At 48.0% G+C, this 72,089-nt stretch overlaps 1 protein-coding gene and 1 pseudogene across 1 annotated transcript; both read right to left on the bottom strand.

Moving 5' to 3' along the window:
- Window positions 1-26,856: 26,856 nt before the first annotated feature.
- On the bottom strand, window positions 26,857-28,195 carry LOC119281096 (peroxidase 2-like). Its single transcript, XM_037561726.1, has 2 exons — window positions 27,851-28,195; window positions 26,857-27,771 (listed from the first exon to the last, which is right to left on the bottom strand). Exons 1-2 carry the CDS (start codon window positions 28,082-28,084, stop codon window positions 27,016-27,018), a joined length of 990 nt encoding a protein of 329 aa, XP_037417623.1. The 5' UTR covers window positions 28,085-28,195; the 3' UTR covers window positions 26,857-27,015.
- A 2,987-nt stretch (window positions 28,196-31,182) lies between these two features.
- Window positions 31,183-40,915, bottom strand: LOC119279451 (annotated as a pseudogene).
- Between the last annotated feature and the right edge of the window lie 31,174 nt (window positions 40,916-72,089).

Raw genomic sequence — 72,089 nt, 5'->3', positions numbered from 1 at the left:
AAACGACGGTAAGTGGTGAGAGCGTGTATGAAGAAGTACACCCCTGTAGGGTTAACATGATCTATTCGAATAGCCGCGTCCGCGGTAAAGGACTACTTGGTTGCCTATACAGTTCATAGACAAGTAAATGGAAACTATTAAAAGTCTCAAGATAAGTGTGAGTGCCGAGGATGGCTCTTCCGTAGGAAGACGGAGGTGGATCCTCGGTAGTGTATTGAAGTGGTGAGTAGTGGACTCGTGTGCGCAAAACCATTTCAAGTTGGAGTCTCATAGGATAGTCTAGCCAAGAGTCAAAGCTGGCTTGCTGCAATAACTCCACCAACCCTTCTTGATACTAAGCATGTATGTAGGATCTGATGTAAGTCTTGCTGAGTACCTTTGTACTCATGTTGCTATAATTTACATTTTTACAGAAGACGCTGCAACCCCTTCTGATGGATTCTATGTAGACGTTGACATCAACGAGTAGGCTAAAGACCCAGGTGGTGACCCTGAGCTTGTGAAGGACCTTGTAGTATAGCTAGGCTTCCCAAGCCTCTTTTATTTGACTAGTTGTCTGTACTCAGACAAGTTACTTCCACTGCTGGTTTGTATGACTGTATGACTTGTATGTTGGGTCGTGAGACCCATACCTTTGTGTATGTTATGTATGACTCTCTGAGCCTTAAATAAAGTACTTGTGTCGTAGAGTCATGTTGTGATGCTTCGTTGTATTTGCACATATCGAGCATATTGTGTGTATTATTGAAATGCTTGGTATGTGTGGGATCTGACTATCTAGTTGTTTATCTTTAGTAGCCTCTCTTACCGGGAAATGTCTCCTAGTGTTACCGCTGAGCCATGGTAGCTTGCTACTGCTCTGGAACACCTAGGCTGGCCGGCATGTGTCCTTCTTCGATCTTGTGTCTGTCCCTTCGGGGAAATGTCACGCTTTGAGTACCGGAGTCCTGTTAGCCCGCTACAGCCCGGTTTACCGGAGTCCTGCTAGCCCAGTGCTACAGCCCGGACCCACTTGCTGATGACCGACACGTTCGAAGCTGGGTCATGGATGCCTGTCCCTGTAAGTCTGTGCCACTTTGGGTTTACGACTAGTCATGTCAGCCCGGGCTCTTTATCATATGGATGCTAGCGACGCTATCATATACGTGAGCCAAAAGGCGCAAACGGTCCCGGGCAAAAGTAAGGCGACACCCGTGAGGATACCGTGCGTGAGGCCGCAAAGTGATATGAGGTGTTACCGGCTAGATCGATGTGACATCGAGTCGGGGTCCTGACACGGGGGGCCTAGAGGGCTGGCCGGGGCGGCGGTGGCGAGTTGTTTCGGGGTGGTGAGGCGGCGTTGGGGCCAGCGGTTCGGCCGGTGGTGGCAGGCGGCTCAGGGGTCTGTAGGTTGAAGATGAACTGCAGGCCCTCCCTAAACTACATGTCAAGTGCCTCTCTGCTACCATTGCATTCAGTTTCGATAGTAGCATTCAGATTCCATAGTAAATTTCAGTTTCGATAGTTAAGTTCGGAGTCAACAGTTTTTACCTCATCTGTTGTAGTCAGGTGGTTTTTGGTGATGTTAATTTTACATCCATTTTTCATCATCTATTGGAGATGCTATTAGAATCCCACTTGAGATTGACGATGTCTGTCTTGTGCTGCTTCAGCCTGGATGTCTTACGGCTCACCGAAGTTGCTCCAATGACAGAACAATCCATCACAACAGAGCAGTGCCCTGGACGCCGTCTACAGATTCCTCAGATCTTCCTCCACACCTCCGACAGCCACCTCTGCCTCAACTGCTTCAGCGACCAACCCAATGATGTTGAGGTCGACACGGCTACGGCAAAGAGGTTGTACACTTGTTGCGTCACTTATTACTATACATTCACGTCGATCCATTAGGGCTATTTTGGTTCAACGGAAAAACATAGCAATAGGGAATTTTCCAATGGCACTCTACTATTCAACTATTCATGCATTTTGTTGAAAGGAATGAAGCAAAACATCCACCTGGACCTACTTTTCAAAATCCTATGCATGAAAACAAGACCAAGTGCATTAGTGCCAGAATAACATTCTAACTATACACGCTTTCATATGGTTTCTCTTTATTTTGGCCATGTTTCTTTGCATTCCTCTACTCTTCCAATTCCTGTAAACCAAACACCCAAGTTGATAGAAATCCTGTGTCTACAAATGCTTTGTTTACCATGTGCATTTTCCTATCCTATTCTGGTGTTTTTCCTATCCCTGCGTTTTAAGAATCATGCAAGCCAAATGAGCCCTTACAGAATTACTTCAGTTACAGGTAGGTGTCGAAGGGAACTTTGTGTGGTTTGTCCTGCTCCTGCCGCGACGTCGTCCACCTCACCTGAGCTGCTCCATCAACAGAAGCATCCACCAAACCAGACATCATGACTCCTGACCGTCTTTTGCCGCCTCAGATCTCCTTCCCTGCCGCCGGCACGCACCCCAACGGCATCACCATCATCGACTCAGCAGATGAACCTGAGGAGTACACGGGTCCAAAAGAGAGGTCGCACTCTTTTGTTTCTGCTTATGTTATGCATTGCTTAAACTTACCTGCTACTTTATCGTCCTGTTCAGCTCTTGGACTCCCAACTCAGGTCCAAATTCATGTTCAAACTTGAGTTCTAAATTAGTTGTGGGGCACATATCGAGGCAGCAATGAATAGTATGTCTGTCTAATATCTGGTTCACCTAGGGTATGCCTATGTTATTCATCTTGGGTGGGAAACAAATAGTAAAGCAATCATCATCTGTCTTTTTATTAATTTAAAGAAATCATCAGCCTGCTATCATTATTTTTGGATCCATCCACTGGTTGTTACCATCACTCTAAATTTCTGCATGCTCTCCTTACATAATCTCACCATATTTTTTTGTATGCATGTCAGATATTGTACACAGTCATGCTGAACATGTAGAGAAAAAGAGAAGAGTTTTGCGCGGCAATACAATGTCATGCAGACATCGCTCCTAGTGGGTTCAATGGCAAACCCTCCCCACCCTCTCCAGATTGTAATCCAGAGGAAGATATCTGTTCTGAGGCGGATTCAGACACCGTTGACCACTCCTATTTACCCCCCAAGGTGTTTTCTCTACCTTGGCATGATGATGTTAGTCATATCATGCATATGTTGCCTTGCAGTGCCTACTTTTGACATCATATATGTCATCTGCTTAGTTTAGACATGTTTTGTAATGCCACCTGTTTAGTTTCTATATCATATATGGGAATTATGCAGTCTCATGTCTTTTAGCCAGCCATAATATATGTGAAATGTGCAATGCCATCCTGTTTAACCAGGCATCATATATTTGAATGATATCTTGCCCATCCTTTTCTTTATTACATATCCATTTGTCGACAATGTTTATACATTAAACTACTCTTTCTATGAATCAGCCATTTGGGTGGGAGATGGAAAAATCTGGAGTGAAAACAAGGCCTTCAGAGCAGATAGTGCTACCTGTCGAAGCAGATCTCTTGTTGGGTCCCGATAGCTCCTCGGAGATGGATTCAGAGACAGATGACCAGTCCTATTCCCCTACTGAGGTGTATGCTCTAACTTGGCATGGTTATACTGCTCATATCATGCATACGGTGTCTTGCATTGCATAGTTTAGACATCATATACACAATATTCAACACCATGTTCTTAGTTCAGACATCATATCGAATGCCCTCTGTTTAGCATATAAATCACATATGTGAATTAAATGATGCGATCCTAATTACTTAGATAACATGTAGGTGAATTATGTCATGCGATCCTGTTTAGTTATTCATCAGATCTTTGAATTATGTTATGCTATGCTATCCAGTTTAGATAGACATGATATATGTGAAATTATGTCATGCTATCCGTTTTAGTTAAACAATATACATGTCAACTATTTCATGCCCTCTTTTTTCCGCACTATCTATTGCATCTGTCTCTCATACAATGTATATACATTCAACTATGTTTCCTGTTTATCAGCCATTTGAATTGGAGCGGGTGATGCCAGTATCTAGCGGAATAAAAACATGGTCTTCAAATAAAACAGTGCTACCTATTGGTGGAGATAGCACCCCGGTTGTACATGCACAAGAACTAGCCCTACCACACATAACCCAAACTCTCGCAGATTGTACCCCTACTGCGATGGACAGAGAACCAGCTTCACCCAATCTAACCCCAACCGCAGCCGATAGTAACCCAATTCCTGTTGACACAGCACCATCTCCACCACAGACCTCCCAAACAAGAGCAGTTAGTAAGGCAGCTCCAGTGCCCAAAGGGCCAGTACTATCACGGCGAACCCCAGCTCCACCAGTTAGTACGCCTATTCCCGTGGAGGAAGCACAACCAGCCAGTCGTAGTTCAGCATCTATCGCATTTGATGTTGTTAAATCATATGTGCGTATCTTCCCATGTTGGAAATATTATACTGAAGATGAAGGAAAATGCCAGTTGCAGGTGTTTGTCCAGGAGTTATGTGTAAGTAATGTTATTCATGGCAATTACTTTGCTTCGTCCTATACATCCTACCTCCATGATGGTTATAATACAACAAATTTTCCCATTTTTCTCTATAGAGAAGGACCGATTTGGAAACTCGAGATGAGGTAACCTGTGCTAATACCTCTGCTATCTTCAAGAATGCTTGGTGGCAGTATCGGAATTACCTGAAGAAAATGTACTTCACCGGCAAAGAAACTCATCAAATTTCCTTACGTTCTCCTGAGACACATTTACTGGGAACGCCTTGTTCTGTACTGGTCCCGAACCAAGAATGTGGTAAGGTCTATGAGCTCATTTTCTATTTTTAAGTATTATATTCTTGCGTCTTACTGTACTTTGTTCATGTAGAACAAGTGCCTAAACCTGAAGAACAATTGTTCTAATTTAAGATTCCATTGCTATCATAGTTCAAAAAAGCGCTAGGCGTTAATTGTGCGTTTTGCCACCGCCTTGCACTTTACTGACCAAAGCGCATGCTTATGCGCAGTCATGCACAGATTAAGCGTAGTTATGCGCAATGCGTTTTGCCAACGCCTAGAGCCTAGGCGCGCCTTTTTTAACTATGATTGCTTTGCTCTTGTATCATTGTATTTACTCATACAAACTTATTTTTAAATTGAAGGATCCAATCGAAACTCCAATGGCACAGCAGGTATGTTCACGCATGTTTCTTTAACAGGTTTGCTCTTATCAATAGCTCTTTTGATTTCAATTTCAATTATGTATACAGTTGACTTTCATATCATGCACATTACTAGCATCACAACAGAGCCAATAGTGTTGTTGTACATGTAGACCCGTGGTACCCATCTGAAATCTTGTTGTGCCATGTAGTTTCCCACGCTTTGTATTCTTTCACTGCTGCTTTGTCTTGAACTGATATGATTTGAAACGTGTCTCTGTTTTGATTTGGCAAGACAATGCAGTGACCATAGGACATAGATATATGTTTGTTTGATGCTTTTATTATGTACTAGTACTTGGCAATAGAAGACTTGGTAGTTTAATCCTGTCCACCTTACTAATGAACTGGTTCACCGAAATGAGTTTCATATACTAGTACATGCTAAACTTGTTATGTGTCTGCTTGTTTCTTCTTTTAGAATGCTGACAGAATATTGGGGAAGAGTGCCTTATTAAGCAATGGTAAAGGAAGTAATGCAGATAAGGTTCAGGATAGTGACACATCCTTGTTTGTCTCCAACAAAGCTGATAAAACAGCTAAGGAAGACTATCTTGAAGACAACGAGACAACCCCAAAGTCCAGTCTTGGTTTAGTGTTCAAGTTACTGGCCACTACCGCTTGCACAAGCTATTCAAACTCACTGTCTGAATCAGTTCAGTTTCTTGAGTCTCAACTACAAGCTGAAAGACATCGATCAGCTGTGCTGCGACAAGAAGCGGAAGGACTGCGGAAGTCCCTGGAGCATTCAGATGCATACTTTCTGGTGCAACAGCAAGCATTGGAGGATTTTAGTGCCAAACAGGACAAAGCTAATCAGCTTGCTAAGCTTATTGCCAGCATGGTGGATACCCAGGATAACGTTTCTTGAGCTCTTCTGAAGTTGTTTCAGTTATGCTCTTGTTTTGCTGCCGCATTTATTTGCACTGGTGGCCAATTTTGACGGCCAGTGTATGTAATATGCTGCTTTGTTCCCTATATTTGCACTGGTGGCGAACTTTGATGCCCAGTGGATGTAATATGTGTAATAGCGGTAATAGGCTAGCCTTAATTGCTTGCTTATTTATTTCCTTATTGTCTTGTTTAGTTGTTTGCTTGTAGTCACTGCAGTTATTTTTCTGTGTTTTTCGAGTGGCCACAATAGCCTATTTTTGGTAACTAGGCCAAAATAATCATGGCAACACACGGACTATTGTAACCATGGGCCTCCTGCAGGCCGTATGATCCATGGGCCTTCGTTCGGCTGTAGGAGCATTGGCCTACTATACGGGTCGTAGGATCCATCGGCCTTCTATACGGGCCTTAGGGATCAATGGGCCTTCTACGGGCCGTAGGGTCCATGGGCCTTCTACGGGCCGTACTATCCATGGGCCTCATATGGGCCTTAGGATCCATGGGCCTTCTCTGGGGTGTATCATCATTTCGCCAATCATGGGCCGTACTATTCATGGACCATAATGGGCTGTTAATAGGCCGTATTTGATAACTCTATGAAAACAGCCCAACGGGTTTTTTTTGACATGAAAACGGCCCAACGTATTAACGGTCCGCAAACGGGCCGACTGTAACGATGGGCTGAATTTGGCCCACAAGCAGAAAATGACAGTAACGGGCCGTATGTAACCGAATGCTGCAAATGAGCCCAAGAATCAATGGGCCCTGAGAAGGCCGAAAGATAACTTGGGATGGAAACGGCCCAACGGAATAATGGGCCGTTAATGGGTATAAAGTGATACACTGTTCATTACGGGCCAGTTTCACCACGGGTCGTTAGTGGGCCAAGAGTTACAAAGGTCCTCATATGGGCCGAAAGAAGTCATGGGCCACACATGGGCCGGAAGTTAAAACGGGCTGAATCATATTGGACGGCCCAGATGACGCTAATGGGCCTAATTCGGATAGGGCGTAACGGGCCCTGGGTTAGCGGGCTGTAAATGGGCTATATGCGAACAGGCCGTTAACAGGCTTTCCGTGGGCCGGCCCGCCACCTTTTGACCAAGTCAAACGGGCCGGCCTTTTCACAGCAATGGGCCTCTGTTGGGCCGTGCCATGTGTCGCCGTATCATAGGCGCCTTCGGTCCTGTTGGGGATATTACCACTAGGCGTAAACCGGCCTACTTGGGCCGGGTTAACTTCATTAGTGGTATAAGCAGATGAAGGCCCAAGGCCTGTAGTCGGTTTAGAACCTGTAGCCGTAAACCGGCCTGATGTATAACTTGTATTGTAAGTTAGGAATAGAGAGATACCAACTGGGATACGAGTATGAACCGGTTGGGACTCTATGGACCGACGGGCGTCACTCGTGTATATAAGGGGACGACCCGGCGGCGGTTCAAGGGAGACAATCACAACTCGAGCCTAGGCGAAGCTTGTTTGCTCCCTAGCCATCGAGATCACATCAATTCCATCACAACTAGACGTAGGCTTTTACCTTCATCGAAGGGGACGAACTAGTATAAACCCTCGTGTCTTTGTGTCCGCTTTAACCCCTTCAAGTAAACCCGTAGCGATGGCTCCACGACTAAGTCCTTTCACTAGGACATCTGCCGTGACAAATCCACGACAGTTGGCGCCCACCGTGGGGCTATCGCACGATGGTTTGACGATCTTGGAGGGCAAGCTCAAGGGACTCGAAGGCTATGTTGTGGGCCGGATGACCAAGAGTCGTCGTGGCAGGATCTACATCGACGATGCAGGATGGGGTCCCGAGGCCGATTCGATCGAGTACGGGTACCGGGTCCCCTTTGGTGGCATACACGTTTTCATTGGCAAGATCGGTGAGCCTGGGCCTGAGCCGGACATCTGCACCGACCTCGTCAAGACGGCTCAGCATGCGAGATCTACCCAGGCTAAACCGGCCGTGAAGCGTGTCTTCGTTGGAGTCGTCCACGAAGGAGAGCGTGAGGACGAGTCAGAACACGGTAGCGAGACCGTCGTCTATTCCGGTGACGAGTCCTCGACCGGAGAGACCGAATCGTTGTACCAGTTGCAAGACGACCAGATTAGGGGCTGTTCCGATGGTGACAGTATTCCGGATCCCCCAGGCCAAGTCAACCGGGTTGGAATATTCATGGCCGGCACACAGGCGGCGAATCACTCTTCGACCACCACAGCAATGCTCTCCGGATCAGCAGCGGCAGCGGCAGCAGGGGCAGGAGGCCTTGTGCGCCCGCCGGTTCAAGTTCTATCAGATCTGTTCGATGCACTAGCCGCGCTTATGGCAGAGGCCAATCCGGCGGATCAGGAGGCCCATGATGCAGAGATTGCAAAGGTGAGAGAGCAGATCATGCAAGCCAAAGCGGATCTGGCAGCGGAAAAAGACAGGATGGCTGCAGAGCGGGCCGCTTTGGATGTCCAGGCCTATAAACTCATGCTTGACCAGAACGCATCACAGGAGGTTTTGAAGCGGAAGCACAGATCGCGCCTGTCGTTAGGGTTTGACCCCCGAAATCTCTTTCACACTCCAGGAGCTGGACCCAGTAATCCATCGCAGTACCTGGAGACAAACTGGATTGAAGCACCAGGACCAGGAGCGACGGTCCAACCTCGCCTGATGGAGCCTCCTCAACAGAACATTGTGGTTCCTCCGCCGGTCCAGACGCCCCCGCGTCATTATTCTAATCCTATGGACAACCTTGTTACAGCTGCCGCGCGATTAGAGGCTATTCCAGTCGAAGGGGACTCTCCGCAAGCGATAGAGACGCGCCGGGTTAAGGAGCTTCTCCGGACCGCGTTGATTCAGCAGGAAGCATATTCGTACAGTCGTGATCGGATTCACTCCACGCCCCGTCCAAGCCGGAGCTATAGCAGGTGCATGGATGAACCGGCCATATCAAGCAATGCGCGAGGCCGTGAAGCGGCCCGTGGCAATAACCCTGCCGGTGGAGTTCGCGATGCTCAGGATGTGGTGGACCGGGCCTGGGCACGAAGGGAGGCCGAGTTAGCAGCACAGAATGATGCGGGTCAACTTACACCGGTTTGTCCAACCACCTCCGCCGGACCAGGGGATGCATCCGCTTTGGGAGTGCCTTGTTTAATCCCCGCTTTACACAATGTACGCCTGCCCAAAGATTTCAAGGGTCCGCGCAAGGTGCCAAATTACACCGCTGATTTATCTCCCGAAGCGTGGGTAGAGAGTTATGAGATGGCCATGGAGATGCTAGATGTGGATGAGACCGCGTGTGCAAAATATTTTACCATGATGCTTGAAGGCACGGCTCGTACTTGGTTGAAGAGCCTGCCGCCCAATTCTATCAGCTCATGGGCCCAGTTGCGGGCCCGGTTTATCCAGAATTTCAAGGATACATGTAAGCAGCCCAAGTCCATAGTAGACCTGGCGGCTTGTGTCCAGGAGGACGGAGAATCAATGACCCACTGGGTGCGCCGCGTTTCGGAAGTTTTGCACTCGTCTGACAGGATCAATGCTGACTCTGCGATCTTAACCCTGGAAGGCAACTGCCGGTTTAAGCCTTTAAAGTTGAAATTGGGACGCATGAAGCGTTTCTGTAATGACATGGGAACTCTCATGGCCGCTTTAGTGAAGTATGCTGATTCGGACAGTACCAAGGATCCCGAGACTGGTGATGATGAAGCAGGGAAGGGAAAGAAGAATAGCAACTCCAAGGGGCAACAGTACAAACTGGCGGGTCATGGAAACGGAGGCAAGCGCAAGGCGGATGGCAGCATGGACTTTGTGGCCAACACTAATACACAGGATAGGGGGCAGCGGCGCAGAGGTAAAGCGGCAAATCGTAATGGGGCTCCCAATCCTAACGCAAACCGTTTGAATTATCTGTTGAATCAGCCTTGCCCAAAGCACGGGACGAAGGAGGCGCCGGCTAACCACCTTTGGAAGGATTGTTATATTATGCAGGAGTTTAAAAACTCTAATGCCTTCCGGTATGACCACGGGTCAGGTGGCGGTTCAGGATCCGGTTTCCATGGGCCGGGTCACGATGGAGCTTCCGGTTCAAGTCTCAATCAGGGCGGTCACAACAACCAGAATAATCAGAACGGCCAGCAGCAGCAGCAGCAGCAGTCGGGTTATCAGAGCCAGCCAAAACAGTTGAACAATGGGCAATATCATGTTTTCACAACTAGCTTGGATAAACGCGACCGAAAACTCCACAAGCGAGCGGTGAATTCTATTGAACCGGCCTTACCACGTTACTTGCGCTGGTCGGAGCAGCCTATCGTGTGGAGCAGAGAGGATCACCCGCCCCGGGTTGATAATCCGGGCCAGCTAGCATTAGTGGTAGACCCTCAGGTGGGGGGTTATAAATTCACCAAGGTACTCATGGATGGAGGAAGCAGTATTAACATACTATACTATGAGACATTCCGCCGCATGGGTCTAACAGACAAGGATCTCAGACCGTCTAATACGGTGTTCCATGGTGTGGTGCCTGGCAAATCTGCATATCCTGTTGGTAAGATAGCCCTGGATGTGGCTTTTGGGGACGAGCATGACTCCCGGTCGAAAAAACTAACATTTGAGGTGGTGAAGATCCGGAGCCCGTATCATGCCTTGTTTGGCCGGCCGGCTTATGCCAAGTTCATGGCGCGGCCTTGTTATATCTACTTGCAGCTCAAGATGCCGGGTTACAAGGGGACAATAACGGTTCATGGGAGCCGTAGGGTCGCTTTGGAGTGTGAGGAAGGTGATGCGGCTTATGCAGAGTCGGTCTGTGCCACGGAGGAGTTGAAGTACTATAAGGATAATGTTGATCCGGCGGATATGACTCCTTTGAAGAAGCCAACTACAGAGCATGATTCGGATCTGAAGTTCAAATCGGCAGCTGATACCAAGCTTGTTGACTTCGTGCCTGGCGATTCGTCCAAGCAGTTCACTGTCAGTGCCAATCTGGATCCCAAATAGGAAAGCGCGCTCATCGAGTTCATCCGTGAGAATCGGGACATTTTTGCATGGAAACCGTCCGACATGCCAGGTGTACTGAGGGAACTCGCTGAGCACACTCTTAATGTGGATCCTAAGTATAAACCGGTGAAACAATTCCTCTGTTGGTTTAACGAAGAAAGACGCAAAGCCATTGGAGAGGAAGTAGCCAGGCTTTTAGCAGCTGGCTTTATCATTGAAGTGTTCCATCCAGAGTGGCTTGCTAATCCGGTGCTGGTTCTTAAGAAAAATGGCACTTGGCGTATGTGTGTGGATTACACGGATCTTAATAGGGCTTGTCCAGCGGATCCTTTTGCCCTCCCCCGCATTGACCAGATCATTGATGCCACGGCGGGTTGTGAGCGTTTGAGTTTTTTGGATGCATACTCTGGATATCATCAGATCAAAATGGCGGTTAAGGACAAGGAGAAAACAGCGTTTATTACTCCCTTTGGAGCCTTCTGCTATGTGTCTATGCCCTTCGGGCTCAAGAGTGCCCAAGCCACCTATCAACGATGTGTACAGAATTGCCTGCATAAACAGATCGGCCGCAATGTGCACGCCTATGTGGATGATATTGTAGTGAAGTCAAGGCAGAAGGAGACGCTGGTAGATGATTTGAAGGAAACCTTTGACAACTTGCGCGTTTACAAGATGATGCTTAATCCGGCCAAGTGTGTCTTTGGTGTTCCGGCAGGTAAGTTACTGGGTTTCCTGGTGTCTAACAGAGGAATTGAGGCTAATCCGGAGAAGATTACGGCTATTACCTCCCTGGCTAAGCCGAATTGTATCAACGATGTTCAGTGTTTGGCGGGCAGAATCGCCGCACTGAGCCGGTTTATCAGCCGCCTCGGAGAGAAGGCCATCCCTTTGTACCAAATGCTGAGGAAGACAGACAATTTCGTCTGGAGTCCGGCTGCTGATGAAGCATTTGAGGACTTGAAGCGGCAATTAGCCAATCCGCCCGTTCTTGCAGCTCCGGTTGACAAGGAACCACTATTATTATACGTAGCAGCCAATGCTCGGGCAGTTAGCGTGGCTATTGTGGTGGAACGCAAGGAGGCAGGCAAGGAGTATCCGGTTCAGCGGCCGGTTTATTATATCAGCGAGGTGCTTATTGAATCCAAGCAAAGGTATTCGCATTGGCAGAAGCTGGTCTATGGTGTTTTCATGGCCAGTCGGAAGTTGAAGCAGTATTTTCAAGGGCACCCCATCACGGTGGTCAGTTCAGCCCCCTTGGGTGATATCATACAGAACCGGGAGGCGACTGGCCGGATTGCCAAGTGGGCTATAGAGCTTGGGCCACACGGACTGAAGTATGTACCTCGGACGGCGGTGAAGTCTCAAGCACTTGTTGATTTCATCAATGACTGGACGGAGTTACAAGCACCAGAGGAGAAGCCAGATCACACATATTGGACTATTCATTTTGATGGATCCAGGCAACTGGAAGGCTCGGGGGCTGGAGTCGTAATAACTTCCCCACGAGGTGATAAGTTTTGTTATGTTCTCCGCTTAATGTTCCCTTGTACTAATAATGCAGCTGAGTACGAAGCCTTGCTCCATGGTCTCCGGATGGCTAAAGAGATGAACTTAAGCCGGGTTAAGTGCTTCGGTGACTCGGACCTCGTGGCTCAACAGGTGTCTGGCACTTGGGATTCTAAGGACCCGCTCATGGCTGCATATCGTCGGGAAGTGGATAATATTGCGGGTTGCTTCAAGGGTTATCAAGTGGATCATGTGGACCGTCGGAAGAATGAAGCGGCGGACGCTTTAAGCCGGTTGGGTTCTCAGCGCAAACCGGTCCCGCCTAATGTCTTTCTGGACGTGTTGCACAACCCGTCAGTCCAGCTCCCAGGTGAAGCGGATTTTGCTATTCCTGATCCGGAGGCTCGATTGGTGGCAGCACTGCATGCTATTCCGGATTGGACGGTTCCTTATCTTACGTACATGAGCCGGGGGGAGTTACCAGAGGATGAGATTCTAGCCAGGCAGATAGTCCGGCGATCCAAGTCTATGACGATTGTCAATGGTGAATTGCATCATTGCAGTGTATCAGGGGCGTTTCAACATTGTGTTTCTCCTGAGGAAGGCTGTGAAATCTTAAGAGAAATCCATGAAGGGGATTGTGGACACCATGCCGGTTCAAAATCTTTGGTAGCAAAGGCGTTTCGTCACGGGTTTTACTGGTTGACAGCGCATGCCGATGCGGAGGACTTGGTTAAATGGTGTGATGGATGTCAGAAATTTTCAAGGCGTGCTCATGTGCCGGCTCAAGAATTGAGGATGATCCCAATAACGTGGCCGTTTGCAACTTGGGGGCTGGATATGGTCGGACCTTTTAAAAGATCCAAGGATAAGAAAACCCACCTTTTGGTGTCAGTTGACGAATTTACCAAGTGGGTTGAAGCGGAGCCTGTCAGCAAGTGTGATGCAGCAACAGCGGTGCAGTTCATCAAAAAGGTGATTTTCCGGTTTGGCTTTCCACACAGTATCATTACTGACAATGGTACCAATTTATCCAAGGGCGCTATGAAGGAGTTCTGTGAACGTGAGCACATCCGACTTGATGTATCGTCAGTGGCACACCCCCAGTCCAATGGACAGGCAGAACGAGCTAATCAAGAGATCTTGCGAGGCATCAAACCCCGGCTTATGGTCCCATTGCAAAGAACACCAGGATGTTGGGTTGAAGAGCTACCATCTGTGCTATGGAGTATCAATACTACGCCAAACCGATCCACAGGATACACACCATTTTTCATGGTCTACGGAGCAGAGGCAGTTCTCCCTAGTGATATCCGGCACGATTCGCCTCGTGTGGCAGCTTATGTTGAAGCGGACAATGAGACAGCACGACAAGACGCTTTGGACCTATTGGACGAGGAGCGTGATATAGCGGCTGCCTGTTCGGCGATTTACCAACAAGACCTTCGTTGCTATCACAGTCGCCGGGTTAGAACCAGAACTTTTCAAGAAGGAGATTTGGTGCTTTGACTCATCCAAGACCAGACAGATATGCACAAGTTATCCCCACCTTGGGAGGGACCTTTCGTAGTCAGCAAGAATCTGCACAACGGGTCGTACTATCTGATTGACATTCGAGAGCATAAAGACTCACGCACGTCAGAGGAGGAGACCAACAGGCCGTGGAACATAGCTCATCTTCGGCCTTACTACACTTGAGCCATTGGCTCTATCTATGTACATATCATAACAGTGTATATATTATCTTTGATATAATAAAACCGGAGCCTCAGCTAAAGCGGGGTCTCTGTCTTTCTTATCATGCGTGGTTACATGGAGTGGCTCTGTTTTTAAAGCGGCCTCCGGTTTACCCCTTGACATTTGCTTTTTATATATCACTTGGGGCCTTGGTCGTGTCTGAACCAACACGACACCTTTTGATAGGCGACAGCCACCAGATCACTTGGGGACATGGTCAAGTCTGAACCAGTCACGCCTCTTGATCGGCCTAAGGCCACAAAATCACTTGGGGGCTTGGTCGAACCCGAACCATTGCCACGCCTCTTGATTTGGCATATATGCCACGAATCATTTGGGGACCTGGCTGACTTGAATCATTGTCACTCCTATTGGGGGCTTGGTCCTGTCCGACCATGGTAACACCATCTGATCAGCTCAGTATAGCATATTTTTGCAAATGGTTTTTATCATTGCCTTTGCTTCCATGTTATTTTCATGGCTTGTTTGTTCTTTGTTTTTGTTGGATTTCTTTTATGTCAACAAACACCTTTTTTTCCGGTTCAGCCGATGGATTTGATTCCCCTTTAATCCGGAGAAGTATGCCCGGTTTACCTTTTCCTGTTAACATCATGGAGTAACAAGGGGGCTTGTATTGATTCAGTACGGTTTATACGGGAGCTGTTTTCTCCCCCCTTGTTGACGGTAATGGTTTATAAAACCTCCGCTTCAAGCTTGGCTAAGCCAGCTTCATGCCCAGACATGGCAGGTATTTTGTATCACCTATTTGTTACATTACTGATACACATATCAAGATCATAAACCGGCTGGCGGTATAACCGCCACCGAAGTTCAAATTTTTCTGATTGCAGGAAATATGAATTGAAGTTTTTCGAACAAAAGCTTCAGTACTTATGCACGAAGGCATATTCAAGGCAGAAGTATTAACTATCCTATTACAAGGCAACACGGTGCCCAAATAAGATCATTGTTATTTTGGAAAGATGCCAAAGACAGCTATCCAAACCGGCTTCCGGTTCAAGCCTGCTCCTCATCATCCGCCGCTTCAGCTTCCTCGTCTCTACCCATTGGCTGGAAATCAACAGTGGTCCAGTCGATTCCCATTAAAGCTTGGAAAACAGCCTCTTCATGGATCAGGGAAGACGGTTCAATATCAGGAGTGTAAGTATGCTTACGGATTGGAGGAATCAGATTCTCCGCTTCAAGAGTTGGGGCAGGCACTCGCTTGTTCTGATTGTTGTATTGCGCTTGATAATGCGTCAAGTCTGCCTCTTCAGCTAATTGACAAGCCAGAGGTTGCACTGCACGGTTTATTACCCTCGGATCATCTTCGTTAAATTCAGAGCCATCTTCCTTCAGGATGGGATAGCCTTGAGCTGCTTCCACAGGGTCAAAATCTGGCACCCATGCCTTTGCCGGATCAAGGCGTTAATAGCTCCGGTTCGAGCAGCGGATTTTTTCAGCTCCTCAATCCGGGCCGGAAGCATCGACAACCTGTTCAGAGTGTCCTGGATTAGAGAAGGCGCCAGGTTGTTATGAGAGGCTGTGGTAATGATCCGCTGGGCTCCGGTATATAATTGTTCCACTAAGGTGTAGGCAGCCTTCAGTTTCTTCCGCACATCGTTTCCTAAGTGCCCGATGCGTGTGCCTACAACAATATAGGGACGGTCTCAAACCGGATTTATACTACAGCAGGTTCAAATTATCACAGACGTTAAAAGGAGCTTACCAAAGATCGCAACGGTCATGGAGTGTATTTGCCGCTTTACGGCAGTAAGTTCATCCACCACCGGTTTAAGGGCAGCTTCAGCATTTTCCGCTCTTTTGGTTAAAGCGGCCTTCTCAGTGGCCCAATCAGCCCGCTCTTTCTTGAAGCTTTCCTTCAGCTGTTCAGCGGTGCTCAAGGCGCTGGTTAATTCTTCCTTTGCCTTGTCTGTTTCAGCCTGTTGGGTTTTCAAGGCCTCCTGCAAATCGGCAATCCGGTCCTCCTTGATTCTCACCTCAGCCTGCATACAGACAGTGTTTAGCTTTACACAAGCGGTCCAAGAAATTGAAGTATCAACCACATAACAAAGTTATACGCCTGATACTTGGGGGCTAATGCACCTTCAATTTTCATACATTACTAGATTGCAAAGTCCCAAGCTCAATACAGGTATTCAACTTGGCACTTGGGGGCTAATGGCTATTTGATCAACTTATGTTCTAAGTTTTCTATCAGAGCCCCGGTTTAAATATGCTAAGTTAAGACGGCCCTTGGGGGCTATACTGATGGATTTCAAAGTGTTGAGGATTGTGTTCAAGTCCCGGTTTGACGAAGGTTACAAACCGACCCTTGGGGGCTAGGAGGATTGACACAATGGCAGTAAGTAAAGAAGTAAATTACCTCAAATTTATCCCTCATCATCTTTACCAGACCAGCTTCACAGTCACGGCTAGTATAAAGCCGGTTTAAATAGCCGGAATGAAGATCTTGGGCACTCAGAGCAGCATATGTCTCCAGTTCAACATCCCATTTTCCTTTGTTCAGAGCGGGAAAATCCTCTTTTATGGTATGCTTGGTTAAGGTGACAGGATTCTCGGGTTCAAAGCGGCCTACACCGGTAATCACAACGTCATCATCTTTGGACTCACTGATTTGTGTTGGTGCGGTCGGTTTGTCAGCAGGACTGTGGGATTTCTCAATCCGGGCGGAGCTGGCAGGCGGGTCAGCAGAGACTGAAGTGTTAATAGGCCTCTCTTCAGGAATAGCATCATCTTGCAAAGGAGGATCATTGGAAATATCTTCAGGAGCAAATTCTTCAAGATCTGGCGCTCTGTCATGTTCTGGGGCTACATCTTCTTCAGCCGCTTTATCCAAGCGGGCCTTCTTGCTTGGTTTCGGTTTGGCCCTGAAAGAAAAACAAAGAGTCAAGGAAAAGCATGAGCCATTACACAGTATACTGGAAGCATATGTTCAGTTTAGCTTACCCAACAACTATTTTCAATGGTTGCAGCTGAGTGGCCGACGATTCACCAGAAGATGAATGAGAAGTAACCTGATAATCGGAGTCGGATGGATTAAGAGGTTGACGGAAGAAACCCGCTTTAGGATTTAAATCAATAAAAAGGTCGGAGACCTCAGAGTGGCGTTTTCGAACCGGACTATTTGGTAAACCGGCGGAGGTAACTACCTGGCCACTGTGTCGGGTTGTGCGGCGAGCTTCATGTTGATGAGTCTTCATAAGAAATTTGGGATCCAAATAAGCAAGAGGATGAGAAAATTTAACTTTCCGGTTTGCCTGGCGAAATTTTGGTAAAGGCAAGATTTCTGAATCGGAAGAGAGAATAATTACCTCAGCAAATTCCGCATTGCTGGCTTCGGCGTCGTCCTGACAAGCATCATCATCAATAAGGCGTGTAAAAAGTAAGCCAAGTGAATCAAGTTCTACCTCAAGGTCCGGGTTACCCACATCATCATCAATAGCTGGATCAGATGAAGCGGTGGTTTTTCTCTTGTGAGCTGGCTTCTTGATAACCTTGGTCTTGGGCCGGGTTGGCCGCCCTGCTTTCTCCGTTTTGTCTTGTGGAAGCTTCTTGCTCCAAAACGGATTATCAACCTGGATCAACAGTAATCAAATATCAGACGGATAAAGCGGTAACAGGTTCAACAATAGAGCAATTAAAATCTTACCGCTGGCGGTTTGTTGGTGGTGCAGTAAGGAAGCAGGCCGGTTTAAGCACAGAGGTGCTCCGGTTCATTCAACATCTTCTTTACAGAATCTGTGACTTCATCGTTGGAGAGTTGGATTTTGGTGTGTCGGAGTGGGTCATCGACGCTATCAGTATATTTGCACATCAAACTGGGGCGCCGGCTCAGAGGCAGTATGCTCCATGATATCCAGCGGCGTGCAAGGTCTATTCCCGTTAAACCGTTGGCCATAAAGGCTCGGAGCTTGGACAGTTGCGGAGCATATTTAATTCTCTCCTTGGCGTTTAGTCTTTGTGGAAAAGGGTGAGTGTTGCTGAGCCGTTCCGGACGGAAGCCAGGCAAGGGATTTCCATTATCAGGGGAGGTATCCTTGCAATAAAACCAAGTTGCATTCCACTCCTTGGGGTGAGTATGGAGTTTGACGTGGGGATAGGTGATCTCCTTCCTCTTCTGAATGGCCATACCGCCCAATTCAGTATTGGGGTCGTCGGTAAACTCAGTGCGACGGTTTAAGTGGAAGCAATCTCTAAACAACTCAACTGAAGGCTCCTCTTGAAGGTATACCTCAGAGAGCACTTGAAAGTGACATAGATTGGTAACGGAATTGGGGCCAATATCCTGTGGACGGAGCTGAAAATTGGCTAACACATCCCGGTAAAATTTGGAACCGGGCGGTTTGAAGCCCCGGGCCAAGTGATCTGCGAAGACCACAACCTCTCCTTCCTGGGGTGTGGGAGGACATTCATCTCTAGGAACCCTCCAGTGGATCGTATCTTTATTGTCTAAAGCGCCGATCAGGACTAGATCGTCCAACTGAGATTCTGTGACGCGAGAGGGAACCCAATTGCACTCATATACTTGTTTGGCCATGGCGAGATCTACAAGAAATAGGTGATCCGGTTCAAGAATATGCTGGATAAAAGAAGGTGTCGATCTAAACTACGATAAACCGGAGGCAATACCTATAAACCGGTCTTCTACAATGCGGCATCATATGGATTCTGGCGGTTCAACCAGGGGACTAATGGTATATACCGGTTTAGTAACTTTTTTCTATGGTAAGTTAAACCGCCAGATCTAAGCATCGGAAGCAATTGAAGCTATGGACAACTAGGTATGCAGAAACAAGTTTCACAAGATCTTATTACAGCCGCGGATCTACAGCAAGCTCACAAAAATAGAAAATATTCCGAAGAGTAAGGCAGAACAGGAGTGAACCATTGAGCGGGTATGTGCGTGAGATCTATGGACTTAGATGAGAAATTACAGGCGGATGCTTAGAGATTACTACTAAACACAGCAGGGGTTCACAGATTCGTTCAAAGTCAGAGAACAAGTATGAGCAAGCGACGAACACAGCACGAACATGGAACCCTAAGAACAGATCTAGGTCAAGAAGAGGAGAAAGCTTACCGGAAACGAAGAAGATGCGGAAAGATACCGCAATGCTCTGGTGCGTTCAGGTTGATGCAGCGGCCCAAGACGAGGCAGAGGTCGATGGCGGTGGCGGAGCTCCAAGGCTGGCGACGCGAGGAAGACGAAGAAGAAGGGACGAAGGGAAAGGAAAGGAAATGACCCTTCGGTCTTATTTATAAGGCAACAGAGTTAGGTCAAGCGCGCGAATCCAGGAGTTATTATTAAAGGAGGGCGTTATAAAGGGTAAAATTCATGATGACGTCATGCCGGTTTACATCAACCAGAAATGATGACGACACGGCGGTTTACCAATTACCCGAAGATGTCCAAGACACCAGATTTTGTGAAGGATTGACATGAACCGGTTCAAATCAATCTGGGGCCTAATGTTGGGGATATTACCACTAGGCGTAAACCGGCCTACTTGGCCCGGGTTAACTTCATTAGTGGTATAAGCAGATGAAGGCCCAAGGCCTGTAGTCGGTTTAGAACCTGTAGCCGTAAACCAGCCTGATGTATAACTTGTATTGTAAGTTAAGAATAGAGAGATACCAACCGGGATACGAGTATGAACCGGCTGGGACTCTATGGACCGACGGGCGTCACTCGTGTATATAAGGGGACGACCCGGCGGCGGTTCAAGGGAGACAATCACAACTCGAGCCTAGGCGAAGCTTGTTTGCTCCCTAGCCATTGAGATCACATCAATTCCATCACAACTAGACGTAGGCTTTTACCTTCATCGAAGGGGCCGAACTAGTATAAACCCTCGTGTCTTTGTGTCCGCTTTAACCCCTTCAAGTAAACCCGTAGCGATGGCTCCACGACTAAGTCCTTTCACTAGGACATCTGCCGTGACAAATCTACGACAGGTCCAATGAGCGGATGACATCTGTCCCAACGGTGAGCCGACACGTGTTTCCTCTAGCCAATGCTGATTTTACACGTGGAAAATCCCCATTGGTCGGGGCTGTTAACGGGTTATTGGATCCGAAACCCGCCCCGATAGCTTAACGGCGTTCCATTACAGTGGATGCCACGTGTCAGTCACCCTTGATGAAAGCAGTTCTGTGACGCGCGATTTATCGTCATGGAAGTGGACACTTCCGTGATGATAATTTTGGTAATGTCATGGAACACTTCTATGACAGCACAGGTATGACTATCTTGATTCTGTCATAAATTTTTCATGGATGTACATGCATGACAAAAAACGCGACCTACTGTGACAAACACGTATCATCACGGAAGTGTATTTTTTGTAGTGGGTTATGTGAGTGTTGTGCTTATTGCAAGCATGTCTTGAAGAAGAAGATTGTGTGATCATTCATGTTTACCTTCAAGACATCATCCAAATGAAGAGAGTTGGAAAGATTCAAGGTTGGTCAAGACTAAGTCAAGAGTGAATCAAGTTGATCCACTCACAAAGCGTAGAAGATGTACCGAGAGGGATCAAGTGATCCCATGGCATGGTAAGCATTGTCCATTGTGCTTTGTGTACTAACCCATGGTCTATGTGAGAGTTCTATGTGGGGTTAGGTACGTGTTCATGGGATTGCGTCAAGAGGAAGGTATCACTCAACCCATGGAGAGGATGACATCAAGTGGTGATCGTCATCAATATTGCCATGTGCAAGTTCAAGTGGAGCATGACAAAGAGATCAAGTGCTTGAAGCTTGCCGTCCATTGTGGTGTCAATGGACTTGTGAAGATGTGCCGAAGAGTGGCTCACCCATAGTGGAGTATGGGGGAGCAATCATCTAGTGTTCATCGACCCAACGCGATCAAGAAAGGTGGCCCATCTTGAGGAGGACAAGTTCGTCATCATCTAGCTCAAGTAGACCTTGTGCAAGGCAAAGGTTTGCCCTTGATAGGTTTTCTATTTTGCCGGTCTCATGGTGGTAGTTGGGAGACCGGGTTTTAGGATCGATTGCCGTACTATCAAGGGGGGCTCTCGATGAGTAGCTTTATCGTATCATGAGTAGAGAGCTCAAACCTTTGCATCCTTGCATCTTCTCTCTTGGTTCTTGTTTGGTTGTCTTTGTGAGTTTTGGAGCTTATGGTCATCTTGATGACAAGCTCGAGTTCATCAAAAACGGAGTTCACATGCATCTTCTATGATGTTTTTGATGTTGGAGGTTCTGCCGGTTCTTCTCTGTTGGAGGTTTCTCTCCTCTTTTTGTTAGGCATACCTTCGCTGTTTTGATGCTACTCGTTGTCTTGTATCCAACAAGCTTGAGTTTGCTCAATTTGGAGCTCATTTGCAGAAGTTATGGCAGTTCTGGTTTTCCTTGGAGTGTACTTGTTTTCATGGAAATGGCATAAGGTTGGCGCCAACGGTAGTACCACTGGACCGGAGCGGCAGTACCGCATATCGCCACAAGCAGTAATACCGCTGTCCCACAGCGGTAGTACCGCCCATGGCCATAAGTGGTAGTACGACTCCGGTTCCCCGCTGGTACCGCCTCGACTCAAGACGTGGTTTTCTCGTGTCAGGTTCAACGGCAGTAGTAGCAGCAGTAGGAGCGGTAGTACCGCTCGTGTGCGGTAGTACTGCGGCTACCACCTGTTGGGGAACGTAGTAATTTCAAAAAACTTCCTACGCATACGCAAGATCATGGTGTTGCATAGCAACGAGAGGGGAGAGTGTTGTCCACGTACCCTCGTAGACCGAAAGCGAAAGGGTTAGCACAACGCGGTTGATGTAGTCGTACGTCTTCACGGCCGACCGATCAAGCACCGAAAACACGGCACCTCCGAGTTCTTGCACACGTTCAGCTCGATGACGTCCCTCGAACTCCATTCCAGCCGAGTGTCGAGGGAGAGTTCCGTCAGCACAACGGGGTGGTGACGATGATGATGTTCAACCGATGCAGGGCTTCGCCTAAGCACCGCTACGATATTATCGAGGTGGAATATGGTGGAGGGGGGCACCGCACACGGCTAATAGATCTCTAGGATCAATTGTTGTTGTGTCTAGAGGTGCCCACCTGCCCCCGTATATAAAGGAGCAAGGGGGGAGGTGCGGCCGGCCAGGAGGAGGTGCGCCAGGAGGAGTCCTACTCCCACCGGGAGTAGGACTCCCTCCCTTCCTTGTTGGATTAGGAGAAGGGGGGAAAGAGGAGGGAGAGAGGAAGGAAAGGGGGGGCGCCGCCCCCCTCTCCTTGTCCTATTTGGACTAGGGGGAGGGGCGCGCGGCCCTGCCCTAGCCGCCTCTCCCCTTCTCCACTAAGGCCCACTATGGCCCATGAAGCCCCCCGGGGGGGGGGGGTTCCGGTAACCCCTCGGTACTCCGGTAAAATCCCGATTTCACCCGGAACACTTCCGATATCCAAATATAGGCTTCCAATATATCAATCTTCATGTCTCGACCATTTCGAGACTCCCCGTCATGTCCGTGACCATATCCGGGACTTCGAACAACCTTCGGTACATCAAAACTCATAAACTCATAATATAACCGTCACTAAAATTTTAAGCGTGCGGACCCTACGGGTTCGAGAACTATGTAGACATGACCGAGACACGTCTCCGGTCAATAACCAATAGCGGAACCTGGATGCTCATATTGGCTCCTACATATTCTATGAAGATCTTTATCGGTCAAACCGCATAACAACATATGTTGTTCCCTTTGTCATCGGTATGTTACTTGCCCGAGATTCGATCGTCGGTATCTCAATACCTAGTTCAATCTCGTTACCGGCAAGTCTCTTTACTCGTTATGTAATGCATCATTCCGTAACTAACTCATTAGCTACATTGCTTGCAAGGCTTATAGTGATGTGCATTACCGAGAGGGCCCAGAGATACCTCTCCGACAATCGGAGTGACAAAACCTAATCTCGAAATACGCCAACTCAACATGTACCTTTGGAGACACCTGTAGAGCTCCTTTATAATCACCCAGTTATGTTCTGACGTTTGGTAGCACACAAAGTGTTCCTCCGATAAACAGGAGTTGCATAATCTCATAGTTGTAGGAACATGTATAAGTCATGAAGAAAGCAATAGCAACATACTAAACGATCAAGTGCTAAGCTAACGGAATGGGTCAAGTCAATCACATCATTCTCCTAATGATGTGATCCCGTTAATCAAATGACAACTCATGTCTATGGCTAGGAAACTTAACCATCTTTGATTCACGAGCTAGTCAAGTAGAGGCATACTAGTGACACTATGTTTGTCTATGTATTCACACATGTATTATGTTTCCGGTTAATACAATTCTAGCATGAATAATAAACATTTATCATGAAATAAGGAAATAAATAATAACTTTATTATTGCCTCTAGGGCATATTTCCTTCACCACCGCCCCTGGTACCGCTGGGCCAAGCGATAGTACCGCTGCGGCCAACGGTAGTACCGCTGGCTCCAGCGGTAGTGCCGCTCATACGGCTCTGCCTCGCCCTCTGTTTTGCTTCGCTCTCTGTGTTCTATCGCCCGGGCGGTAGTACCGCTTCCCTGAGCGATAGTACCGCTCGTGCGCGGACTGAGCATATAACGGTTGGATTCGGGAGCTCCTATATAAGGAGGTCTTCTTCCCCATTCAACCTCATCCTTTGAGCTCGTGTTCTTCCCCCATTGTTGACCTTCTCCGAGCTTGCTATCTCTCAATCCCTCCATGGATTATTGCTAGTTTTTTGGGGAAAAGAGAGAGGAGATCTAGATCCGCATTTCCACCAATCACTTTCTCCTCTATGTGAGGGGAACCCCTTGGATCTAGATCTTGGAGTTCTTGGTGTTCTCCTTCTTGTTCTTCCTCTCATTTTCCTCCCTAGCATTAGTTGCTTCGGTGGGATTTGGGAGAGAAGGACTTGGGCACTCCGTGTGCCCTTATCATTGCATTTGGTGCATCGGTTTGAGTTCTCAACGGTGATACGTGGAAGTTACACGAAGCTTATTACTTTTGGGTGCTTGGTACCCTTGAGCTTGTTCCTCTTGGGTGCTTGGGTGCCCTAGACGGTTGGTGGTGTTCGGAGCTCAATCATTGTGGTGTAAAGCTCCGGGCAAGCGTCGGGGTCTCCAATTAGGTTGTGGAGATCGCCCTGAGCAATTTGATGGGTACCGGTGACCGCCCCCAAGGGTTGCCATTTGTACGGGTTCGGTGACCGCCCTCAAGGGTCCCTTAGTGGAATCATGGCATCTTGCATTGTGCGAGGGCGTGAGGAGATTATGTTGGCCCTAGTGGCTTCTTGGGGAGCATTGTGCCTCCACGCCGCTCCAAACGGAGATTAGCATCCGCAAGGGTGTGAACTTCGGGATACATCGTCGTCTCTGCGTGCCTCGGTTATCTCTTAACCGAGTCCTTTACTTATGCACTTTACTTTGTGATAGCCTTATTGTTTCTTGTCATATATCTTGCCATCACTTAGTTGTTTATCTTGCTTAGCTTAAGTTGTTGGTGCACATAGGTGAGCCTAGTTGTTGTAGGTTTTGTGCTTGACAAATTAACCGCTAGGTTTATTCCGCATTTGTTCAAGCCTAAACTGTAATTATTTTAAAGCGCCTATTCACCCCCCTCCCCTCTAGGCGATATCCACGATCTTTCAGAGTGGATCTATCACTTGATTGGAGAACTTCTCTCAAATGTTCCCCAATCCCTTGGGGATCTAGGATTTGGTGTAGGGGATCAAGAGAGGGAGTGATATGTGTTCTTGGAAAGCTTAAAGTGAATGGTCAACCTTATCCCGTGGAGGGAGGAGGCTATATATAGTAGTAGTGTAAAAACTGACCGTTGAGCCACTTAATGTACTGGAGTTGTCGGACGTCCGGACAATACCGGACGTCCGGTGACACAGATTGGACCAGATGTCCGACAGGCTGCCGGTCGTCCGGTTGCTGGGAATCCACAGGCCACGCAGCAGTACAAGACACATAACCACCGGACGTCCGAAATGTGTCGGTCGTCCGGTGAGGACCGGAAATCCGTAAAAAATGTTCTGTTGAGGATGTACCGGATGCCCGGAGAGAAAATGGACGTCCGGTGACCTGTCATCCGGAGAGGACCGAAAATCCGCTAATTACTTCTGTGAAGATCCACCGGACATCTGGAGAGAGACAGATGCCCGGTCGGCTGTGAGGGATCGGACGTTCGTAGAATTTCGGACGTCCGGTGATAACAAAGCACACTAGCTCAGGATCACACAAACTTTTGTGCTCAAGATAGTGGAAGAATTAGAGATAAAACAAAGATGTTGTGAGAGGATACTTTGTGGGTTTTGAGCAAGTCCTTCACGATATCCGACGATCCCCTCTTAATAGTGCGGGATCCCTATACTCAAGAACAACCGAAAAAGAGCCAAAACTATTGTCTTGTATCTCCGCTCTTGGGTGCTATATATTTGTCCGTAGTCATGATCCACACACGGCCCTTGAGACATAATCCTGAGATATACTTGATAAACATGATTAGTCCCTATATGCATGTTGTCATCAACATCAAAATAAGATTAAAGGCATGATTGCACTTTCACCGTGATAGACGATGTCCCCCGTCCCTAGCCCTTGTCTGTCACGTGGCAAAACTCTCTGATCTCGCCCTTGCTAATGTCGTTGAGCTTGCTCATCTTCCTCATGGCGGCTGTGAACTTGGCTGCCCACTCCCACTGGTTCCCTGCATTGTCTTTCACCATGACGGAGAAACTAACACATGCATCTAGCGAGGGAGCATCAACAAAACCTACATCACAACACATGAACAACGAAAAAATAAATTAAACAAAGGTGAGAGATGCAATGATAAGGAGAGATGAAACCAACCACAACTATCTGAAGAGCTCCACGCGTCTCACCGCCAAACCCTCGAATGAGCAGCGAAGGAGAGATCCAAATCAAATCGCCATGTCTCTCCCTGTCTATCTCTCTGAGCTATCGCTGCTAGAAAAAAAAGGAAAGAGAAGAAGGCGGCTACAAGAAGAGAAAAGAAAATTTTAAAATGAAGGGGCGCTCAGCCAGAAGACGTCATGCGCGCAAATTAACTGGTCTCCTCAAAAAATGCAGCCCAATAACAACCAACCAGCCCGGAGCTAATAAGAAAGGGAATGGCAGGAATTTAGATGGCGTACAAAAAACTGGTTGAACACCAATTGATTTCATCCAACAAAAAACTAGCAAATCTGAAAATAAATAATACCCAGATGACCGTGATAGATGATGTCCCCCATCCCTAGCCCTTGTTTGTCACGTGGCAAAACTCTGTTATCTGGCCCTCGCTGGTGCCGTTGAGCTTGCTCATCTTCCTCATGGCGGCCGTGAACCTGACCGCCCACTCCCACTGGCCTCCAACATTGTCTTTCACTATCCGCCACATCTCTTTAATATGTCATCGGTAAATTTGCACCCATTTTCTATCTTATTGCAACGGACGGATGTGATTCACACTAAATTTGCATCGATTTTGTATCCCGTTAAAACGCACGGACCTTTTTACTATGGTCACTATGATATTTTCACCCAAAATGATTTTCCACAATCACATGTATCAACAAAAATTACAAACCCCTAAAAAATACAAAAACAAAAGCTATAAATAAATAAATAAAATCAAGTTGACTGTGATGGACGATTCCCCCGGTCGCTAGCCTCTGTTTGTCACGTGGCAGAACTCCCTGATCTCGCCCTCGCCGGTGCCCGTGAGCTCGCTCATCTTGCGCATGGCGGCAGCGAACTTGGCCGCCCACTCCCCTTGGTCCCCCGCGTTGTCCTCCACCATCCGCCTCGTCCCGCCGTCGTCGATCAGCGCCCGGTCCGAGTTGAAGAGCACCCTCCCGGCCAGCACGTTTTCGAAGTACCGGCCGTCGAGGTCTCCCGACGTCGCCTGGTCCTGCGCGACCCGTTCCTCCGCCCCGGCGTCCTCGGGGCACCGCGACCGCATGTCGGCGCCGTAGCTCGGGTCCATGGTCTCGTGCACGGCGGGGTGGATCCGGTCCCTGAACGACGAGCAGTGCGCGCGGCCGATGGAGTGCGCGCCGGAGAGAGCGACGAGCTCGTCAATGCCGAAGCCCTTGGAGGCGAAGGCGCGGACGAGGTCGTCGAGCTGCGCGAACGGCGGCGGCAGGCTCTGGCTGGCGTCGGACGCGTCGGAGGTGAGGCCGTCGCGGCGGCCCGAGGGGACGTCGTAGCTGATCGCCCCGGAGCTGAGGACGTAGGCCGCGTCGCGTGCGGCGAAGGCGAGGATGTCGGCGCACGACACGGTGCCGGGGCACGCGGCCTCCAGCTGCCTCTTGGCCTCCTCCACCACGTCGATCCCGCGGAGGCCGCCGTTCGCCGGCGAGGCCTTCTCGGGGTCCGGGTTGACGGGGCTCGGATCAATGAGGACGGAGCCATCACAGCCCTGTAATGATGCATCAACAGAGCGCTGCTAGATCAGTTTCTACATACACAATTTTCTTGAGCCCAACTACGTTACGTACCTTGACGAAGCAATCATGGAAGTGGAGGCGAATGAGCCCCGCGCCGGAGCCACCGTCGGCGGACCGGGAGACGTGCTGCTCGACGACGCCCCGCACGACGGCCTCGACGTCGACGGTGCAGTTGGTGCGGGTGCCGTAGAACCCGTCCTGCAGGGCGGCGTGGGTGGACGGTGGCAGCAGCCCATGCAGAGCCATCAAGAACACCATTGCCAAGTTCACGCGTCCTCCCGCCATCTCCTACTACACGCAATGCCTAATCAAGATATGTCAACTCTAAAAAGAGGATCTACGTGCCTGGTGATGAAGAAGTACTAGCGATCAGCTAGCGCCAGTGGTAGCCTTGTACGTACGCATTTGTATATAATTACGGGGATCTATGTATCTAAGTGACTTGCTTGATGTGGAGGTATATATGGAGACGCTTGGAATGTGGCCCGTCGCGTCCACGTCCAGCAAGCTTGGAACATGGCGCGGGCTCTGCAAGCTGCCCGCTGACAATCTCGGCATTCAGGTTGCAAGGAAAGGAATGATGGACAGCGAGGATCCGCAGATGGGAGAATATATTCTTGGTATCACCAGCTAATTCGATCTTAAACAGACAAGGTACGTACGCCTGCGGTTAATTAATTCTTGGCGCCATGTACGGATGCACAGAAGCAGCTGGTACTGTACCGAAATTCGTAGATCCAAGGTGTCAAAAAAAAAAGAAGAAATAATTCCCTCCGTTCCAAAATAGATGACCCAACTTTATACTAAAGGTAGTACGAAGTTGAGTCATCTATTTTGTACTAGATATCATCTGCGGTTAATTAATGCATCTGAACCTTAGTGAGGTGACATGGCAAAGCAGAAGGCCTCTCGACATGAAGACCTTGGATTTAAGGGTGTGCCATGGAGATGCAGAAACAAGAGACAAGGTAGAAGAAATGTTAGGGTCCGTTTGGACAGACGACAGAGCGGTGGCTTGTCCCGGATGTCTGAACCACTTTTCGGGGTTGAGAGTGTTCAACATTTGATCTCCTTCAGGTCTGGCCACTTACCATTTCAGTGCAGCCTGCAAAGGTTAATCCTAGCATGCCCTTCTCTCTAGAGCTTATTACTCTGGCTTCTTGGGCAATTTGGATCACAAGAAATAATTATATTTTCAAAGGCAGCACTCCCAGCTTATACTCCTGCATGTATTGATGTATTACTCCCTCCGTTCTTGATGAATAATTAATAATATGGCTGCATGGATCGCCCTGATGCAAGGCCGGGGGTCATCCTTCTTTTTGGAAAAAAAAAAAGGTTATACTCCTGCAGGAAAGCTTTCAAAAGAGGTACACTGGCTTACTCACAGGGCTATCAGAGAGGAATATGCAGGCTTCCAGGATTGGGTCGATGCATTCAGATGACTATCTGTAGTTAACCTGTACATGTTATATGTATCTTTTCCTCTAGCTTTTTTCTAGGGCCTTTTTTGCAGGATGTTAGTCCTGCTGCTGTATAGATACTTCTTTCCTTTTTCTGTATACTCTTTGTACTTTAAAAAAAAAGGAAAAAGCTTGCCTTCTACCGACCGATCGCGCACGCCCGTCCGCCGGCTCTGTAACCGTTTGATCGTGTGTTGATCAGACGGTCGACAACTTCCCTGCGTCCGTCGAAGCCGCATCTGTTTTCCTGCAACTCGCCTGTTGTTTCAAGACTGTCATTCATGCAACTGTGTTACAATAGGGGGTTTCGACGCTCGTCTGTATGCCGCGTCTGTTCTCCTGCAACTCACCTGTTGTTTCAAGACAATCATTCCTGCAACTGGGTAACAGTATGGGGTTTCGAGGCTCGTATGGATTAGAGGGCGAGCGACTGGATTTGCGAGCCGTCGGACGGGCGCGGTGGCGCAAGGCGTTGGGCCACCAGGCCTTATCCACCGTGGTGGCGGCGACGACTTGCTCGGGATCGGCGGCGGCCGGTGACGACTCAAGCAGGCACGAATCAAAGATCAACGGTTTCTGCAACAAAGATCTTGTTTCAGAAATTAAAAAACGATTTGGTGGTGAAGTTTTTTGTTAGCAACAAGGTCTAGTTTTAGAAAAGTTTCTGCAACACAAGTCTTGTTTCAGAAAAAAAAAAAGGTTCGGCAGCGAAGTTTTTTTTCCTGCAACATGGGTCTTGCTTCAGAAACATAGCCCTGGTTGCAGAAAGCGTTGGAGGAGCACACGATGTCAGAGCGTACGAGGCCAAGCATTGCAACACGATGCATGATTCAAAAACATAGCTTCAGTTACATAAATCGTCAAAGGAGTGCCCAGCGTGAGAGCTCGTCGCCATCATGTTGGAGTAGAGGCCGTGGTTGCTCTCGAAGCAGGCCCCCTCGGTGAGCTCGATTTGCATCAGATCCAACCATCTGAGGTGCAATATGGTGCGCCATAGTGTTGCAGAAACTTCCTGCACGCTGGCGGCGGGCTAATTTTGCGGTGGGTTGGCGGTGGCGCCACGCGGGGCGCAACTCTGTCGGGGTCGGGGGGCAATAGTGTTGTTTCCGCAACAGAGCATTTGTTGCGGGAAATAACGAGTGGGCATGCGGGGCGTGAACACTAGATCAGACGGCTATCAGTTCGGGCATCCAACGGCCGTCGAGGCGACGGATAAAATCTAAACATCGACCGGCGGACGCGTAGCGTCGCCCAAAAAAAATCAATGAAAAGACGCAGCAGAGGCCTGCCGTTTGCCTAAAAAAAAAACTTAATCCTAGCAGTCAAGGGTCAGAAGGACATAATCCAAGGGGGCTACGAGGTGGTGTGGGAAAAAATAACCATCCTTTGCTGCATGAGTTAGTGCTGCCTGGAATTTCGACTGACAAAGCCAAGTCTCCAGCGGAAGTTTCAATTGCGGAAGACAACAGTGAGCTCAGTCACCAAAAAAAAAAAGTGAGATCAGCGAAGAACGTGCCGCAAACAGAAGTTTCGTTCTGTACAAAAGGAACTTGAAAGGCTCAGAAAGAAAGAAGCAATATGCAGTAGCACTTCGTTTTCCAATGTGAGCAATTAGTTGCCACCGCCTCCACCCATAGCGTTGCACCACTGCTCAGGAGATATGAACATCTTTTTTATGAATGAACTGGAAGAACATCTCCAGCACAGCATATTGCAATACCCATCTTGTGAGCACGCTTTGTTCTTCCCGGTGTCACTCAAGACATCTTTTTGAGGGGCTAGGGCTTCTTTTTTGCGAGAGTAAATCGCTCCATTCTCCAGCGATGAGCAATTGAGTTGGAGACTGGAACAGACGCGGCAAGGCCAAAATGAGATCCGATCAGATGCTTGTGAACATGCAGAAAATAATGTGATCAGTAATAATGCCAGAAGCTTGATTATATTAAGTAGTAAAAGTGTCAATGATAATCATAACCTGTGCGGAGCAGAATCATTTCAAACCAAATTAAAAGTGTCACTGATACATTCGAAAACAGTGAGTTCAAATTGAAATGTCCAAGATTTCTACTTCTACCTACCATACGAGGCACAGGATAAACTATGCAAATCTTATTCTCTAACTTGCAGTACAGTTCCGGATCGTCTGAGCTAACTGGAGGGGAATCTGGAGCCTTTAACTTGTGATCCCTTTAAGCACGAGTCATCAGAGCGGTCGAAAACGACAGTGTAGTTCTTGCTGCTGACATCTCTGGAGTAGCATCCATCGGTACCCACATATTTATACACCTGATGGTTCTCACCGGACCCGGAAGTCACCAAATTCCCCTTCACCCTCATACTACCGCGTGCCGACTGCGCATTCCGCAGAGAGCTGTAGGAGAAGCCTTGCTCCGCACCAGAGACCCTCTTCTCATTGATGCCCAGCTCGACAGCCGAAACCAGCGAGTACTCATCACCCACTTCGTCTGAGGTCCCAGAGAAAAGATAGAGTGGGAAGACCTGGTGAACTTCTTCCGAGAGCAGCACGGCGCCGTTTGTGGTGGAAACACCTGATTTGGCGTCGATCGTTTGGTTCACCACTTGCTCACTGCCGTTCTTGCTATACACATTGCTGTTTCTATAGCTGAATCTCTGGTAGAAAGTTGTCATGACCTTTCCGTGCGACGATTCCACCCACCCGGTGGCGGAGACATGCCGGCTTGCGCTCGTCACGAACCGCCCGTCCAGCCCGCTGAACTCCGAGTCCACATTTGCCGACGACGCTGCATCATAGCTGATCAAGCTCCCAACTGTCTTCTTGCTCTTGTGATCCAACCACAGATGTAAATTAGCATCAAGGTACCACATATCCAATGCATTGGTCACAGCAAACCCAAAATTGTGCTCCTTCCCGTCCATGAGCTTGCCCAAGAATGGCGTGATATCAATGCCATAGGTAGGTAGATTGAATGAGCCAATGCCGGTGATTGGCCGCCAGAGAAGCGGGTTGACACCGCCGGTGTAGATGACAGTGAACGGCCAAACAGCACCGACGACATTGTCATCGACTTTAACAATAACCTCCCGAAACGCGCCATTGCCAGGGACGCTGGACAAATTGTTGGCCTCAATGTACTCGTTGGGAGGGTTGGTGTACCAGAACTCATCACTGGAGTGGAACGAAACGAACACCTCCAGGACCGCCCTGTAGGTGTTCGACGGAATGGCCAGCTTCTTTGACTGCACATCAGCGGAATTCTGGATGGCGAACCACTGCCCGTCGTTCAGAGGCAGGCTTCTCGAGATGGGCAGGATCAAGTCGGCATGCGGCGGCGGCGGCGGCGGTGACGGCGTTGTGGGGTGGAAGTAAAGATGGAGCGTGAGGTTGGCGTGGTAGACACCGGTGTATGTGCTGTCGACGATGTTGCCAAGGTACACCACGACCTCGCCAGGCTCGGAGAGAAGGGCCGCGTACCCCGTGACGTCGCGGGAGACCGACCAGAGGATGCCGTTGGGGCGCGGCTCGGCGGTGCAGCTGCGGAGGAGCTCGGCGCCGGAGAGCCAGACGCCGAAGATGCGGTCGAACTGGCGGCCGCGGCAGTCGGCGCTCCACTCGAGCACCGCGAGCGCGAGCGACCCGCCCGCGGCGAGGCACCCGGGCGGCACGTAGGCGGCGGTGGCCGGAGGACTGCCGTAGGTGTAGCCGAAGGAGTCGGAGAGGAGCAGCGCGGAGCAGGGCCCGACGCTGCCGCGCGGCGGCTGGATCGGGCGGTCCACCTCGAAGAAGGTGGTGGGTGGCTCCGAGGCGTTGACCGGGGCGAGCTGGAGCGACGGAAAGCGGTGTCTGCGCGGCACGGCGACCGCGGCGAGGGGGAGGAGGAGCGCCAGGAGGAAGATCAGGCAGGAGCTGGTGGTCCGCGATGCCATGGCTGGAGCTTGGAGGGAGTGGGTGGAGTGGGAGTGGAGCTGGTTTAAAACAATTGTCAACACTACGCCAAAATCTACCAATCTACCCCTTCTGACGACTGGGCCCACATGTCAGGCCCCTAGGTGGTGCCACTGTTTTCAGGCCCACATGTCAGGCCCTAGGCCATATTGACATTGCATCAGGAAATCACAAGATCAGTCAAAGCATATTTTCTTGCATAACTTCATCAAGAAGAAGAAAACAGACTAGCAACAGTGCTGTCTAAGACCCAACTAGGCTGGCATTTGAGAACACAATCTGTTGGATCATACTTGAAATTGTCTATTGGCATTGGTTGGTGAAAGCCTAAAGGATGCCCAGTTCGCCGGCAGCCCTCCAAATGCAAAAATGGTGTGCAGCGCCGTGCACATACACATAAAGCCAATACGGGCCATTAGTGAAAAGATGCCCGGGAAGGTCACCGTCGTGCAAACATGGCTTCATACATACAATCTTGACAGGTTACATCATGTTGGCCGGCTTCGAGGGTGACATAGCAGCCACAGGTAGTGCAACGTTCAGCCTGCAAGAACAAAGGCACGCATCAGATCTTCACTCAAACCCAAGATATATACTGCCAGTGAGTTAACCAACCACACAACTACAGCTTTGGACATATTCTGCATCTTATGAAAATCACAGCATCAGCATCATCATTCTTGATATGTCATTACCAATCTACACGCGACATGAAATAGTAGAGTAGACAATCTACCAATCGAACATTGCTGGCAGTTTATTTAAATTCGTTGGACAAAATATGTATGCGTATGTGCCACTAAGAGTAGACAAACTATTTGGAGAAGAAAAAAGTGCCCAAACTAGACGAACATAAAATGTAGGTAACCTGTCAATCTATAACATAATTAACCAGTAAAACCTAAATAGGATGAGCAGCCACAAAAGTAAACTGGACAGGTCTGAATACTGGTGCTGTAAATATGTTTGTAGCGACCAATGTGAATCAGACCCTCAGTTTCCTGACTCTTTTTCTTTTGTGTTGAGAGTGCTTTGACACACAACTCTAGAAAAAAAACTTGTTAGATCTGATATTCTCTCACTAGTGGACCTTTGAATAAAACCTAAGAAAGCTTCAGCAATCTAAATTAATGCGACAATAATTTCCATTCTCAAAAAGGAAGGGATCATAATCTGCGGGTGCCAAAACTGCACAGCTTGATAGGAGAAATTGATTCAAAACATGACCACGGATATAGAGAAATTCATATGCTAATGTTGTGCATCACACCTATGACACTGCAACAATTACTTTTCCTAAACATGCATCTACAATTCTTTAATCCCTAATAAATGTTCCTTACATCGCCTAGAAAATTATCTCACGATACAAGAATAAAAGCAAGTAATACTAAGGGCAGGACAACATATAAAAAATCGCAAGCATATGAGGATAACACTCACCTCAGAATCGAAGGTGCTCTCTGAAGACAACAGATTTCCAGTGTAAGTACCAACAGATGTGGAATTTCTCATCCCAAAATCAATGTAAGCCTTGGTCATTGGATTATAGTGTCTTAGTGATCCTGACGCAGACAGGATTATCTTCCCGTCATTTAGAATTTCCAAGGGTTGAGCAAAGAGATTTTCAGGCTGGAAATCCAAGCTGTACCTTTTATTCCAGAGACGTTTCTCAATATCCATCAAAAACCATAAGTCCAAAGAGCAACCTCCAGGATTGTGTGCCATGACTAGGAACCCATCCAAATTTACCACTGATAGCTCCAAGTATAGACTAAAGTAACCGCACATGCCATTGCTGTCCTTAACAAAGCTGCGCACTGGAGTTGGACCTTGGACAATCCCCATCCACTCCTCTGTCTCAAGGTTGAACAAAGCCATGCTACCCGGTTTCACACGGGCCCCAGAAAATGTGAAACGTTTGTATAGAAAATCCAACAAGAAATAAACGACTCCATTGACAACAATACTTCTGTTACGGTTACTTGTGACAGGGGCCGGAGGGCCCTGTTTGCCCCTCCATCTTGCATGGCGACCATCATCAAGGGTGATGACCTCACAGAGCATCGGGCTGGACGCATGATCGGAATTATCGATGCTAACACAGCGTACGGCCTTGTATTCTCCCGTGGTGACAACCTGTCCAAAGTCAAATGATTCTGGGAAGAAATGTTGCACATGTGCATGCTCCTTTGCGCGGCAGCTGGGCAATGCAAAAGCATCGCCAGTGGCAGGGTTGATCACATGGCAGCCCTTACGTCCGGTGACACAAATAAGGTCCAGGCTGCGTGTGCGCACCATCCTGGCATCCTTCATGGTGATGGCTATCCGCTTAACGACATGGCCAGACAAGTCCACAATGTTAATGGCGCCTCTTTCAAACATCTCACTCTTACATGTGACGATTAGTGGCCCAGGGTGGTTGGACTTGTGCGCTGCAAGGAAGAGCGGATCTGTGAGGAGGGACCTCCAGGATCGGCAAACCGCTCGGAAGCGGCACACCGTCTTCGTGGGGAGGCGCACGAGGATGTGACGCAGCATGTCTTCAGGCAGCACGCCATCGTTTGAGGCGGCGACGGACACCTTTGGCGGCATCACTGAGGCGGCACACTTTTTCTGCAACAACAGCAGGGGGGGTACGCTTATTATGTTGCTCAGTAATCAGTCGAGCAAGAACACCAAAATATGCACATAGAGACTACAGGTACGCAACAAGTGGGGAATTTTTTTTTCGATTTTCATTCAGCTATTCACCAATCTCGTGTCTCACGTAGTTCCCTTGCCTATGATTACGAGGCTACGAAATTAGTATGCGTCGTTGCACACGTCTAGGGTTCCCCAAGCTAATTAAAACCTAGACTAGATCCAAGCCAGCGAATCATCCACTTGGGTGACGTCTCAGAGATGGGGCTTGAGCGTAGATAAGGTATGGCCGTGGGGAGGGGGAGGGGTCGTTATCACGGAGGCGAACGCTGGTGAGGTGCGCAGGCGTGCGGCCGGAACGGATGGACGGCGACGAGATCGGAGGTGACGAACGGAAACTGGGTTCACCGAACCCAATCGGGAAGCGACGCTGGTGAGGTGCGCAGGCGTGCGGCCGGAGCGGGTGGATGGCAACGAGGCCGGAGGCGGCGACTGGCGAGCAGAGAGGGGAGAGTGCCGACTGCCGACCGCCTTCGCCGGCCGAGTCGACTGTGTTACTTAATTTGGGCCGACCTAACTGGGCCTTTGGTTTGGTTTGGTTTGTATCCTTGGGCTCTGCATTAGATTTGTTTTTTTTGCTAGGAAGCTCTGTATTACTCCTAGTTTTCAACATGGCCCTCCAGTTTTTTTACAAAAGATTAATGAGGCCTCGTTTGTCCTCAGAGAGAGAAAAATTGTTGTCTTCATTCACCTTATACTCTCTCCGTTCCTAAATATAAGACCATTTAGAGATTTCACTATGGACTACATACGATTTAGGAACGGATGAAGTACTGTATTTGGCTGAACATGTGATTTATAGAATCAGCATAAGCCAATAATCCATTCCTTTCCGATTCATAATCTCAACATCATACAAGACTGAGGTTGCTCTCCAAACTGAATACATATTTTTTTTTCTAGGGGTCTTTGTTGCCCATTTTGTTTGAGAAGGAGTTGCCATTACGATCGAACATGCATACTGGAGTACTCCCTTCGTTTCATGAAGTTTTTAGCTTGTCCTAACTCAAATTCCTTCAAGTTTGACTGAGTATACAGAAAAAATATGCTAATATCTACAACCAAATTATACATGGCATGAAAATATATTATATGAAAAGTACAATGATACTAGTTTGATGTTGTAGGCATTGAACATTTTTCTATAGACTTGATCAAACATAAAGAAGCTTGACTCATCTTTTTTTGAAACAAGGCAAAAGACTTGCCATTTTCATTGATTAAGAAAGAAGTTTGTGAGATACACACCGCTCAAGCGGCACAAACGCTAACTAATTACTCTCGCGGCATTACATTACACAAATGCTTGGCACCCGCAATAGCCCAAAGCGCTGCCTCCTCCTTAATAAGGTTAACAATGACGGCCACCGGTGCCGCTTTGTTTCTAAAGACGTGCGCGTTCCTTTCTTTCTAAATCTCCCATCTAACAAGGTGGATCAACGATGAGAGAGCCTTTCTTTGATGAGCACTGTTGATGATTCCTTGCCACCAAGCTTTAACCGTGGTGAAGATATGCCAATTCGTCGTGTCAACTTGAAGATCCGGCCCTGAGAACACCTCCTTCCAAACGCGAGTTGCGAACCGGCACTTGAAAAGGAGGTGGGCCGCCGATTCCTGCACTTGGCTACAAAAAGGGCATTGATCGCAAATTCGCAATTGGGCCATCCTCTACGCTGAAGTCTATCCGCTGTCCAAATCCTGTATTGAGTGACCAACCAAGCAAAAAAATTGCATTTGGAGGGTGACCAAACCTTCCAAACCATATCCTGCAAGGGTGAGCGTAGATGTCCAGCGAATTGGACCTTGTAAGCCGACGATGCAGTGTAAGTCCCTGCATTAATGAGCTTCCAGATGATAGAATCACGAACTCCAGGTTGTATGTTGACATTGGCTAGCTTTTCCCAGAGTGGCAAATTGTTGAATGTGAGCAAGCGTCATCCCATGTTGGGTATCGATGTGATTAACCCAAGCATTATCCCTCAAAGCCTTGTCCACTGTGGTCCCCTTTTTCCGCGAGATCTCGAAAGAAGTTTGACTTAGGACAAACCCAATACTTCATATATTTTGGAACAGAGGAGTATGAGGCTAATTGGTTTAATGCAACATTTGACAAGGCAACATTTGGTAATTAAAATTAAAAGTTACCAAGATTCGGCAACTTATATTGGCAACTTTTGTGAGCTTCGCCGAAATGGAAAATGTTAACCAACCAATCACTTAGCCAATATTAAACATTTGCCAAATTTGGACATGACAATTTTTGGCATCAAACCAATCATGCTCTATTAGAGCCAACTACGATGCTAGGTGGTTAGAGAAGTGCTAAGTAAACAAAACAATTTTAAGCACGAGTGCATATCTGTGGAGTGCAAGTGATTATTTAGACACCTCGGCAATACAAATTTATGGGTTCAATTTTTCTTAATGAAGATTTTCGGATTCTATCCTGTTTTTGTGGAACAATTTTCTGTCAAAAGCAAACCGCTGGCCATTTAAATTGCGCAATTTTTTTTCAACAGCAAGCTGCATTATTCAGACAAAGAAGTAGAGAACCCAAAGACCGAGTTGGCATATTGTCTTTAGCTCATCCGGAAAAAAAAATCAATCCTGTGCAATCAACCCTATTGCAAATCTTGAGTTGGATGCTGAATGCTCATGGTATGATCAGAGAAAAAGGAAACCAGTCTCTTTATACCTCTCCGGTTAATAAGTTCAGAAATATTTTTTTTTGCAGTGATAAGTTCAGAAATATTTGATTGCATCTATTTCAATGCAAACTACATACAGATGTATACATCTCCAAAAAAAAAAACATACGGATGTATATAGTCATATTTTAGAGTGTAGATTCATTCATTTTGCTCCGTATGTAGTGTATATTGGAATCTCTAAAATACTTATATTTAGGAACACAGGGAGTACTTGGAATATTTTGAAACCCAAGCGCCACTTTTATTGATTTATATACATTCCAGAAGAGAAAGTTGTCTTCTACTAGAAGACTTACAATGTGGGATGCATGTAGAGATAATTCCAAGCATATTTCTTACCTAGTACATGAACGATAATCTAACCTAACAAATCTCGAGTGAAGAGACAAAGTAAGTAAACTGAACGATAGATAATTCAGTTACCCACCTTAATTCCAAGTTACAGTTTCAGCAACCTTTTCCTAGCTGGTTGATTTTTATTGGAGGAGAATTTGACACCACTAGACGGCGATCCCTTTGAGCAAGAACCACCAGAGTTGTCAGAAATTATAGTGTAATTCTTGCTGCTCACATCCCTGAAGTAGCATCCATCAGTACCCACATATTTGTACACCTGATGTGTCTTTCCCAGTCCACTAACCACCAAATTCTTCTTGACCTTCATAGTGCCTCGTGCTGACTGTGCATTCCGCAGAGAGCGGTACGAGAACCCCAACTTCCCACCTAAGACACTCTTCTCGCTGATGCCCAATTTGACAAGTGAAATCAGTGAGTACTCGTCGCCCACCTGGTCTGATGTTCCAGTGTAGACATACAGCGGAAACACCTTGTGAACTTCCTCCGAGAGAAGAACAGCAGAAGCATCCTTGACAAAAACACCAGACTTTGCATCAATCGTTTGGTTCACCACTTGGACAGTGCCATTGCTGGTATACACATTGCTGTTAACATAGTTGAATCTCTGGTAGAAAGTTGTGGTCACCTCCCCGTATGATGATTTCACCGACCCGGTTGCGGAGACATGCCGGCTTGCGCCCGTGAGGAACTTACCATCCAGCCCACTGAACCCAGAGTCCAAATTCAGTGCCAATGCGGGTGCATCATAGCTGATCAAGCTCCCGACTGTTTTCTTGCTCTTGTGATCCAACCACAGATGTAAATTGGCATCAATGTACCACACATCCAATGCATTGGTGACAGCAAACCCAAAATTGTGATCCTTGCCGTCCAGGAGCTTGCCCAAGAATGGCGTGATATCAATGTCATAGGTAGGTAGATTGAACGAGCCAATGCCGGTGATTGGCCTCCAGAGAAGCGGGTTGACACCGCCGGTGTAGATGACAGTGAACGGCCAAACAGCACCGACGACATGGTCATCGACTTTAACAATGACCTCCCGAAACGCACCATTGCCAGGAACGCTGGACAAATTGTTGGCCTCAATGTACTCATTGGGAGGGTTGGTGTACCAGAATTCATCGCTGGAGTGGAACGAAACGAACACCTCAAGGACCGCCCTGTAGGTGTTCGACGGAATGGAGAGGCTCTTGGACTGCACGTCGGTGGCATTCTGGACGGCGAACCACTGCCCGTCGTTCAGAGGCAAGCTTCTCGAGATGGGTACAATCAGATCGGCGTGCTGCGTGAGAGGCGGCGGCGCAGGGTGGAAGTAGAGGTGGAGCGTGAGGTTGACGTGGTAGACGCCCGTGTAGGTCTTGTCGACGAGATTGCCAAGGTACACCGCGACCTCGCCGGGCTCCGGAGGAGTGATGCGTACCTGGTGACGTCGCGGGAGACGGACCAGACAATGCCGGTGGCGCGCGGCTCGGCGGTGCAGCTGCGGAGGATCTCGGCGCCCGAGAGCCAGACGCCGAAGATGCGGTCGAACTGGCGGCCGCGGCAGTCGGCGCTCCACTCGAGCACCGCGAGCGCGAGCGACGCGCCCCGGGCGCGCGCGGCGGCGAGGCACTCGGGCGGCGTGTAGGCGGCGGTGACCGGGGGCCTGCCGTAGGTCTCGGCGAAGGAGTGGGACAGGAGCAGCGCGGAGCAGGGCCCTATACTGCCCAGCGGCGGGCGGATCGGGCGGTCCACCTCGAAGAAGGTGGTTAGTGGCGCCGACGCGTTGAGCGAGGCGAGGTGGCGGGACGGGATGCGGTGCCGGTGCGGCGCGGCGGCCGCGGCAAGCGGGAGTAAGAGAAGCGCGATGAGGAGGAGGAGGAGGTGGTGGCCGTGGCTGGAGGCGGCCGCGGCCGGCGACGCCATGGCTGGGCTGGAGAGCGGGGAGCACGAGATGCGGGGCGGCGGGAGTGGAGCCGGGGAAGTAAACCTGGGGGTTTAACCGAGGTGAAAGATAGCGTATAATAAGAGAGGTTGTTGTCGTTATTACGCCGTAATCTTGGAGGTTTGGGTCGGAGGCGGACCTAACCAAGGGGTTTGGTGTGGATTTTTATGTTTGATGAGTCGTGTAAGTTACAATATTATGTGTTGCGTGCGCGTGTCCAGCGTGGAGACGTGAACCTACGACATCTGGATCTGGATTCTGGATGCTCCGCCGTGTGTGCACGTGCTGGTGATGAGCCCAGCCCAGCCGGATTCGGATTTAGAGCACCCGCAAAAACTTAACCCGCAAAACGCGTTTGCAGTTTGACGAAGATCGCGTTTGCGGGTCGAAAACTAGCGCGGCCGAACAGAAACCGTATCTAAAACTGCATAATTTGAAAAAACACTTTCGCGGGAGAAATTGCACCTCGTTGACGCGAGTAGTTCATCACATACTACATAGATTTCACATGATCAACACACTACAAACATAGTTCATACTACATACTACGTTAAACTATTACTAGAGGGGTCGGATCTAACGGCGGCAAAGTCGCGGGAAAATGGACGACGCCGTGGAGGAGAAGAACGCTCAATCCTCCTCGTCGGAGCTGCAGAGGTCGATGTACTTCACGTTCTGCTCCTCGCGGATGCGGCGCCACTCCTCGTACTTCTCTTTGGCGGCGACCACCTGCCGCCACTCGAGGTCTTCAAGCTGCTTGGCGTGACGCCGACGCTCCTCCTCCTCGCGCACGCTTCGCTCGGCGATGGCGGCCGCAACGGCGTCGACGTCGGCGACGCAGTCTTTGAAGGAAATATGCCCTAGAGGCAATAATAAAGTTATTATTTATTTCCTTATTTCATGATAAATGTTTATTATTCATGCTAGAAATATATTAACCGGAAACATAATACATGTGTGAATATATAGACAAACTTAATGTCACTAGTATGCCTCTATTTGACTAGCTCATTAATCAAAGATGGTTATGTTTCCTAACCATAGACATGAGTTGTCATTTGATTAACGGGATCACATCATTAGTAGAATGATGTGATTGACATGACCCATTCCGTTAGCTTAGCACTTGATCGTGTAGTATGTTGCTATTGCTTTCTTCATGACTTATACAAGTTCCTATAACTATGAGATTATGCAGCTCCCGTTTACCGGAGGAACACTTTGTGTGCTATCAAACGTCACAACGTAACTGGGTGATTATAAAGGAGCTCTACAGGTGTCTCCAAAGGTACATGTTGAGTTGGCGTATTTCGAGATTAGGTTTTGTCACTCTGATTGTCGGAGAGGTATCTCTGGGCCCTCTCGGTAATGCACATCACTATAAGCCTTGCAAGCAATGTAGCTAATGAGTTAGTTACGGAATGATGCATAACATAACGAGTAAAGAGACTTGCCGGTAACGAGATTGAACTAGGTATTAGATACCGACGATCGAATCTCGGGCAAGTAACATACCGATGACAAAGGGAACAACGTATGTTGTTATGCGGTTTGACCGATAAAGATCTTCGTAGAATATGTAGGAGCCAATATGAGCATCCAGGTTCCGCTATTGGTTATTGACCAGAAACAGTTCTAGGTCATGTCTACATAGTTCTCGAACCCGTAGGGTCCGCACGCTTAAGGTTTCGATGACAGTTATATTATGAGTTTATGAGTTTTGATATACCGAAGGAGTTCGAAGTCCCGAATGAGATCAGGGACATGACGAGGAGTCTCGAAATGGTCGAGACGTAAAGATCGATATATTGGACGACTATATTCGGACATAGGAAAGGTTCCGAGTGATTCGGGTATTTTCGGGGGTACCGGGGAGTTACGGGAATACGAGGAAGAAGCAATGGGCCTCATGGGCCAAGTGGTGGAAGAGAGGAAATAGGGCGCACGGCCCCCTAGCCCAAACCGAATTGGACTAGGGGGCCGGCCCCCCTTTCCTCCTTTTCCTCCCTCTCCTTCCTTCTCCTTCTCCTTCCCTTCCTTCCCCTCTCCTAGTTCGACAAGAAAAGGAGGGAGTCCTACTCCCGGTGGGAGTAGGACTCCTCCTGGCGCGCCCTCTTGGCCTGCCGCCCCTTCCCCTTGCTCCTTTATATACGGGGGTAGGGGGCACCTCTAGACACCACAACAATTGATCTCTTAATCTCTTAGCCGTGTGCGGTGCCCCCCCCCTCCACCATATTCCTCGATAATATTGTAGCGGTGCTTAGGCGAAGCCCTGCGACGGTAGAACATCAAGATCGTCACCACGCCATCATGCTGACGGAACTCTTCCCCGACATTCTGCTGGATCAGAGTCCGGGGATCGTCATCGAGCTGAACGTGTGCTAGAACTCGGAGGTACCGTAGTTTCGGTGCTTGATCGGTCGGGCCGTGAAGACGTACGACTACATCAACCGCGTTGTTCTAACGCTTCCGCTTTCGGTCTACGAGGGTACGTGGACAACACTCTCCCCTCTCGTTGCTATGCATCACCATGATCCTTGCGTATGCGTAGGAATTTTTTTGAAATTACTACGTTCCCCAATAGTGGTATCAGAGCCTGGTTTTATGTGTAGATGTCATATGTACGAGTAGAACACAAGTGAGTTGTGGGCGATATAAGTCATACTACTTACCAGCATTTCATACTTTGGTTTAGCGGTATTGTGAGATGAAGCGGCCCGGACCGACATTACGCGTACGCTTACGCGAGACTGGTTTCACCGTTACGAGCACTCGTGCTTAAAGGTGACTGGTGGGTGTCTGTCTCTCTCACTTTAGTTGAACCGAGTGTTTCTACGCCCGGTCCTTGTGAAGGTTAAAACAACACTAACTTGACGAACTATCGTTGTGGTTTTGATGCGTAGGTAAGAAAGGTTCTTGCTCAGCCCGTAGCAGCCACGTAAAATTTGCAACAACAAAGTAGAGGACGTCTAACTTGTTTTTGCGGGGCATGTTATGATGTGATATGGTCAAGACATGATGAGATATAAGTTGTTGTATGAGATGATCATGTTTTGTTGAAGTTATCGGCAACTGGCAATAGCCTTATGGTTGTCTCTTTATTGCATAAGATGTAAGCACCAAATAATTGCTTTACTTTATCGCTATGCAAGAGCAATAGTTGCAAGAGCAATAGTTGGCGAGACGACCATGTGACGACACATTGATATAGATCAAGATGATGGAGATCATGGTGTCATACCGGTGACGATAGAGATCATGACAGTACTTTGGAGATGCAGATCAAAGGCGCAAGATGTTCATGGCCATATCATGTCACATATTTTGATTGCATATGATGTTTATCTTTTATACATCTTATTTTGCTTAGTTTGACGGTAGCATTTTTAGATGATCTCTCACTAATTATCAAGAAGTGTTCTCCCTAAGTATGCACCGTTGCGAAAGTTCTTCGTGCTGAGACACCACATGATGATCGGGTGTGATAGGCTCTACGTTCAAATACAACGGGTGCAAAACAGTTGCACACGCGGAATACTCAGGTTAAACTTGACGAGCCTAGCATATACAGATATGGCCTCGGAACACGGAGACCGAAAGGTCGAACGTGAATCATATAGTAGATATGATCAACATAGTGATGTTCACCATTGAAAACTACTCCATCTCACGTGATGATCGGACATGGTTTAGTTGATTTGGATCACATGATCACTTAGATGACTAGAGAGATGTCTGTCTAAGTGGGAGTTCTTAAGTAATATGATTAATTGAACTTAAATTTATCATGAACTTAGTCCTGGTAGTATTTTGCAAATTATGTTGTAGATCAATAGCTCGCGTTGTTGCTTTCATATGTTTATTTTGATATGTTCCTAGAGAAAACTATGTTAAAAGATGTTAGTAGCAATGATGCGGATTGGATCCGTGATCTGAGGTTTATCCTCATTGCTGCATAGAAGAATTATGTCCTTGATGCACCGCTAGGTGACAAACCTATTGCAGGAGCAGATGCAGACGTTATGAACGTTTGGCTAGCTCAAAATGATGACTACTTGATAGTTTAGTGCACCGTGCTTAAACGGCTTAGAATCGGGACTTCAAAGATGTTTTGAACGTCATGGACCATATGAGATGTTCCAGGATTTGAAGTTAATTTTCCAGCAAATACCCGAGTTGAGAGATATGAAGTCTCCAACAAGTTCTATAGCTAAAACATGGAGGAGAATCGCTCAACTAGTGAGCATGTGCTCAGATCGGCTGGGTACTTCAATCGCTTGAATCAAGTGGGAGTTAATCTTCCAGATAAGATAGTGATTGACAGAATTCTCTAGTCACCATCAACAAGTTACTAGAACTTCGTGATGAACTATAGTATGCAAGGGATGACGAAAACGATTCCCGAGCTCTTCGTGATGTTGAAATCGACAAAGGTAGAAATCAAGAAAGAGCATCAAGTGTTGATGATTGACAAGACCACTAGTTTCAAGAAAAGGGTAAAGGGAAAGAAAGGGAAACTTCAAGTAGGATGGCAAACAAGTTGTCACTCCCGTGAAGAAGACCAAAGCTGGACCAAAGCCTGAAACTGAGTGCTTACACTGCAAAGGAAATGGTCACTGGAAGCGGAAATGCCCTGCATATTTGGTGGATAAGAAGGATGGCAAAGTGAACAAGGGTATATTTGATATACAGGTTATTGATGTGTGCCTTACTAGTGTTTATAGTAGCCCCTAAGTATTTGATACTTGTTAGGTTGCTAAGATTAGTAACTCGAAACAGGAGTTACAGAATAAACAGAGACTAGTTGAAGGGGAAATGACGATGAGTGTTGGAAGTAGTTCCAAGATTGATATGATCATCATCGCACACTCCCTATACTTTCGGGATTAGTGTTAAACCTAAATAAATGTTATTTGGTGTTTGCGTTGAGCATGAATATGATTTGATCATGTTTATTGCAATACGATTATTCATTTAAAGTCAGAGAATAATTGTTGTTCTGTTTACATGAATAAAACCTTCAAATGGTCATACACCCAATGCAAATAGTTTGTTGGATCTCGATCGTAGTGATACACATATTCATAATATTGATGCCAAAATATGCAAAGTTAATAATGATAGTGCAACTTATTTGTGGCACTGTCGTTTGGGTCATATCGGTGTAAAGCGCATGAAGAAACTCCATAAAGATGGATCTTCGGAATCACTTGGTTATGAATCATTTGATGCTTGCGAACCGTGCCTTTTGGGCAAGATGACTAAAAATCCGTTCCCCGGAACAATGGAACGAGCTACTGACTTATTGGAAATAATACATACCGATGTATGCGATCCGATGAGTGTTAAGGCTCGCGGCGTGTATCGTTATTTTCTAACCTTCACAGATGATTTGAGCAGATATGGGTATATCTACTTCATGAAACATAAGTCTGAAACATTTGAAAAGTTCAAAGAATTTCAGAGTGAAGTGGAAAATCATCGTAACAAGAAAAATAAAGTTTCTACGATCTGATCGTGGAGACGAATATTTGAGTTACGAGTTTGGTCTTCATTTGAAACAATGTGAAAAAGTTTCGCAACTCACGCCACCTCGAACACCACAATGTAATGGTGTGTCCGAACGTCGTAATCGTACTTTACTACATATGGTGCAATCTATGATGTCTCTTATCGGTTTACCACTATCGTTTTGGGGTCATGCATTAGAGACAGCTGCATTCACGTTTAATAGGGCACCATCTAAATCCATTGAGACGACACCGTATGAACTATGGTTTAGTAGTAAACCTAAGCTGTCGTTTCTTCAAGTTTGGAGTTGCGATGCTTATATGAAAAAGGTTTTCAACCTGATAAGCTCGAACCCAAATCGGAGAAGTGCGTCTTCATAGAATACCCAAAGGAAACTGTTGGGTACACCTTCTATCACAGATCTGAAGGCAAAACATTCGTTGCTAAGAATGGATCCTTTCTAGAGAAGGAGTTTCTCTCGAAAGAAGTGAGTGGGAGGAAAGTAGAGCTTGATAAGGTAATTTGTACCTTCTCCCGAATTGGAAAGTAGTTCATCACAGAAATCAGTTCCAGTGATTCCTACACCAATTAGTGAGGAAGCTAATGATGATGATCATGAAACTTCAGATCAAGTTGCTACAAAACCTCGTAGGTCTTCCAAAGTACAGTCCGCACCAGAGTGGTACGATAATCCTGTTCTGGAAGTCATGTTACTAGACCATGATGAACCTACGAACTATGAGGAAGCGATGATGAGCCCAGATTCCGCGAAATGGCTTGAGGCCATGAAATCTGAGATGGGATCCATGTATGAGAACAAAGTGTGGACTTTGGTGGAGTTGCCCGATGATCGGCAAGCTATATTGTATAAATGGATCTTCAAGAGGAAGACAGATGCTGATAGTAGTGTTACTATCTACAAAGCTCGACTTGTCGCAAAAAGGTTTTCGACAAGTTCAAGGTGTTGACTACAATGAGATTTTCTCAACTGTAGCGATGCTTAAGTCTGTCCGAATCATGTTAGCAATTGCCACATTTTATGAAATCTGGCAAATGGATGTCAAAACTGCATTCCTTAATGGTTTTCTTAAAGAGTTGTATATGATGCAACCAGAAGGTTTTGTCAATCCTAAAGGTGCTAAAAAAATGTGCAAGCTCCAATGATCCATCTATGGACTGGTGCAAGCATCTCAGAGTTGAATATACGCTTTGATAAGTTGATCAAAGCGTATAGTTTTATACAGACTTGCGATGAAGCCTGTATTTACAATAAAGTGAGTGGGAGCACTACCGCCTTTCTGATAAATATATGTGAGTAACATATTGTTGATCAGAAATGATGTAGAATTTTTCTGGAAAGCATAAAGGAGTATTTGAAAGGAGTTCTTTAAAAGAAAGACCTCAGTAAAGCTACTTACATATTGAGCATCAAAATCTATTGAGATAGATCAAGACACTTGATAAGTTTTTCAATAAGTACATACCTTGTCAAGATTTTGAAGTAGTTCAAAATGGAACAGTCAAAGAAAGAGTTCTTGCCTGTGTTGCAAAGGTGTGAAATTGAGTAAGACTCAAATCCCGACCACGACAGAAAATAGAAAAGAGAATGAAAGTCATTCCTTATGCCTCAGTCATAGGTTCTATAAAGTATGCTATGCTATGTACCAGACCTATTGTATACCTTGTTCTGAATTTGGCAACGGAGTACAATAGTGATCTAGGAGTAGATCACTGGACAACGGTCAAGAAAATCCTTAGTGAGGACTAAGGAAATATTTCTCGATTATGGAGGTGATAAAAGAGCCCGTCGTAAAGAGTTACAACGGTGCAAGCTTTTACACCGATCCAGATGACTCTAAGTCTCAATCTGGATACATATTGCAAGTGGGAGCAATAAGCTAGAGTAGCTCCATACAGAGCATTGTAGACATAGAATATTTGCAAAATACAAACGGCTCTGAATGTGACAGACCCGTTGACTAACCTTCTCTCACGAGCAAAACATGATCACACCTCAGTACTCCTTGGGTGTTAATCACATAGCAATGTGAACTAGATTATTGACTCTAGTAAACCCTTTGGGTGATGGTCACATGACGATGTGAACTATGGGTGTTAATCATATATAGATATGAATATTGGTGTTAAATCACATGGCGATGTGAACTAGATTATTGACTCTAGTGCAAGTGGGAGACTGAAGGAAATATGCCCTAGAGACAATAATAAAGTTCTTATTTATTTCCTTATTCCATGATAAATGTTTATTATTCATGCTAGAATTGTATTAACCGGAAACATAATACATGTGTGAATACATAGACAAACTTAATGTCACTAGTATGCCTCTACTTGACTAGCTCATTAATCAAAGATGGTTATGTTTCCTAACCATAGACATGAGTTGTCATTTGATTAATGGGATCACATCATTAGTAGAATTATGTGATTGACATGACCCATTCCGTTAGCTTAGCACTTGATCGTTTAGCATGTTACTATTGCTTTCTTCATGACTTATACAAGTTCCTATAACTATGAGATTATGCAACTCCCGTTTACCGGAGGAACACTTTGTGTGCTATCAAACGTCACAACGTAACTGGGTGATTATAAAGGAGCTCTACAGGTGTCTCCAAAGGTACATGTTGAGTTGGCGTATTTCGAGATTAGGTTTTGTCACTCCGATTGTCGGAGAGGTATCTCTGGGCCCTCTCAGTAACGCACATCACTATAAGCCTTGCAAGCAATGTAGCTAATGAGTTAGTTACGGAATGATGCATTACGTAACGAGTAAAGAGACTTGCCGGTAACGAGATTGAACTAGGTATTAGATACCGACGATCGAATCTCGGGCAAGTAACATACTGATGACAAAGGGAACAACGTATGTTGTTATGCGGTTTGACCGATAAAGATCTTCATAGAATATGTAGGAGCCAATATGAGCATCCAGGTTCCGCTATTGGTTATTGACCAGAAACAGTTCTAGGTCATGTCTACATAGTTCTCGAACCCGTAGGGTCCGCACGCTTAAGGTTTCGATGACAGTTATATTATGAGTTTATGAGTTTTTATGTACCGAAGGAGTTCGAAGTCCCGAATGAGATCAGGGACATGACGAGGAGTCTCGAAATGGTCGAGACGTAAAGATCGATATATTGGACAACTATATTCGGACATCGTAAAGGTTCCGAGTGATTCGGGTATTTTCGAGGGTACCGGGGAGTTACGGAAATACGAGGAAGAAGCAATGGGCCTCATGGGCCAAGTGGTGGAAGAGAGGAAATAGGGCGCGCGGCCCCCCTAGCCCAAACCGAATTGGACTAGGGGGGCAGCCCCCCTTTCCTCCTTTTCCTCCCTCTCCTTCCTTCTCCTTCTCCTTCTCTTCCTTCCCCTCTCCTAGTTCGACAAGAAAAGGAGGGAGTCCTACTCCCGGTGGGAGTAGGACTCTTCCTGGCGCGCCCCTCTTGGACAGCCGCCCCCTCCCCCTTGCTCCTTTATATACGGGGGTAGGGGGGCACCTCTAGACACAACAACAATTGATCTCTTGATCTCTTAGCCGTGTGCGGTGCCCCCCTCCACCATAATCCTCGATAATATTGTAGCGGTGCTTAGGCGAAGCCCTGTGACGGTAGAACATCAAGATCGTCACCACGCTATCATGCTGACGGAACTTGTCGTGGTACTAAGACTGACAGTAGAATAGGGGGTAGGTATGGAGAGGCAAGATCCTAGCTATGGAGTAGTTGTATACGCAAGAGATTTACGAGTTCAGGCCCTTCTCGGAGGAAGTAACAGCCCTACGTCTCGGAGCCCGGAGGCGGTCGACTGGATTATATGCATATGAGTTACAGGGGTGCGAACCCTTCTGCCTGTGGAGGGGGGTGGCTTATATAGAGTGCGCCAGGACCCCAGCCAGCCCACGTAGCGGAGGGTTTAAAGTACATTAAGGCCTGGCATTACTGGTAACGCCTTACATAAAGTGTCATCATGACCATAAAGACTACTTAATTATAGACCATTTGGATACAGAGTGGCTCTTGAACTCCTGGTGGTCGAGTGAGTCTTCATGGTCGAGTGTCTTTGAGTTTGTCGAGTGGAATCCTTCCAGGTCTACTGGAAGGCAGTTTCTTCTAAAGATGTCCTTGGGGAGGGTACCTTGGACAGGTCCATGACCCTACCCTAGGTACATGACTTCATCATTAGCCCCCGAATGGATCGAGGTTTGAGTGAGGAAGGAGTTGATAATCTTTCTGACCTGTTTTTGGTGCTGCGAGTGTGTCTTACTCCGGATCAATGACTCTTTAGTGATGGTGTCAACTTCTATTTCAGTCGCCTTGATCCATTCTTTACATTTGTCGAGTGAACTTTATGAACCTGGGGATTTTCCGAGCGACGGATCGGGGGAAATCTGCCGTCTGACAAGTTGCACTGCTGTTAGCGGATTTGGCGGGATCTGAACTTTGGGAAGCGCGTGAAGCGGAGAAGGCCGCGGTACTCAGATGGGATAAGGCAAAGATGCCTTGATTTCTGCGCCAGCTTTTTCGCCACGTATCGCGCGCGCGACTGTTGCGGGATTTGACAGGATCGCCGGGGCCTACCAGTCAGCCACTCGGAAGCGACTTCATATAAGGCACCGGACGAGGTTTTTTTGAACAATGCACCCTCATTCTCCTCTCCCTCTTCCTCGAACTCGCCCGCTGCGCTCGGTTCCGTCCCCGCTCTACTGCTCCTTGCGCGCCTCATCGGCGACGATGGTGAAGGCGAAGACGGCGGCCTTGGAGCGGGCGAAGAAGGCGACGACGAAGGCGAAAGCGAAGGGGAAAGCAACCAGTCGGGCGGATCCTTGTCGCGGTCCGGCCTGCCGCAAGGCTGGATCCAGGGAGACTGGATCCGCTCGACCATCACCCAGAAGGACCTCGATGATCTGGCCAACGAAGGACTGATCTCCCATGGGTCAGCAAGGCTTCCGGGGACGGAGTGGCAGTCGCAGCCACAGGAGGGTGAGTGTGTCCTCTTAGCCACCCATGTCGATCGCGGGTTTTCTCTGCCGCTGAATCTTTTCTTTCGAGGGTTTCTGAACTTCTTTGGGGCACAACTCCATCACTTCACACCCAACTCCATTGCCTTTCTCGCCGCTTTCGTGTCTTTGCGCAAAAACTTCTTGGGTTGTCGGCCGCACTGGGGCCTCTTCAAAGACATATTCACTTGTCGCTCTCAGACGGTGAAAAAGGCCAGTCCGAATGACGAGAGAACCCAAGTAATCCAGATGTGTGGGGTTCTTGGGGTCCAGATGAGGAGTAAGAGTGCCTTTCTAGCCATGACCCTTCCCGAGTCAGTTAGAGGGTGGCAGTCGACCTGGTTCTACTGCCAAGACCAGTCAACGCCAGGGCAGTCGACTGGCCTCCCTCCGTTCTCCATGGACCGAGTGAACAAGCCGTCCTCTCTGAAGGTGCTTCCGGAGGAGAAGGCTTAGGCTAAAATGTTGATGGAACATGTAGTCCAGCTCATTAGCGACGGAGTGACTGGCATGGATCTTCTGGAGGTTTTCCTTCGACGGTGCATTCAGCCACTCCAATACCGAGGCCACCCGATGTGGCTGTACTCTGGTACCGAAGACACCACTCGGGTCCACCCAGAGGAGGTCGACGACGCCACACTAGAGAGGTGGATGACTGCCATCACAGGGAACAAAGATAACCCTCGTGGAGCTAGGAGGATCCCACCACTCGACCAGTCTTACGAACCAGACAAGGTATGACCACTTATCTCCGACTGTGATCCTGTTTCATTCATTCTGTTTTACTGCAAATCGGCCGATTGACCTTCGTCTTGTTTTGTTGTCTTCTAGAGCACTACTGAGTTGTATTCGATGCCCAACGGGGCGCAAGTTCAGACCAAAGAGGAGGAAGGAAGCGAAGGCGAAAGTCAGGAGGAGTGGGAATCGGGTGGTGAGGAGGGTGACGAAGACGCTGGCTCTGACGAGGAAGAGGAGGAGGAAGAGGAGGAGGACGTCCAGCCTCCCCGTTCTGAAAGACGATCCAAACTTGTCCATGACCCTGCAGTCGAGCGTGGCAAGGGGGTCGTGCCTGTTGTGCAGTCGCCCAAGCATCCTCGGACGACCTCTCCGGCGCCGGCTGAGAAAGCACCAAAGCAATCCCGAGCGGCGTCATCAAAGCCGACGAAGGCCCTACCAAAGATGAAGATGGTGATTCCCACTATTTCCGGGTAATGGCGTAACTTGTGTTCTCTTGTTTCACATGGATTTACTCTTGGTCGATTCGTTCCTGACCGACTGATTTCTGAAACTGCAGTGCTGCTACTTCTGAGACCTCGACCAGACCTGAAGATCAAGAAATGGAGGATGATGTCACTTCCAACCCTGGTATGACCTTCGAAGTTTCGTTTTCAGTCGGTAGGATCTTCATTTTTAACTTTGAATCTTTTCTGTAGCTCCCCCTAATATCATCATTGATCTTCCTGATGATGATGATGAGGAGACACTGAGGCAGAGGAGGAATAGGAGGGCGTCTGCTGGCAAGACAACTCAGGTTGTATCAGCACCTGAGACGTTGGTTCTGGAGGGGGACAACGTCACTCGGGCTACCGTATCCTTTGCGGTGCCGCTGACGAGTGCTCGCCCTTCGTCGTCGAGTGCTGATCCGCCTTCCCTTTTCTCCACTCACCACGTCCCAGAGGACCAAGCAAGCGCTGCTAAAGAAGCCATATGTCAGGAGGGGGTCATGATGGAGCAAGTGAAGGCGATCCGAGATGCCAGTCAAGCAGCTTATGACGCCAGTTCAGCCCTTCAGAGCAATGTTCAGGTTAGTCGATCACCGCATGTTCTGTTAGGATATGATACCTAAAAACTTTTCTTTATGAAAATCTTAGTATCTATCGTACACCCACTGGGTGTGTCGATTGAATATCTGGATTGGTGGGGGCATGCTGAGTGCACCCACTGGGTGTAGTCCCCAAGGCTATGGTGGACTGCTGGCAGTCGACCATAGTCTTTATGTCTTGAACTCTTTGTCATTACTTTCTTTACTCGATCTAGTCGAATGGAATCATGGAACCGGTGGGGGCACGCTGAGTGCACCCATTGGGTGTAGTCCCCGAGACCGTGGTCGACTGCTGGCAGTCGACTACGGTCTGAAGAACACCTCTCTCTCTCTCTTTTTGAAACTGTGGCTAACTACTGCTGGTTAGCCTTTCTGTCTTTTTTGGTCGACTGATCGACTTCGAGCTGATAGAACCAGTGGGGGCATGCTGAGTGCACCCACTGGGTGTAGTCCCCGAGACTACAGTTGAATTTTTTGATTCGGTTGTAGTCTTAGAAATACTACAATTTTTCTCTTAGTCACTCGGAAGTGACCTATCTTTGACGTATGTCGATTGATCCTTCGCAGAAATCTTGCGAGCTTGCAGCTCGTTATACTGAGTTGGAGAACAAGCATATCCAGCTCGAACTTGATCTGAAACTTGTCCAGGAGAACTTCACGAAGGTGAAGGAGGAGGCAAAAGGTATGTTTGGTGAGAACCTTGACGACTGCCTTTGTTTCTTGTCCATTCCCAAGTCTGATCTCACTATGATTTTGCAGATAAACTGAGGGATTCTCTGAAGAAGAAGGATCTTGACCTCACTGAGGCGCAGAAAGCAGCTTCGGAGAAGATCAAACTCGCAGAAGAAAAGTTGGCTTCAATCAGCAAACTTGAAGAGGAGAATACCAATCTGAAAGCTGCTCTTGACGTGGCCAACAAAGAGGTCAGTCCATTGAAGAATGACAAGATAGCCCTGAGTGACAAGGCCAGTGAATTGGCGGGAAAGAAGAATGATCTGGAGGCTTATCTGGGAGGGCACGCCAAGAAGCTATTCCTCATGCTTGAAGGTAATCTCTTGTATCCGACAGGCTTTTAATTATGTACTTACCACCAAACTGCTGCCTTAACTTTGGGTTGTGTCTATAGAGTTCTGCCAGAACTTTGAGGAAGAGACTGGTCGACTGAAGACGAGCCTAGATCCCATCAACTCTCCTGTGAAGGATGAAGCCGCCATGAATGTGCTCTGACTCGAGTCTCTCGTTGCTGTTGTGGTCGACTATCTTGCAAAACTGAAGGTTGCAACGTCGCGCATTGACACGACACTCTGGCCAGGAGAAACACTTCAGAATGACCTTGAGTCTCTGATGACTCGACTGAACGAAGTTCCAAGTCGAGTGCAAGAATGGAAGAAGTCTTCTGCCAGGTGTGGTGCCGATGTTGCTCTATCTTTGGTCTGTGTTCACTGCAAGGACGCGCGAGAGGACAAGCTGGCGGCTCTCAAGGTGGCCAATACCAAGAAGCATGACTTCCGATCCTTCATGGAGACCTTCATTGCTGCTGCCACTCGGATCGCAGATGGAATCGACCTGGACGAGTTTGTTGCGCCTTCCAGCCCTCCGCAGGAGGGGTAAAAAACTTCTATGCTTGATGCCTTAAATTTGCCTCGGTATGCCGAGTGGTTTTTGTAACCGATAAACTTTAACAGGCTTGGTGCCTGAGCACTTCTGGTTCCGTAGGACGCTATCTGAACTTGGATTTGACGTTGAATATGTTTGCATCTGCCTTTGAATGAACATTGTCCTTCGCTCGTTATATATGCTAGTGTTTGAGATGCTCTTTTGCAGGTAGGGATGAAGCACAGATTGCAATCGACTTGTACCTCATCATACTTAGGCTGGCACTGGGCCGCAGCTAAGCCCCCGAGTGAAAAGTTTGCTCTCCACTCGGTAGGATTTTCAAAAACTTAGGCGAGCACTGGGCTGCAGCTAAGCCCCCGAGTGGGAGGTCTGCTCTCCACTCGGTAGGATTTTCAAAAACTTAGGCGAGCACTGGGCTGCAGCTAAGCCCCCGAGTGGGAGGTTTGCTCTCCACTCGGTAGGATTTTCAAAAACTTAGGCGAGCATTGGGCTGCAGCTAAGCCCCCCAAGTGGGAGGTCTGCTCTCCACTCGGTAGGATTTTCAAAAACTTAGGCGAGCACTGGGCTGCAGCTAAGCCCCCAAGTGGGAGATTTGCTCTCCACTCGGTAGGGTTTTTCTGGCGTACCACTGAAGGAGAAGGTAACAGTCGACCTGCACCTCGTCCTCCTTGCGGAGCGCACATTTGTATTTGCGGTGTAGCTCAGAAGGAGAGGGTAGCAGTTGACATGCGCCTCGTCCTCCTTGCGAAGCGCACGTTGTATTTGTGGCGTAGCTCGGAAGGAGAGGGTAGCAGTCGACCTGCGCCTCGTCCTCCTTGCGGAGTGCATGTTGTATTTGTGGCATAGCTCGGAAGGAGAGGGTAGCAGTCGACCTGCGCCTCGTCCTCCTTGCGGAGCGCATGTTGTGTTTGTACTTAGGCGAGCGCTATGCTGCAGCTAAGCCCCCGAGTGGAAGGCTGTCTCACCACTCGTTTAAACTTAGGCGAGTACTTGCACTACAACTAAGCCTCCGAGTGGGAGGCTGGATCACCACTCGGCATGATTTTGTTGAACTTAGGCGAGTACTTGGACTGCAGCTAAGCCTCCGAGTGGGAGGCTGGCTCACCACTCGGTAGGATTTTGTTAAACTTAGGCGAGTACTTAGACTGCAGCTAAGCCCCCGAGTGGGAGGCTGGCTCACCACTCGGTAGGATTTTGTTAAACTTAGGCGAAACGGATTCACAGCTAAGCCCCCGAGTGGGAGGCTGGCTCACCACTCGGCAAGGATTTTTTTTACAAACTTAGGCAAAACGGATTCGCAGCTAAGCCACCCACTGGGGGACTAACTTTATGTGAACAAAAGTAGCAACAACCACTGGGAAAATTATAACACTCTTGTCTTTGAAAAAATAAACTACAGAAGTACTTTTATTACATCTCATCCGAGTGAACACTTAAGTATAAAAGGGGCGGAGCAGCTCCGCGTTCCAAGCTCGGAGCTCGTCAATCTGGTGCTCGACATTGTAAAGGCAGTACGCCCCATTGTGGAGAACCTTGGTTACAATGAAGGGACCTTCCCAAGTAGGAGCAAGCTTGTGTGGCTTCTGCTGATCCACTCGGAGAACCAAATCTCCTTCTTGGAAGGCTCAACTCTTCACGTTTTTGGCATGGAAGCGATGCAAGTCCTGCTGATAAATGGTCGATCGGATCAAGGCCATCTCTCTTTCTTCTTCTAGAAGGTCGACTGCGTCCTGCGGGCTTGCTCTGCTTCAGCTTCAATGTAGAGTTCGACTCGGGGTGCATTGTGAAGTAGGTCACTCGGCAAGACTGCTTCAGCTCCATAGACCAAGAAGAATGGAGTTCTCCCAGTCGACCGATTAGGTGTGGTCCTTAATCCCCAAAGTACTGACGGAAGTTTGTCGACCCATGCACCAGCTGCGTGCTTGAGATCGCACATCAGTCAGGGTTTCAGCCCTTTGAGAATTAAACCATTTGCTCGTTCTACCTGTCCATTCGACTGGGGATGAGCAACTGAAGCATAATCGACTCATGTGCCCTGAGATGTGTAGAAGGCTCTGAATTCTTCGGAATCGAAGTTCGACCCATTGTCAGTGATGATGCTATGTGGAACTCCATATCTAAATATCAACTCCCTGATGAAGCTGACAGCAGTGCCGGCATCAAGATTCTTGATGGGTTTAGCTTCAATCCACTTGGTGAACTTGTCGACTGCCACCAGCACATGGGTGAAGCCGCTTTTGCCTGTTGTCAGTGGTCCAACCATATCCAATCCCCATACAGCGAAAGGCCAGATGAGTGGGATGGTCTTCAAGGCTGAGGCGGGCTTGTGTGACATATTGGAGTAAAATTGACACCCTTCACACTTGTCGACTATCTCCTTTGCCATTTCATTTGGTCTTGGCCAGTAAAATCCCGCTCGGTATGGTTTAGCCACAATGGTCCGAGAGGACGCATGATGGCCACAGGTCCCCGAGTGGATATCGTCAAGGATTATCCGACCTTCTTCTGGCGTTATACACTTCTGACCAACTCCAGTCACGCTTTCTCTGTACAATTGTCCCTTTATCACGGTAAAGGCCTTAGATCGGCGGACGATCTGTCGAGCCTCTTCTTCATCCTCTAGGAGCTCTTTCCTTAAGATATACGCGATGTACGGTACTGTCCAGTCGGGAGTGATGACCAATGCTTCCATGATCAGGTCGACCACCGCCGGAACTTCTACTTCAGTCGGATCTGTGACACTTTTTGGCTGCGGAGCTTCTTCAGTAAAAGGATCTTCCTGAACTGATGGAGTATGGATATGTTCCAAGAACACATCACTGGGAATGGCTTCTCTCTTGGAACCTATCTTCGCCAAATCATCAGCCGCTTGATTCTTCAGTCGGGGTATATGATGGAGCTCTAACCCTTCAAATTTCTTTTCAAGCTTTCTCACTGCATTGCAGTATCCAGTCATGGCTGGGCTTCTAACGTCCCACTCCTTCATCACCTGATTGACCACCAAGTCCGAGTCGCCATAAACCATAAGGCGACGGACGCCGAGTGAAATGGCCATGCGCAACCCATACAAAAGTGCCTCGTATTCTGCTTCATTGTTGGAGGAATCAAAGTGGATCTGGAGCACATATCTGAGCTTATCTCCTCGGGGGGGAAACCAATACTACCCCAGCACCGGAGCCATTTAACATCTTAGAACCGTCAAAGAACATGGTCCAGTGCTTCGAGTGAACTTGAGTCAGCAGTTGTTGTTCAATCCACTCGGCGATGAAATCCGCTACTGCTTGGGACTTAATGGCTTTCTTTGCCTCAAACTTGATATCAAGGGGAAGGAGTTCAATCGCCCACTTTGCCACTCGACCAAATGCATCTTTGTTGTGCAAAATCTCTGACAATGGAGCGTCGCTGACGACTGTAATGGAATGATCAGAGAAATAATGAGCAACCTTCTTCGTGGTCATGTAAATCTCATATACAAGCTTCTGATAATGAGGGTATCTTTGCTTCGATGGGGTCAATACTTAGGAAAGATAATATACAGGGCGCTAAACTTTGAAGACTTTCCCTTCTTCTTCCCGCTCGACCGTAAGCACTGTACTGACGACTTGTCATGTGGCTGCAATGTAAATCAACAAAGGCTCTTTGCTGATTGGAGCAGCAAGCACCGGCTAGGTGGAGAGCAGAGCTTTTAGCTCTGCAAACGCTGCATCAGCTTCTGGAGTCCACTCGAACTTGTCTGACTTCTTCATCAGTCGGTAAAGAGGCAATGCCTTTTCACCGAGGCGAGAGATGAATCGACTTAACACGGCCAAGCATCCAGTAAGCTTCTGGACATCGTGCACACACATAGGGCGTTTCATTCGGAGTATTGTACCAACTTTTTCTGGGTTGGCGTCGATTCCTCGTTCGGAAACGAGAAAACCGAGTAACTTTCCGCCAGGAACTCCGAATGTGCACTTTGATGGATTAAGCTTGATATCATACCTCCTGAGATTGGCAAATGTTTCAGCGAGGTCAGTCAACAGGTCGGAACCCTTCCGTGATTTGACCGCAATATCATCCATGTACGCTTCCATGTTCCGACTGATTTGAGTGAGTAAACACTTCTGAATCATCCTCATAAACATGGCTCCGGCATTCTTCAGGCCGAATGGCATGGTGACATAGCAGAAGCACCCGAATGGAGTGATGAAAGCTGTTTTGATCTCGTCGGGTCCATACAGACGGATCTGATGGTAACCGGAATAAGCGTCTAAAAAAGACAGTCTCTCACATCCCGCAGTCGAGTCGACTATTTGGTCGATGCGGGGGAGAGGAAAATGATCTTTCGGGCAGGCCCGATTGATATGTTTGAAATCAATGCACATGCGAAGTGACTTGTCCTTCTTGGGGACCATGACAACATTGGCGAGCCACTCGGAGTGGTAAATTTCTCGGATGAACTCCGCTGCTAGGAGCCTAGCCACCTCCTCACCAATGGCCTTTCTCTTCTGCACGGCGGACCGTCGAAGATTTTCTTTGACAAGTTTTGCTTTTGGGTCGACTCGTAAATGATGCTCAGCCAGCCCCCGGGAACACCCGGCATGTCAGCAGGCTTCCATGCGAAGATGTCCCAGTTCTCACGGAGGAACTGGATGAGCGCTTCTTCCTATTTAGAGTCGAGTGTTGTGGAGATATGAGTCGGAGCAGCACTGGGGTCGGTCGGGTGAATGTGAATGGGCTTCGTTTCACCAGACGACTGGAACGCTGACTCCGTGGCGGGCTTCTTGGCCCGCAACAAATCACTCGGATCTGTATTTTTCTGATATTCCTGCAGCTCCACCACTGTTATCTGAGCATCGGCAATCTTTGAGCCTTTCTTAAAGCACTCTTCTGCCTTTTTTCCGATTGCCAGTGATGGTGATCACGCCTTTGGGACCAGGCATCTTCAATTTGAGATACACATAACATGGTCGAGCCATGAATCGTGCGTAAGCTGGCCTACCCAAGATAGCATGGTAAGCACTCTGGAAGTCCACAACCTCAAATGTTAACTTTTCCTTGCGGAAATGCTTTGAATCGCCAAAGACCACATCAAGAGCAATTTGGCCGAGTGACTCAGCCTTCTTCCCTGGAATGACTCCATGGAAACTCATGTTGCTGGAACTGAGTCTGGACATCGGAATGCCCATTCCCTTCAGCGTCTCTGCATACAATATATTCAGTCTGCTGCCGCCATCCATCAAAACCTTTGTCAGTCGAGTGCCTTCGACGACTGGGTCGACCACCAAAGCTTGCCTCCCAGGGGTGGCTATGTGTGTCGGATGATCAGACTGGTCGAACGTGATGGCGGTCTGAGACCATTTCAGATAACTGGGTGTCGCCGGAGCAACCATATTCACCTCATAGTTGATAACTTTCAGTCGACTTTTGCTCTCAACATCAGCAAAAATCATCAGGGTGGAATTGACATGGGGGTATCCTTCATCACTGTCCTCTTTATCCTCAACCTTGTCCGACTCCTTTTCTTTATCCTTGGGTTGTTTCCCTTGAAAGTGCTGGATCAAGAGCCGGCATTGTCGAGTGGTATGTTTCGGGTAAATGAAGTTACCCTCTTCATGTTTCTTCGTGTGGATGTGGCATGGCAAATCCATCACATCATTTCCTTCCTTGTCCCTCACCTTCTTGGGGTTCCAAGATCCTTTGGGCTTCCCTTTAAACTTGCCCTGAGTCACGGCCAAGGCTTCACCAGGAGCGGCTGGCTCGGCTTTCCGCTTCTGCTTCCGACTGGAGTTTCCTTTTTCCGACTGGCTCAGCTTGTACTTGCCACTCCGGAGCCAATCTTCTTCTTCACCATTGGCATACTTGGTGACAATCTCCATCATTTGACTCGGGGTCATGTCTCCGGTCCGACCAAACTTTAAACTTAACTCCCTGTTCTTAACACCTTCCTTGAAGGCACAGACTGCTTGGTGATCAGATACGTTCTCCACCGTATGATGCAATGTGATCCACCTCTGGATGTAATCTCTCAGGGTCTCATTCGACTTCTGCACGCAAACTTGAAGTTCCATCAAACCTGCTGGCCGCTTGCAAGTTCCTTCAAATGTCCTGACAAACACTCGGGCAAGATCTTTCCAGGTGTAAATGCTGCTAGGCGCCAACTGATTCAGCCAGGCTCTGGCCGAACCCTCCAACATAAGCGGCAGGTGTTTCATGGCCACCTCATCATTGCCACCGCCAATCTGAACAGCCACTTGGTAGTCTTCAAGCCAAGTATCGGGCTTGGACTCACCAGTGAATTTACTCACTCCAGTCGCCAACCTGAAGTTGGGAGGGATCACCGCGGCTCTGATGGCTCTGCTAAAACACTCTGGTCCTGAAACATGAACTCGGCTGCTGGTGGGCACATCTCTGTCATGGCCTTCTCGGTGAGCTCTGTTCCGGTCGACCAGACCTTGCACGATAATGGATCTCGCATCAAAGCCTGGTTCCCTGGGGTCGACCGGAGCTCTTCACCCAACATTGTGCTGGCGTCTGTCATCTTGTTGCCGAGGGGCGTAAGACCCACCCCTTGGGGGAGGAGTGGGCACTCGACGCTGATCGTCGCGATCGAATCGGTCATCATATTGATCGCGTAGACCCCCCACGTCCCTCACGCCGTGGAGGCGATCTTGGGCTATGAGCCGACTGGACTGTATTCGCAGCGACAGATCGACTATGAATCCTATTGCATGACTGTGATACGACTGAATTCTGATCTCCTACTGCTCGGAGCAAATCTCTGATCTGCATCAAGCCTCTGCCAGCCTCTGACTGAGAGGGCTGAATCGACTCCGCTATACGGGCTGCAGCTGCTAGATTCTGAATTGGGGTTCGATATACCTGAGTCGGTGGCGGAAAGAGTTGACGTCGACTGGAGTCTGGTACTCGTTGCCGCGCGCGCTCGTCGAGTGCTCGCTGGAGGTTCTCCAGTCGAGTGCGCTCAGCCAAGTTGGCCAAACGCGCGTCCTCCAAGGCACGGGCCTGGGAGTTTCTCCTACGATAGGAGTATGCAGAGCATCCATATTCCGGCGGCGAAGATCTTCCCTTTGCAGCGAAGAGAGTGACTCGGGTTGATACTCCTCGTGGGCCTGAGCTGGGCCGCCTCCGCCGTCCGCTCCGTCGGTACGGGGGAAGCCGGGAGGACTACGAGGCCCGTTGACCATCAGGACCTCGGCCGCTGGATCACTGCTGTCGCACTCGGATGCAGTCTCTACGGAGCCAGTCGATAGATCGAACAGGCCGTAGAGAGACTCGTCGGGCTCGATCGCCGTGACTTGGGGGGTGGCCGACTGGCGGGCCACTGCGTGCCTCACCCATCGCTGAAGCCTTGACCGACCAGAGCGCTTGCACTGGCGGGAGACAGGGAGGGAGGACGACACAGGAGTCGACCGATACGGAGCCGACAGTTGCCGCAGCAAGACGCCGCGGACACATGCGCGAAAGTGCGTCGCCCCGCGGACGGGAAGCGCATCGATGTCGAGTGGAGCCTCCTGGAGCCAAGCGGAGTCATCGGCGATGAACGTGAGCGCGCCGAGACGGATCTCGCGGCCCTCGACCAAAACTCCGCCAGCGATCGGAACAATTGCAACTTCTTCAATAAGTCGCTAAGACACCTGCCCCACGGTGGGCGCCAACTGTCGTGGTACTAAGACTGACAGTAGAATAGGGGGTAGGTATGGAGAGGCAAGATCCTAGCTATGGAGTAGTTGTATACACAAGAGATTTACGAGTTCAGGCCCTTCTCAGAGGAAGTAACAGCCCTACGTCTCAGAGCCCGGAGGCGGTCGACTGGATTATATGCGTATGAGTTACAGGGGTGCGAACCCTTCTGCCTGTGGAGGGGGGTGGCTTATATAGAGTGCGCCAGGACCCCAGCCAGCCCACGTAGCGGAGGGTTTAAAGTACATTAAGGCCTGGCGTTACTGGTAACGCCTTTATCATCATGACCATAAAGACTACTTAATTACAGACCGTTTGGATACAGAGTGGCTCTTGAACTCCTGGTGGTCGAGTGAGTCTTCATGGTCGAGTGTCTTTGAGTCTGTCGAGTGGAATCCTTCCAGGTCGACTGGAAGGCAGTTTCTTCTAAAGATGTCCTTGGGGAGGGTACCTTGGACAGGTCCATGACCCTACCCTAGGTACATGACTTCATCAGAACTCTTCCCCGACATTCTGCTGGACCGGAATCCGGGGATTGTCATCGAGCTGAACGTGTACTATAACTCGGAGGTGCCGTAGTTTAGGTGCTTGATCGGTCGGGCCATGAAGACGTACGACTACATCAACCGCGTTGTTCTAACGCTTCCGCTTTCGGTCTACGAGGGTACGTGGACAACACTCTCCCCTCTCGTTGCTATGCATCACCATGATCCTTGCGTGTGCGTAGGAATTTTTTTGAAATTACTACATTCTCCAACTGTCTTCCGACCCGACGACTCCGTGGCGGCCGAGCGGAGCGGGCTCCTCGGGCTCCTGCTTGACGGGGACGAAGTCCGACTCCTCCTCGTCCAGCTCCTCCGGCTCCTCCTTGTCCTCCGACCACTTCCTCTTCAGGGGAGAAGGCCCGCGCCGAAGGAGGAGGAGCTCCCGGCGTACGAAGATCTCGCGGAGGAGAAGGACGCGCGCCGGCGGTCGTACTCCACCGTCTCGCTCCGCCGGAAGCTCGCCGGTGGTGACATGCTGCGGTTGGTCCAGCTCCGGGCCTCGCAATTCCTCGCACCGTCCGAGCGGACGCCGCTCGCGCTCCGGGTCGCTTCCGCCGCCGGATGTGCTACCGGAGCCGCGTCCGGAGCTCCACATGCGGCCCCACATGGCGGCTGGAGGCGGGGGAGGTGGTCGCCGGCGGCGAGAAATGTGGAGAATGGGATGGGGAATCGTGTGGCTCGACGGCGGTGGGGGATAGGGTTTCGACCCGGAAACGAGCCGCGGAACCGTAGATATAGCGATCCAGGCGTGCGGTTTGTGGGCCGCGGCAAAGTTTTTTGCGGGCCGGGCGAGTATGCGGGTTCTTGTTCTGGCTGAAAAATTGGGCCGAGCCCGCATACTTGCCAGAATTTTGCGGGTCTGCGAGTTTTGCGGGGTCTGCTAGAGTTGCTCTTACGACAATACAAGTAGTTGCAGGCGTAAAGTACTGTTCATCTAAATTCTACTATATGTCATTGATTTTATGTTAATGTGCCTTAGACAGACCCAATATTATGACAATTTCTTTCCTCCAAGGGCAACACAAATAATTGCACTGTAAAATATTATGGCAACTCCATCATCGAAAAGCTTTTCATCGAAATTCTTTAAAGTTACATTGTGTGTGTTGACTATTAATGGTCATATTATGTTACCGAAATCCACAAGCGATTTTCTTAATGATCACAATGCTAAAAGTAAAGATGATCATATTTTGATCATGTTTTTTGTAGTAGAATTTTAGCTTTCCTAGAATATGCAACATGTTTTGTCTCATATTTTTAGTGCAGAAACTTGTCCAACATGATCACTGTGATTAACATGCAACACTGTCAACACACATACAACATAACCACACATACAATCACACATACAACATACCCACACAATCAATACTTTTATATTTCACCACACATACAACATAACCAACATGCACATATTTGTGAACCAACCTGTGGTTGGATGGTTAGAGGGATGTGGTATCCCCAGCCCACTAGGGTTCAAGTCCTGGTTCTCGCATTTATTTCTGGATCACATATTTTGGCGACTTTTTTCTGATTTTTTGTCGAAATTGAATGGAGCAATTCATATGCGGGTTTTAGTTAATAGAGGGACAATGAACAGAGGACAAAAAGGTGATTTACTGCTGCAATTCACACTGCATATCTAAGGACAGTGAGCAGAGGGACAAAAAATTAGGAACACAACACACTCAAGCACTGCATGCTTTTAGGAAGCTAGGGTTTGTTTGCAACTTACCCAAGCATGCGAGGAGCTAGCCCGGGAGCCCTCAACAGAGAAGACAAGTGGGTTCCGGAGCTCCCCTGTAGCTCCAGTCTGCAGAATCCGCTCGCTGGCGAGTATTGGGGCCGATTTTGCCTGTCTGTTGCTAGATGGAACATCGGAGCTTTGATCCATGGCGGCCGACAACATAGAGCACACTATGTGGTGACTTTCCATCGCGTAGGAAGGGGTTGACTTGCTGCAATCAGTGGCAGAATTGTGTCGCACGATGGCGATGGTTGAGGCGGTGGACGCAGAGGCAGTTTTGTCGGGGATCTCGTCCTCGCCCTGGCTTCGGGCGGTTGTAGAGGAGGTGGGGATTTTGCTTCCACCTCTGGACGATTGCAGGAATGCGCAGGGTTGCAACGGCGTACACTTTTTTCTCCTGATACATGTCAACAATCCAACCGCCAAGAGTAATTGCAGTCAACGGCTGTTACCAGGTGGTTTAGCAGCTAGATGACACCTAGCATGCACCATTTTTATAGCCAGGCAGACATGGATTATGGAGCATGATTTCACATGCATCTATTGTAGACAGAAAATCTGAAAAGAAAATACTATGAAAAATATTTTTTTAAGATACATGGTCGACCTGTATACTCGCGTATGAAGGCCTAGTTCTTTTGCCAGAATCTGGGGATCCTCCTAGGATCCAACCTCTACCTAGCTTAAAACAAACTGGATAGAGGTCGGATTATGGGAGGATCCCCAGATTCTGGCAAAAGAACTGGGCCGAAGTTTCATGAAAAATGACATTCGTAATATTCTAGATAAAAAGTGAAAAAATTGAAACTATGTTCAAAAATACTATTTGAAACCGATCTCTGAATCCAAATAAGCGACGAAGAACAATCCAAATCAAATCTCTGGATCCGAATTCGGTGCATGTTGTTTGTAGGTTTTGTACCCTAGCCAGCGGCCATTGCTCCTCCACCTCCTCCCGACAGCAATGGTGTAGAAGTGGATCCCTCGCAAGGGGAAGCACGACCTCGAGGCCGGTTCCTCATCCAACCATCGCCGCTCTAGCTCCTCCGCATGCCAACATTCACCATCTCCCGGCCGGCGGCCCCGCCTCGCATACGGCCGTACATGATCTAGTTTTTTTTTAAAATAATACATTTTTTATTTAATTTTCAGAAATATTAGACCAAAATTATTATTGTTTCAAAAATAATACATAGTCGGCCATCTGGTAGCTGACTGGGTCTAGTCGGCCAGGAGGAAGCCGATAGGTGCCTATCGGCTACCACATGACCGATTGGGGATCCCGTCGGCAAGTAGTAAGCCGACTGGGACTAGTCCCAGTCGGCTTACTGCTCGCCGATAGGTGCATGTGCCCATTTTTCTTTTATTGTTTTTGGTTTTAGTTGTTTTTTCTATTTATTCTAGCTATCAAATGAATTTGGTTTGTGTTGAAACTTTTTGCATAAATTACTAGCAATATTAACAAGCCACATATAAATTTTCATAATTTTTGGAACATCACATATTTATAATTGTGTTTGATAGATCCTTGTGAATATAGATAGTATTTAAATTTATTTATCCAAACTGATTTTTTTATAAATGTTAAAATATTGAGGAGAATAATTTAAACATTTTTGTGAAACAATTTGAGAAAACTTTTTTGGCTTTTGCATGCCAAATCTTTTTCTCAAATTGTTTCAAAAAAATGTTTAAACCATTCTCCTCAATATTTTAACATTTATAAAAATAAAAAATCAATTTGGATAAATAAATAGAAAACAACAACTAAAATCAAAAACAGAAAAAGAAAAATGGTCACATGCACCTATCGGCCAGCAGTAAGCCGACTGGCTTACTAGTCCCGCCCGGCTTACTGCTTGCCGACGGGATCCCCAATCGGCCATCTGATAGCCGACAGGCACCTATCGGCTTCCTCCTGGCCGACTAGACCCAGTCGGCTACCAGATGGCTGACTATGTATTATTTTTGAAAAAAGTAATTTTGGTGTAATATTTCTGAAAATTAATAAAAAAGTATTATTTTAAAAAATAGCCATAGATGAAGCTCGAGATTTGTCGGTGATACTGGGAGATGGGCACGCCGCTGCCGTCAAGCGACGTGCACCTCCCCAACTACTGGCACCTCTCGGCGGATTGGGAAGTTCCTATGGCGGCTCGCACATAACAATCTTCCATAACTGAAGTTCCGATGCTATTGTGGGATTGGTGTTCTACAAGGAACAAAACAAATGCAAGCGAGAAACAGCGGTCATCAACGGAAGTGAGTGCTCTCATCTCTAAACATCTCTTGGACTTTGCTAGTGGGCAACCCCAGTCCATTCCTCAAGCTTCATAGTCAAGTTTACAACCATCTTGGACGCCACCTAGCTCTGAGACTGTTAAGATTAACCTGGACGCTGCTTACCGAGTGGAGACAAGGTCCGGTGCATGGGCTTTTGTGGCTCAAAGCATCTCCAACAGTCGCCCAACACGCGGCGCGCTAAAAATCAGTTTGCAGCACGCCCATCGTCTGGTTTGGCGTGACGAGCAGCTCAAGCTCCAGCAGTCGCGGTAAACTGCAGCGCGCGTAGCTCCAGCAGCACACAAAAATGCAGCACGCGCTCTCGCACAAACAACATATGCGCTCCGAACACAAGCAAGAAGATCAAACACAAACAAAATAAATCAACAATAAATAGTTCAATTTCGTTATTACAACTCAAACAAATAGTTTATCTTTCAATACAACAAATAGTTCAACAACACAACATCAAACTCACAAATCATGATGCTCTCTGTCGACCATTCCAAGCCCTCCATGTTGGAGATATGCCCTAGAGGCAATTATGTATGATGATATTTCCTATGTGTTTATGAATAAAGATAGTCCTTGGACATTATCAATCATGTGTATCAGCAAGTATGTGACTTGTTTGTGGGACTATGCATTGTATGATGACTGTCCTAAAAGGTCCCTAGTCGAAAGGGCTGTGCGGACGCGCAGCCGACTAGACTAGCATATGACACGGTCGATGGCTCAGTCTCACTAGCCATGGAGCATCGGATGATAACCAGATAATATGGACTCGGAAGGATCTGGCCGGATTCGACATAGTCGGATCCAAGTCGAGATAAGGTCCGAGTCGGACAAACCCAGCTATGAGACGCATCGAAATGTCATATGTGAGTCTCTAGTACAACATACGTTCTATGTCCTAAGACCTGAGCTGGCGCATGTACTCGGGATGGTGACAGACCTGCTTTGGGCCGACCAAATGCTACTCCATAACTGGGTGGTTACAAAGGTAGGTTTCAGGCTTGTCCAGACCCATGCTACGAGACATGGTCAAGCAAGATGGGATTTGCCCCTCTGATTAGGAGAGATATACGCTGGGGCCCTCGTGGGATCTGACCAGGATAAGCATGGCCGTGCGACAAGGATTATGAGATAATCCGGATAGTGGTCCGCATCACTGGAACGAGAAAGAGGTCGGGCTATCACAAGGATGACACACTCGCCTTGAGCCCGACAACATATATCGTGTGGCAAAGGGAATAGAAGTATGATGTATAGGTTCGCCTAACCAGCTTCATGGTCTGCTTGGTGTTCGGCATGCCTTGCTAGAGGTCGCTACCAACCGTGCACTTCACAGGTGATCTAAATTGCGACCAAGCCGACTTGAACCTAAGGGGTCGCGCGCTTAAGGGAAGGAACCTACGAGGTCAAATCCGAGGACGCTGATCGGATGTGATCCAAGCTGTATACGGATTGTGGCCGAGTAGACTTGTGGCCTTTAGGGTCCGTGCGAGGCCCAAGTGTTGAGCCCGACGGACGCCTATATAAAGTGGAGGTGCGGCACACTCATTTGGTTGATCGCTTCGGCGCTGTTACTAGGGTTTGCATGTGTTGCGAATAGCCACCTCCACTCGCCGCCGACTGTGTGATCGGACCTAGCAGTCCACCGCACGGTGTTCCTCCTACATGTGCGGATACCGTTATAGGCGGTGCGCTTGCACCGCTCTGGCGAACTTGTACGTGGGATCGGACGACCGGCCATTCGAGGGAGATCGGACGAGGACGAGACGATCCACGCGGACGGGCTGTCCCAACTCTTCTTTCGCTGCACGACACTGCGCGTCTAGTGGTAACAATCTGTGATCCATCTCCTGTACATTGTTCTTGGTTGTTCTACGCATAAGAATTTTTAATTAGCAGTTGACGCACCCTACCGTAGATCCCAATAGTGGTATCAGAGCCTCTGCTATAGGATTTGGATTCAGATCATATGCATATTAGATATGTGGAGGCAGCAGACGAGATCTGTTGTCCTTGATGAGATCGGCTATGTCCACGGTTGATGAGATCAATTGCACATGGGGTCTGAAGATGCTATGTTTTCTGATGATCGGAGTCGATGAGGTCGTGACACAACCTACCCCTATCGGTCGGTCATCCGCCATCGGGGTTAACAGTGAAACATAAACCCGAATCATACTCGCGATGATCGATAAGATCGGTCAGATCAGAAAATTCGGCGTGATCGATAAGACCACTGTGTGCGTAGCGCCTTGTATTTCGTACACGCTCACACAAACCGGTAGAATGTGAATAGTATGGCTCATGTGTATGTGATGCATGTGTGTAAATTATACATGGCCTGCGTGTCATGTTTGTCAGTCGGCAGGAGCCAAAGTGTTGTCATTATATTGTATAATGACCTGCATGTCGACTTGTGATTCTCTATGTAAAATTCATTACTAGTTGTAGTAGTTGGATAATAGAGATCAGGTTGGTGGTTTAGCGTCTCGGCGTGACAAACAAGATGGAGTTCCTAGATGGTCAACGGAGTCGGAGCCGACCTGGAAGAACATCCATGAAGGAGCCATACTATTTCACAATATGTGGTTATTTGTGATTGTTATGCTTCTTTGTTTCTATGCATGATAGAATGGTAGAATGATCCCTCATGAATATCAAGCGAATTGCCATCCCCGATGTTGCACCTTCGCACGTCAAGTACGTCTAGTAGTGGGCTCATAAAATTGGGGTGCTTCTGGGTGTCCTTGAACTGAAGGGTTCGTGTTGGACACGGACATGCACTGCATCAGGTTAACTTGACAAGGCTATCAAAATGGTTTTGGTCCTTGTGGCAAAGAAGGTTGGGAGCCGGGGTACGAGATACCTTCCCGACCGACATGAGTCGTATAGAGATATGATTAGCAAGGAGTTGCTTATCGGATAGGTATGTTGGCTAGCAGTGATGCTAAAGCTCACTAGTCGCATGCGCTACTCGGATCCTGAATCACTGAGAGTCTGCGGAGGGATGCTGACTTTAGTGGGAGTATTTCTGTTTAGGCTTGAATTACTCTACATAAACACATTGCTTAGTGATTGCATATTTTCTGTTGTAGATCAATGGCACCACCTGCTCAACCCAACTTTGCATTGAAATCAATTCTGGAAAAGGATAAACTGAATGAAACAAACTTTACGACCTGGTATAGAAATCTGAGAATTGTTCTCAAGCATGATAAAAAGGAACATGTTCTAGAGGATCCACTTCCAGAGGAACCTGCCGATAATGCTAATGCCACAACTAAGAATGCCTAACATAAACTCATTGATGAATCAACGGAGATCAGCTGTCTGATACTGGCTTGTATGCAACCCGATTTGCAATAGCATTTCGAAAATGTTGAGGCTTACGATATGATCGAGAGTCTCAAGAGCATGTTTCAGACATAGGCTAGGACCAAAAGGTTCAACGTCTGGCGATCCTTGATGGATTGCAAGATGAAGGAAGGTGATCCACTGAGCCCACATGTGATCAAGATGATCGGATATGTGCAAGGTTTGGATCTTTTGGGCTTCCCGCTCTTGGATGAGCTGGCTACTGACGCTGTTCTGGGTTCTCTTCCGCCCAGCTATGGGACGTTCATCTCGAACTATCATATGCATGGCATGGATAAGAAGCTCACTGAATTGGATGGGATGCTCAAGGTGGCAGAGCAAGATATTAAGAAAGGCACACATCAGGTGTTGATGGTGTAGAAAACAGCTAAGTTTAAGAAGAGTTGGTCCAAGAAAAAGGCTAAGGCAAAGGGCACGGAGATGGTAACCTCCGTAGCTGCGCCGAAGTCTAGACCAGACTTGAAGACCATTTGCTATCACTGCAAGGAGACCGGTCACTGGAAGAGGAACTGTAGCAAGTGGCTTGCAGAGCATGGCAAGAAGGCCGGAAATGCTTCTTTGGGCAAAGGTAAACTTGTTGCATATGTTATAGACATTTACCTTGCTGACATACATAGTAGCTCTTGGGTATTTGATACTGGATCGGTTGTTCATATTTGCAACTAGATGCAGGGGCTGGTAAGAACTAGGCGTGTGGCACAAGGGGAGATTGACATCAGGGTCGGCAACAAAGCAAGAGTTGCTGCGTTGGAGGTCGGCACGATGCAGCTCTAGCTTCCTTCCGGATTCGTTATGGAATTGAGTAATTGTTATTATGTTCCTGCACTTAGCCGGAACATTATTTCTGCCTCATGTTTGATGAGTCAAGGTTATGAATTCAATTTAAAGGACAATGGTTGTTCGATATTTTTGAATGGTATGTTCCACGGCTATGCACCCATTGTTGATGGGCTATTAATATTGAATCTAGAACAGGAACCGGTCTACAATGTGAATGTCAAGAGGCATAAGCCTAATGAGATAAATCCGACATACTTTTGGCATTGCCAGCTTGGACACATTAGTCTGAAACGCATGAAGAAGCTCCATGATGTTGGGCTCCTAACTTCATCCGACTTTGAGTCGTTCGAGACATGTGAATCATGCTTGCTCGGCAAGATGACTAAGTCTCCTTTCACAAAGAGTTGCGAGAGGCCGTCCGAGCTATTGGAACTTATACATAGTGATGTGTGTGGTCCAATGAGCACAACTGCCAGAGGCGGCTATCAATACTTCGTGACTTTTACCGACGGCTTGAGTAGATATGGATATATCTATTTGATGAGGCACAAGTCGGAGACTTTTGAAAAGTTTAGAGAGTTTCATAACGAGGTTGAGAATCAGCTCGGCAAGACTATAAAGCTTCTTGGATCTGATCTTGGAGGTGAGTACATGAGCCAGGAGTTTGATGATCATCTGAAAAGTTGAGGTATAGTACCTCAGCTCACACCTCCGGGTACGCCACAGAGAAACGGCGTGTCAGAACAGAGGAATAGGACCTTGTTGGACATGGTCCGGTCTATGATGAGCAAATCGGATTTACTCTT

Source organism: Triticum dicoccoides, chromosome 3B (genome assembly GCF_002162155.2).
Source record: "Triticum dicoccoides isolate Atlit2015 ecotype Zavitan chromosome 3B, WEW_v2.0, whole genome shotgun sequence".
Lineage (NCBI taxonomy): Eukaryota > Viridiplantae > Streptophyta > Magnoliopsida > Poales > Poaceae > Triticum > Triticum dicoccoides.
Note: the sequence above shows the minus strand (reverse complement) of the source record. Positions and strands in the feature narration are given on the sequence as shown.

Bases quoted from the DNA above. Each gene is read 5' to 3' on its own strand.
- LOC119281096 (XM_037561726.1), bottom strand. From the start codon at position 28,084: ATGGCGGGAGGACGCGTGAACTTGGCAATGGTGTTCTTGATGGCTCTG. The intron at 27,772-27,850 runs GTACGTAACGTA...GCATCATTACAG, and splicing joins TCCATGATTGCTTCGTCAAG to GGCTGTGATGGCTCCGTCCT.